Consider the following 62,797-nt stretch of genomic DNA (forward strand, 5'->3'; position numbering starts at 1 on the left):
GGACTGGCCTGATTGAGGTCCCGGTAGTCGACACAGCTCTAACCTTCCCGTCCTTCTTTGGTACTGGCACAATGTTGGCTAACCATGTCGGGTACTCCACTACCCTGAGGACCTTGGCTTTGACTTGCTTGGTGACTTCTTCCTTGATTCTCAGACTCATGTCTGGCTTGAACTTTCTGAGCTTCTGGTTTACCGGCGGACACGTCGGATCTGTTGGCAGTTTGTGAGTTACAATAGATGTACTGAGACCGGTCATATCATCATATGACTAGGCAAATATGTCATCATATTCTTTTAAGAACTCCGTGTACTCTTCCTTTTCTGATGGTGACAGGTGAACACTGATGCGCGTTTCCTTGACATTCTCTGTATCCCCCAGGTTGACGACCTCGGTTTCGTCCAGATTAGTCTTAGGTCTATTCTCAAAGTCTTCGACCTCTTTAATGACCTCTTCGGGTATCTCATCCTCTTCTGAATCTATATCCGTTTGTTGCGTTATCTCGTCGCATGTCACATTCATCGGTTCATCAAGATAAGTAATAGTAATGTTGTGTAAAAGTAAAATAAATGACTGAGAAAAATAATAAGAGCGAGACATATATAAGAAACTGAAATGCTTTGATAAATTCCAAAATTGTTTTGAACATCGAAGCTTTTTTTCAAAATTTAAAGATAATACTGAAGGGAAATCAACTAGCGAAAAGTAAAAGTTAATGCATAATGCTTTGTTCAGCCTTGCTACCCCGAAGCTCTCCGGGCCTTGGTGGTTCTGATGGACCAATTGTTGAGGTGTGCAGCCTATATGGAAGGGCCTAAGAGGAGGGGTGGGTGGAGGGTCCTTAGATCTTGTGGAGTAGGATGATGATGCCAGAGTGCACGAACTAACCCTTTGGGGAGGGGAATAAAACAAAAGTAAAAACAAAAAGGTAATAAGTTAGTATGGATTCTGAGAAAAAATGTTGCAATATTTAAACACATAGTGCAAGAATATATAAATCGTGTCCTAATTAGGTGCCTCGTTGTGCCTGAGGTAGGCCTAGCAACAAGTTAATTTGGAGAACATATAATGCTAAATGCCTCATTTTATTGATAAAAATAAGACGATCCCAAAACGACAGTAAAATTGCAGGAAATAAAAAAAAATGTCACTAATGGCCATTGGCCTTATTACATTTAAAGCAAAAGAAAAGAATCCTATCTATTTGGTCCCAGAAGGACCTTCCCCATGTTGAATGTTCTCGTTGATCAGATCCTCCAACTTTTCGCTAGCCTTGATGACCCTCTCTTTCCATTCATTGATTTGGTCACTTGATGGGAGATTCCTCCACCAGGTCAGCAAGAGTGAGGGCGTGCTAACCATACCGAAGTTGGGGACTTCGTCATTCATTTCCTGCAAAACAAAATGGTTAGACCCTTACCCCCACCGAACTCGACTATTTAAACCAATAATTAGCATAGCAGCATTTATTCCTCCAAATAAATGCACAGAATATGGTGTTGTCCGTTTGGGTCCCAGGGGAACCTAGTGGAATTTGGATAAGGGTATCTTAAAGAGTCATTATGTGGACAACATAACTGACTCGACTAGGTTTGACAGTGATGCATGTACAGTTAAATAGAATAAGGTTTCTATGGGGTGCTAGACCGGTACCCTTGAGCGAACAACTCAAGAGGGAAAGGCACGGAACCGTCGACTGCACTGCTGATCGACTAGTTTTACCGCAAATATGCCTTTGCCAAATTTAGGGCGTAATAATATTGGAAGAGCGCAACAACTCATCAAGCGTTGCTATGGTATTTGTTTGGCACGAGTGGAATATGATGTTGAAGATGCAATTACAAGAATGAAACAAATTGTCATGTATTTTCACGTTCATAATGATTACAATAATTTCTCAAAAATTACAACGGTATTGAAGGAAACAGTAAATGAAAGCGTTAAAAAAAAGGAAACAAAAAGACAAGTCAGTTTCAAATAAAGGCATTAAACAAAGCAGTAAAGAAAAAAGTAAAGTCACATATAACATGAAGTGGTAAAAGCCTAATGAATCCCCAGCAGAGTCGCCATGCTGTCGACGCCCCCTTTTTCTTCCAAAACGGAGTTCGGAATCGGGTATACGACATTCGGGAGGACAACTCTATTCCCTTGCAAGAATTGGGATTTTTTGGTTTGAAGAGTCGCCACCTAATGATTATAGTGCATTAGGACACTTTAAGGAAGAATTTGAGATGAAGAACCAGAGTTTGGATAAGGGCTAGAAATTATCTCGAGGGGAAGGTGTTAGGCACCCCTCAAGATCCACTAGTGTGGTTCCTGGCCATGCTACAATTGTGACTTTGAATGCAAACAAACAAGTAAACAAGCAAGCATTGCAAATACGAGAAAACTATTACAAATAAGGAGCACAAAAGGTTAACAAAAAGTGCTGAATTTTAGGGAAGGAGCAGTTTAGTTAAAAGTGCAAGTAGGAAGAAGTCGAGTACTTAGTGCGAACAATCTGAAAATTATGTGAAAAATAGAAGTCGAAAGTGCAGCAGCTTTTTAAGATTCAGAAAATTGTTAAACTAATAACGGAAAAGGGTCAAATATGCCCCTATACTATTGAAAAAGGTCTAATATTGCCCTCCGTTATACTATCAGTCCAAATATAGCCCTAATGTCATACTATCGGTCCAAATATATCCCTGACATCATAAAAGTTGTACAAACCTACCCTTCCTCCGTTAACTGCCTCCATATGACAACATTTCATTGCCACCTCACCACTATACTCCCATTTTCATCCCTTCCCCACAACCTTTCTTTCCCATTCATTTGAAGAAAAATCACAGATCATAGATATACGAACAAACTATATCAAAAGAAATGCTAACAACTAAAGATAATATGAAACAATGTGAACCGTGAAAATTCTGATTTTGCTATTCAAAATTCATGCTTATATGAACGAAAATACATTTTGTTTTATATAAAAAACTAAGCAAAGATACAGGCAAACTAGTTTAAGGTATCAAAATTGACAATGGTGAGAAAGAAAAACAACCTATACACGAGAGTTAATTTTTTTTGTTTCTTTCTCTTCAACCACATTTCTGGAAGGCTACCATCTTTTCTCTCTTTACGTTTTATGTTAAAATAAAAGTGCTACTAAATTTTCCCTAAATAGGTCTTACAAATTCAGCGGCAACACAAGGAAATGCAAAATAAAACACAAAATTGTAAGGTCAAGTGAAAGGTACGTACAATTCCAGGGTCGGCCGGAGAAGCAACGGGTATTTTGAAAAGCAAGAGGAAGTATAGGCAGTGAAGTCTTCAAAATAATGATAGAACTTCAAAGTAATTGAACTTGGTAGCTGCAAACAGGGTGAAATGGTGAGGTAGCAATCAAATGTGTTCAGTAGGGGAGGCAGGTTAACGGAGGAAGGGTTAGGTTTGTACCTACTTTCATGATGTCAGGGATATATTTGGACCGATAGTATAACGTTAGGGATATATTTGGACTGATAGTATAACGNCTTGTAAGTAAACACATTGGATTTTGATGCTTGAATCAAAAGTAGGACATACCAGTTCAAAAGAGCAAGTAGGAAGAAACAATAGATTTAGGGAAGCCAAATTGCAATCAAGAAGCAAGAGTGTAAGTTTTAGAAGAGAGTTGTGATGATTAAAATCGTGTGTGTGTTAATGAAAGAGCAGGGTTTTTATAATTGCAAACAGGTGTAGCAAATAAGGCAAGAATCATAGTTTAGTAATAATTAAGGAACTATGTACCAATTAAAATCAATCAGCCTATAGACTTCCTTTAATTAAGGAGTCCAAATTCAAACGGTAATGGGCAGAAGTTATTTAAGGAAGGAAATCAAGTAAATACCTCGTGCAAGGTAGAAAAATAAGGGTAAATACATGGTGGTACTTGATTTGTAAAACAAGGAAAGGGAATCAGTAAAATAACCAGTAAAGAATCCCATTGAAAGCCTTGCTCGAGTCAGAAAAGAGGTAAAAGGAAAGCTTTAATTTAGGGAAAAATCAGTAACAATCAAATAAGCAGCATTAAAGGAATTCAGAATCAATTAACAGTTGGCAAGACCTTTGAAAGGGAAGCTCTCGTATAAAACACATAGACATGTCAAGCAAGAGGGTTTCAAAATCACAAACGCAGAAAAAGGTTCAAATTCAATTCATAAACTCGAAGTGAGTCTGAGAGTTCAAGGTGTAGAACCCTTGTCCAAACATAAAACCAAATTTAGCCAAAGAAAACCCCCAAATCCTAGGGTTTTTAAACTCGAACTTGATACAGAGATGAAGAGGCAAACTATCGAGATGAGCTCAGAGACCTTTTCAGAGTCTAATGAGAAGCATACAAGCACAATAGCAAGTAGAACATAGGAACCAGTACAGGAAACAAGTTTCAAGAAAGCTTGAAAATTAAATGAGTTCAGGTAGTGTAAACTTAAAGAAACAGTCGATGAAACACATCTAGAAAGAATCCAGGCGAAGTCCGGTAAAGGCAAACAAAGGATCAAAACTCAGTAGGAAAATACAGTAGAGGAACACATAAGATAGACATGAGAGAGCATGGTAAAAACCAGGATGAGATACAACGGAGCATAATAAAATAAATTTCATAACAAGGCAAATATAAGAACACACGAAAGGCATGCGAGTCAGAAAAGAGCCAGTAAGAACATAGCAGGGATCGATTCACACCAAGAAAAGAGAAAAAGAAGAGTCAGAAACATTTTAAGGACTTTCCAGAAACCCTAATCGAAAAGAAGTGCTTTTTGAAAGAAAATCGAAAAAAAAGGTTTAAGAAACTTAAGCAACAGTGCAAACATGTAACAGATCTAAAATAATTGGAGAGAACCTCGATATTTAGGGTTCCAGATGAACCCTAGAGATGAGAAAGGCTTCGAAAATACCCGATATAAGTCGGATAATGTCATAAACAGGCTCAAAAGACCAAGAGCCAACGGAGCAAGGCCGGAGATGGCCGGAATCTTCGAATCAGTGAAGGCCTGGGTGAAGACCCTCGAGGTCTGGCCTCGATCCTTCGAACAACAGGCATGCAGGAGCCATAGGAGGTGGGTATAGGCTGTCCATGGGCTGAGAAGCCATGGACGCCGGTGAAAACATGGTGGAACAAGGTAGGGGAGGCTAGGGTTCCGGGGTGCCTTGAGAGAATTTGGGAGTTCAAGGGCGGCTAAAGGAGGAGAATGAATTAGGGTTAGGGGCCGTCTGAGAATTAAAAAGGAAATAATCAATCTGAGCCGTTGATCTTCTAGATCAACGGCTGAGATTAAAAGGGGGAATCCGGTCGGTTTTTATGGATTGGGTCGGTTTAAAATTTGGGCTGGTTGCGATTGGGCTCAATTGTGGTTAAAATTGAAATTGCAAAGGGGTTATAATTGAAATGGACAAGGCTAAATGTTAAACAGCCATTGCTTCCCTTTTTATTTTAAAAATAGTTAAAATAATTTCCAAAACGAGTTAAAAGCACTAAATTGATTAAATAATCATATAAATATTAATTAAAAGTACTGGGAGCAATTTTGTAATTGCAAAATACTGTTAATCGGAAAATAGGCTATAATTGCAATTATAGCAATTTAGCCTTTAAAATACCAAATAAATTTTATAAAAATGTGCAAAAAATCACATTAATTATATCTTGGTGTAAATATGAAATAAAAATAAATTATTCATCAAAAAAATGATAGTCCGGAAATAAATATTGAATTTTGTACTATTAAAATAGACAACAAATTGATTTTTAAAACCTTTAAAATAAGGGAAAGATACCAAAACTCTTGGGCATGCTTATATATGCATGTACATACTATTTTGAGAACATTTTGAGTATATAAAATACATAGGGAAAATTGGGTATCAACAATCACTAAGAAGGCATTTGTAGCATGGGAAAAGATGTGTACTCCTAAGTCAGCTGGTGGATTAAATCTCATAAATCTATCTTTGTGGAACAAGGCTGCAATTGCTAAAACATGCTGAGATTTGGTTCACAAACAGGATAAACTATGGATAAGATGGATTAATGCTTACTACATCAAACAACAATAGCTACAACATATGCCAGTCCCAACAAGCTAGTTGGATGGTGAGAAGAATAATTGGATCAAGAGATACTATGCTGCAAGCTCAGAACTCCAGTGATCATAATACTAGTAGTATCAGGCAAATATACTTACAGTTGCTAGGACAATTGCCAAGAATAAGCTGGAAATGTCTAGATTTTCAGAATTCTGCTCGACCAAAGGCATTATTCAATATGTGGCTGCTGTTACATAGAAGGTTGCCTACCAAAGAAAGACTAGCTAACTGGGGACTAAATGTCACCCTTCACTGTGTTATGTGCCAAGGCCAGAATGAAACAAGAGAGAACCTTTCTGTGCAGTGTTCATATGCAGTAGAGCTATGGAAGAAAATTATGAGATGGATTCAAGAAGACCAAATGATAACATCCTGCTGGGATCAACACCTTCAATGGATCATCAAGAAAAGTAAAGGGAAGTTAAACAAGGCTAGCATTTTTAGGATGATCTATGCTGAAACCTCATATGCTCTATGGATCGAAAGGAACACACGTATATTTGAGCAAAAATATCATAACAGTGTTGTGTAGGCAAGAGAAATAGCTTATATTTGTAATATTAGAGTAGTGGCTCGAGCTAAGAACCATATACAATAGTTTCTTCTTGAGGAGTAGATTAGTTAATATGTACTTAATGTTTACTTCTTTTTGAGATAGTCAGCTGAGTTTTGCCTGACTATCGAATTATAAAGCTTCATCTTTGGTGATTAATACAAAAGAAAATAGTTACCAAAAAAATAGTAGTATTTTTCAAAAGATATATTCAAAGGATATTCTTTGCATATTCACTTGAAATCGATTGATCAAACCCTTATGTAGTTATGTAAAGTTGAATGACCTTTTAACCTTAACAATAAGCACTCATTTTATGCTATTTATGTACAAAATATAAATACATATTATCAAATTTCAGAAATACTTAATTAATAAAAGGACACTTAACAATTGTACATCAGGTTCAAATGATATAGTATCTAACTTTAGAGGAGATAAATATATATTATTATTATTATTATTATTATTATTATTATATCCTTATTGTAACGACCCGACCAGTCGTTTTATGAATTTCAGCCCCGTTTCCCCCATTTCTGTGTCTTTGTGTCTTGTTCAGTTCTATTATGTAGTATCGGGTTGGTTGGTTCGAGTTCGGAGTGGTTTTGTGGAAGAAGGAGACACTTAGTCTCTTAAGTTGGCCATTTAGTTGGAAAAGTCAATCGGAAGTTCACTTGTGAGTAAACGATCTCGAAATTTGGTTTTTATGATTCGGATAGCTTCGTGAGGTAATTTGGGACTTAGGAGCGTGTTCGGAATGTAAATTGGAGGTCCGTGGTAGATTTAGGCTTGAATTAGCGAAATTTAAATTTTGGCGCCTTCCGGTTGGTAGCGGAAATTTTGATATCGGGGTCATAATGGAATTCCGAAAGTTGCAGTAGGTCCGTCGTGTCATTTGTGACGTGTGTGCAAAATTTTAGGTCATTTGGACGAGATTTGATGGACTTTTTGATCAAAAGTGGAATTCGGAAGATTTGGAATCCTTAGGCTTGAATCCGAGGGTGATTTGGTGTTCGGTGTTGATTTGAGTGTTCTGAAGATTGGTATAAGTTTGAATTCTGGTTTGTGACTTGTTCGTACTCTTGGCTGAGGTCCCAGGGGCCTCGGGATGATTTCGGATGGTTAACGGGAAGTTTGGGGATTTGTTGGAGCAGCTTTAGCTGCTGATTTACTGTCATAACCGCACCTACGGTTAGGGAGCCGCAGGTGCGATGACCGCACAAGCGAGATCAAGCCGCAGATGCGGCCACATGCGAAGAAGGTAGAAGCCGCAGATGCGGAAGGTGTGTCTGTCACGCCCCAACCTCGGGAGGCACGATCGGCGCTCGATCGAGTGAACCCAACTGAGCAAGCCTTATTAACACTTTTCTACCCAACTCAATACGATTAAGGAAACCATGCTTCCGTTCATTTAGACAACAGTAAAGATCGAACATTCACATTGTTAGTTCATTATATATATCACAAATCTTAAATCATGGCTAAGTTTCCATGATTTCATATAGTTATAGTTTAGAAGAACTAGAGTATAGAGTTATAACACAGTTCATTGACCCATCCAACACTCGTACATAACCCACACAAATGTCTACGGAGCCTCTATGGATACAAAAGACAATTATGACAACGTCGGCAACAAGGCCTCGGCTATACCTCAAAAGTGGAAGTCTACAACAAAAGATGTACAACATAACCCCTTGAAGGAGAAAGGGGCTCACCAAGACTTTGAGAGGAGGATACTCTGCTACGCGTGATCGGCACTGTCCGCTATGGAGCCACCTACATTCATTTAAAATGTAGCGCCCCCGACAAAAGGGACGTTAGTACCATGGAATAGTACTAGTATGTATAACTAAACACCATCTAGTTAGAAAGAACTTTCATACAAGAATAAGGAAATCACAAGTATAACTCGAAAGCTTAAAACGATCACCACATCATCAAATAAAAGAATCATACAACTTTCACATAATTTTCCATTGCTTTTAGTGTGGGGCATTTCATACTGTTCATCATTGTTCGCAATACCACCGCTATCTTGAGCGGAGTCCGATCTCGATCCGATCGGCTAGGTTGTCTCATTTGGGACATATACCTCAATCACAATCTCATTTTCCCTTTCCGGAATTCAATATCAGCACAATATCGCCATGTGTGCGGCATGGCTTCCGATCTCGGCCCGATCGGCTAGGCCGCCTTACCCAGGCGTTGTTCCTTTCTCATTAATCATCTCGTTTCAATCTTTGTTTCACATATGTCATTTCATAGGCACTTGGGGCCACAACTATTACATCATTTTTGGCACTAGGCCACATTTCACATCATTCCCAATTTCAATGTTAGCTTTGCAATTTAGGATAATAGGTGCACACAAGAGCAATTTAAATTGTAAGCATAGATAAGATTTCACATAGATGTCACACAAACGCAGTTTCAATCTTGATTTAAGATCTAAGTATTTCAATACATGATTCATATTCCTCGCACCTTTTTAAGCTATCAAGAATAGCACATTGATCATATTGAGAAACACCTTTCACGTATATAAAGTTGCAGCATCAATTCATGTGAAATAACAATCAATACATCAATCCAACTTTTGGTCTTACCATATTTACACAAACACCAACGGAGCTCAATTTCTAAAAAGAGGGGTTTTAGCCATACATACATCAATAGAGCTTTCTTTAATATTCTTACAAAATTTCGGGACTCTTAGCAACTTCAATCTATTTTATAGGAATTATAAATTGAACCAAGAATTAGAGACATGATTGAGATTCTAGCTCATTTGAGCATATTATTAAGCACTAGTGTGCATTGTGATCTTAGGACCCTTTTGTGAGAGATTTTTATCATCTTACACCCCAATTGCTATCTTTTTAACTCACAACCTCCCCATACTCTATTGTCACTCATGCATGCAAGATTATCAACCCTTATACCCATGAACCCACTTGCTAATCACTTATTTCAATAAAAATTTAGAAATCATAGATTAGGGCACAAGTTCTTACCTCTTAGGGTGAAGACCTAGTAATTTCACTTGACAATCTTCAAGGATTTGGGGCAAGAATTGAGTTGAAGCTTGGTGAGGATCACTTTCTCCCTCTAGAACTCTTGCTCTCACTCTAAATGCAGTAAAATAACATAGAAAGGATCTAATGGGGTATTTTTAATGGGATGGGGTCGGGTTTTAAAAGTTAAAGAATAGGAGCCCCGACACAATCTGCGATCACTTAATGGACATGCGGCCCGCAAAAGGGACCGCAAAAATGGCTTAAAAAACCTGAACAAACTGCCCAGGTATGCGACAAGAATGCGGTCCGCATACCTGTTCTGCGGTCGCATAATGCACCGCAAAACTGCACCTCGCAAAAATTCCAAGGGGATTATGCGATGACTATGCGGCCCGCATATTGATTATGCGATCGCATGATTGGCCGCATAGTTGACCTTAAAATTACCATCAAACTGTCTGACTTTGCGGCGACTATGCGGTCCGCATAGCTATTATGCGACCGCATAATGGACCACAAAAATGCACTTTTCTGGAAAACATTTTTCCTTAACTTTCTAATGCATAGGTCAGTCCAAAGGGCCCGAACCGCGGCGAGCTTGGCACTACGAGCTTTCGGGTTTTGAGTAGAAATTTTTATGGGGCCTTATAGTGTCGCACCTGCGAGCCCGTAGATGCGGAGAATGGGTCGCAGGTGCGGAAAAGGGGATTAAATGAAAAATCGCAGAAGCGGTTGGTTGTGCGCGGAAGCGGTCCCCAGGTTCGGGAATTGGACCGCAGATGCGGTATCGCTGGGCAGATCATATAAATAGAAGCCTTCGCGAATTTTTGCTAAGTTCCAACATTTTTGAAGACGGGAAGAAAGCTAAGGCAGTGGTCTTTCAAGGAAAATGAAGGGTTTCAGTTGGGTAAGATTCTTAAGCCTTATTTCTTGTGTTTATGGAAATTTTTCCATTGTTTAATCATGGTATTAGTGGAGATTAAGGAAAAAAGTTGGGATATTAGGGCTTGCGAATTGGAGACTTTGATTAGGGATTCGAGGGATGGTCGGATTTTGGTGTATTTGGTATGCATGAACTCGTGAGAGTGTAAGGATTCTAGTTTTGTGAATTTTATCGGAATTCGAGGCATGGGCCCAGGGGTCGGGTTTGGCCAATTTCGGGATTTGTGATGTAATTTGATTATTTTCACGTGGGCTTTGTTCCCTTAGCACATATTGATGTTATGGTTCTGATTTTGGTTAGATTCGGGGAATTTGGAGGCCAAATCGAGAGGAAAAGGCGTCGCGGACTAGAGTTTGGCTTGGCTTGAGGTAAGTAACGCTTCCAAACTTGGTTTTGAGGGTTCAAAACCCCGAACTATATGTTGTATGATTACTATTGAGGTGACGCAAATACCAAATGACGGGCGTGTGGGCGTGCATCGCGAGAATTGCGGCCTGGATCATTCCATGGCACCGCTTAGTGACTCTTTCTTGCTGATATCTGTGTCGTAGTAATGTGATTAAGTTAATGAGCTGCAAATCATGCTAATTATCATATTAAGGCTTCACGCCAATACTGTTGAGACCCGAGAGGTCGTTTCTTGCTGTCATATCATTAGCTTCATTGATATTATGTACTCAGTCTTGTTCATGCATATTATATCATGCCTCAGTCTCGATTATTGTTATTTGACACATCATATCATTGTTCGGACTAGTATCATGACATTTTGAGCCCGTGTGTGTAAGACTGGAGAGTGATGACTGAGTGAGGACGAGAGCCTAATATTGAGTGACAGTATGGGATCGGGCTGCACGCCGCAACGAGATATTGAACAAGCCTTCGTTGGCTTTGTTATAGCGCTTGGGCTAATGAGAGAAGCCCCTCCGGAGTCGTTATACCTCCAGTGAGCGCAATTGATGATATTGAGGGATGAATTTTCCTGGGACATGGATCTTGTCCGAAGTATCTATATTTGGAGATGGATCTTCTCTATAGGCTGGAATGGCCTTCCTCGGTACTGGATGACTGTTATCAGTGATGTGTATATATTTCGGGATGGATCTTCCCTAGGCCTTGTGAGCCATATACAGTACCGAGTGGTTGTGAGTTTGTTATTGATATTATCTGGAGATGGATCATCTCCGTAGGCTGGAATGGCCTTCCTAAGTACTGAGTGATTGCTGTCAGAGATGTATATATTCTGGGATGGATCTTCCCTGGGTCGTATGAGCCATATACAGTACTGAGAGGACGAGCATTTGAGGTTGTGGGCACATGAGGCACTCAGCATGGTGCATTTCATATAGCATGTGCATTGACATGTAGATGTAGCAGACTTACACTCCTTTACCTTGTTCATACTTGCTCTGTTTTACTGTTCGATCTGTTTATTTAACTGAAAGCATGCCTACGTTTCTGTACGTTATTTCTGTTATCCTTAAGGAGGTTGAGTTCGTCACTACCTATCAGTCCAAAGGTTGGACTTGTTACTTACTGAGTTGGTGTACTCACGTTACCCCCTGCACCTCGTTTGCAGATTTAGGCACTTTGGATCTAGTGGCGGATGTTTGATCGAGGCTTCTGACTTAGAAGATTATGGAGGTACCTGCACGGCGTTCGCAGGCCTTGGCTCTCCACCTTACTTTCCAGTTGTATTTTAGTTGTTCCCTTAGACAGTATATTAGACTATGTATTCTTCCTTAGACGCTCATGCACTTAGTGACACCCCGGTTTTGGGGCTGGATTGTATTTATTCTTGGAATTTCTTATGCTTCAAATAGTTCTTTAATTGTTAAAAGCTTTCGTAAATGATTTCAAACTTGTTATTATCGTGTTGATTGTTGAATTGAGGCTGGCCTAGTTTCACGATAGGCCCCATCACGACGGGTCGGGTTTTGGATCATGACAAGTTGGTATCAGAGCCTAGGTTACATAGGTCATACGAGTCATGAGCGGGTTTAGTCGAGTCTCGCGGATCGGTACGGAGACATCTATTCTTATCTTCGAGAGGCTGCGGAACCTTTAGGATAACTTCACACTCTTGAATTATTGTCATGCGACATTGATTCGGCTTGAAATGGTACTCTTTTAATTCCTTCCATGCATTCGTGTGCGCGCATGAGCGCTCGGTATCAGCTGTGCATCAACGGCTTGTGATTCCCTGATCAAAGGGCGAGATGTGATTTATGTGTGTTGATGTTGGGCCAGTCAGGAGGACTTGAGGCCGAGTTTTTCCTATAGTTTGAGCATCGAGGCGTTGATTGTGTGAGCGCGTGCTTCTAGATTTATATGTTCGGTAGTGTCCCTATTAGTGGAAGTAACGACCGGATGGCTATGTGGTGAGCATAATGTGACTGTGAGATGTGTTCATATGATTTGAATGTGACGAGAAGGGTCTGCTTGAGGATAGAAAGAACTATTAGGTGCTTGATTTCCATCTTGATTTGATGTATAGCCCCTGTGAAGGATCTTTTCATGTGGTCTAGTTGGGAATGGAGTAGATTTCATGTTATGATATGAGTTCAGACTCAGGAAGATTTGGTGATTGCGTGATGTTTATGGCGGTGGAAGGGTATAAAGAGAAGTTAGTTTGAGGCGGGGCAGGTGGGTTATCTCCTGCGGAGTGTTCTGAAGTGGTGTGAACCCTATGTTGTTTGTTAGAAGTCCTCTTTTGCCAGTGAATTATATGTGCTGCAGCTCGAGTTTGGATCGCGTATGTCAGTTGTCTTGACTGTTACGAGGGTGAATGCGAGATTTGCAGATGATTTGAAGTACTAGATGGTTTGTGTTGCACGAGCTTATGAAGTGATAGAAACTAAGCGTCCACCCGACTGTACAGAGAACCAAATTCCCTATCAGTTCCCACTGCAAGCAACAAACTGTAAAACTAACCAGTATAGGGAATCAGGTTCTCTAATTGTTCCCACAGTAACTCGGCGGTAAATAAAGAACACTGAGGATTTTTACGTGGAAAATCCCAACTCAAGGGGACAAAAACCGCGACCTACACTTGTAGGCTTTCAACTTCACTAACTTGTAAACACCTATTACAAGCCACTTTGTAATGACTCCATTACAAAGAATTCAACTCAACTAACTTGTGGTACTCTTACCACAAGCCACTTTGTCACTCTCTAGTTACAAAGACTTTAACTAACTTGTGATACTCTCACCACAAGCCACTTTGTCACTCTCTAGTTAAAAAGACTTTAATCACTCTAACTTGTAATAACACTATTACAAGCCACTTTGTAATAACTCTATTGCAAAGGCTTCACAACTCGACTAACTCTAGCCAAGACACAAACACAAGGGTTTATGATTACGAAAGGTTTCCTACACAATGCTTCTAACTAAGCTAAGTAGGAGTTACAAATGAAGAACAAATAACAAAGACTCAACAAACCTAAGGACTTAAGATATCTTCAATCTTGGATCCGGTCCTTGAGGTTGCAGCAGCTTTGTTCTTGAGAGAGGTTGTTGCTAGCACTTGAGAGAATGTTTTCTTTTCTGATTTGCAAGTGTTGAAGTGATCAGATCCCTTGCACCAGGTTGTTATACTACAAAAGACATTACCATGGTGATGTCAATTCACAATGGTGATGTCAAATCTTGGTTAATACATGCCTCTTCCCAATGGGAAGTGATTGCTGCACTGTCGCGTGTACAGTTGCAGGCAGTCACTTTCTACAGTTGCTTTCCAGCTGTATAGTTGACTCATACTTCTGTTAGGGGAACACCAAGGGATCAGGTCCCTAATCTGGTTCTTGTGAATCTAAAGGCACACTGCCCAGATTATCTTGAGTCGATTAACTTGAATGATTGTACCAGGCATGCTTCGGGTCCTTTATCTAGCTCTCTCATGAAGTAAGTTGTTTTACCTTCCTTGATTGTATTTATACATGTGTGACATCACTTACAATGATGTAAGCAAGGTAGGTAAACAGCCTTCCACAGAAAGTTGACTGCTGTACTGTTCCTGTACAGTAGCGTGTGCAGGTAGCAACTTTCTAGCTGGAGAGTTGACTTCATACAGTCTCCTCAGGAACTTGTAGGGACCTGTCCCCTCAGCTGTTCCTTCTACTCTAAAGAGTTGAGATATATCCCACGCTGGATCCCAACCTGGAACTTTTTGATCTCGAGGTCTTGTAAATGTGTAACAGGTTCCTTATCTGGTTCTGGATGGTAAGTTTGTTAGATCATCAAAACATAAAGTAAAGTACTTATGCCCAAAGTACTTATAACCTATCAATTTCCCCATTTTTGATGATGACAAACCTAGAATCGATATTCCCCCTGAGAACCAGATCTCCACATTGTTCCCCCTACGAATCAGCCATATTCCTCCTAAGAACCAAACCTAAGGAACTGATCACAACTGGTTCCTCAAGACTGTTTGGCAAATCATCAAAACTCAAAATACCATAACTTATCAATTTCCCCCTTTTTGATGATGACACCCAAAATTAATATAACACTTGAGAACCAGATTCCTCACATGTTTCCTTGCGGATCAGACCTCTAATCAACATATTATCAGCAACGTTACCCTTGCGAAGCAGAGCTATCAACATATTATCAGCAACGTTCCCCCTGCGAAGCAGAGCTATCTTTCATGCACAACACAACATATCAATTCGATTCTGTTCCTCCCCCATGTTGACACCTATATAACTTCCCCCTTTTGGCATCATCGAAAAGAATAACAGAAGAAGCACAGCCAAAAAGAAGTTCAGCAACATTAACTTATGCAACTTGGGCAACACAACATAAACAATAACAAGAACAACAAGTGAATGTCATTGCACAAAATAGAGTGATTCCCCATAGTAGAGTAATTATAATAAAAGCACAATAGTGTCAACAATACATAATATGACAATTTAAACAACTAAAGTACCAATGTCATCAAATATAGGAATCAAAAGAGGATGAGAATTCAAGGGAATTTGGAAGGAGTGAAAGACATGGATCACTGGGCAGGAGGAAAAGTAAGGGGCTAAGGCCTTGATGAGCTTGTTCATTCGTTCATTTACTCTCCTTTGATCAATGATCAATCTGCTCTCTCAGTTCCTCCACATGTTTCCTCAATCATTCATTCTCACCCTTCAATTTAGCATTCTATTCTGCCGAGGGTCTTCGAGGACCCGGTTCTCAACCTATCTGAGTAGGCTGAACCATTAATTAGAGTACCAAGAATCTCCCCAAGCTTCTTCTCATCAAGAATAAACTCAGTCCCAAGCACATATAGCATCAGAGTATCACATAAAACATAGAAGTTTTTACTTCTTCTTCATAAACGTTGGGACTTGGAGGAACACAGAGGTGATTCTATTTTTGAAACTCAACAATGTCAAGAAGTTCCTTCATTTTTCAGCAATATCAGAGTCAACACTCTGCCTAACAGCACTTTTTGACGCATCAGAGTCTTCTACCTCTCCAAACCTGATGACTTAACCTTTTGCTTCTGTAAGGAACCAGGTTCCTCACTCATACTACCCTCTCTTTCCCAAAGCGTCCATGGCTCCCTCTTTTTCTTCTCAATCTGTTCACCCTTATCATCTGCTGCATCTTTCTCAGCCAACTTTCTTTTCTCCAATTTTTTTTTTGAATTCTTTCTCACAAATGGAGATTTTTCCACTTTATTTTCTCTTCCACAGTCACCACATCAGCATGTCACACCACATCATCATCAATTAGCCTACTTTTCTCAATCCTTTTTACTGGATTAGAGGTTCGTTTAAGCACCAAACTCTAGAGAAAAAGATCATCATTAAAAGTGACTTCATGAGAAGGACTCGAGGGATCAAGTTCCTCATTCAATCCTCATATTTACCAATTTCTCCATCCTTCAAGGCTTCCACAAATCCAGCAACAACTTCAGTCTCACGCTCTAGAATATTAGATCTACCCTGTTCCCTTTTAGTTAAACTTCCATCAAAATTTACCAAAGAATTCTTGGGGTTTTGATGGAGTTAGTTTTTTGGAAAGTGAGAGAGTTGGGTTCACTTCTGGCACATTTGGAAAGAAGGATTATTTTGATACAAGGTTGATTTTGGTTTTGAAGAAAAGAATCAGTTTTATTTGGGTGTAAGATAGAGAAGTGCCTTTTTGGGGCAAAGGGTCAGTTCAGAAAAGGTTTAACATTTTGGACTTCAAAAGTTAGGAGGAGGGGCAGGAGAAAGGCAGAAACAAATTAATGACATGACACTTCAGCAGCTTAAAAAGGCATATAAGTATTGAAGAGACTACTAACCTGAGTCACAAGAACTAGGTTCCTTGACGGTTTTTGAAGATTTTGAGCAAAAACTCCTAGAAGTGCAATGTCACTCTTACTTGTTTTTGTCCTGAAACTGCCATATGTGTATACCTGTAACAGTATAGATTTGAGTTAGATGTTGCCGAAAAACACTTTTTAGCATTGTACCTTTCCTTCTTAACATAGACAGTCATCGAGGGACCAGGTCCTTAGTTGAGCTTGATCAACCCCAACTTCAGACGATTTCTTTCAAAATGTTCCCTGCTCAGCGCCTTGGTGAAAATGTCTGCTACCTGGTCTTCCTCTTCTAGAACTTCATACAAATCAGAACCTTTTCAACACTATCCCTCAAAAAAGTGATGTCGCACATCAATGTGCTTTGTCCTCTTGTGTTGTACCGGGTTCAAGCTGTAAATACACCAAAGTCTTCAAGATGTTGCTTGACATTTTGAAGGGATGTGAACTCTTTTCTTCTAGTTGAATACTTGAACTTCAGAATTTGACGGACCAGGTTTTCCATATGTGAATCATCATTGACATCAACATAATTATGACTTCCACTATTGTGTTCTGCATCAGGAGTTCCTAATGTTGCATCTCCAACTCTTTCTTTAGCTTCAGTGGTAGTAATTGGGGTACCAGGTTCCTCTTGAGAAGTGGAAGAGGATGTGGCATTGTCTTCACTTGCCTCCTTCATCTGGCTCATCATATCAGCCTTACCATTTGAAACATCAGATATTTCCCTTAGCACATGCATCACACACTCTGTGCTTTTAGAAGTTTGACTTGAGCTGACCACGAACCAGGTCTTTCTTGACTAATTTGTTCGGCAGCGTGAAACTTGCATGACCCAGCCTTCTGTGCCATAGCTCAACATTATCATTAACAGCACTCAGACAACCAAGATCCCCTTGTCACAGATTTGGGAAATACCCAGCAAGCTATACTTCAACCCCTAAACGAAGTACGCATTTTCAATAGAGTGGGGAAGAGACTTCCCGATCCTTCCAACTCCCAGAATGTATCCCTTCTTTCCATTTTCAAAGGATACACTCCCTCCTTGCAGGGCCTTCAGTGAAAGGAAATCATTTGTTCTTCCAGTTATGAGCTTCGAGCAGTCGCTATCCATGTGCCACTGTTGACTGCTCCCTTTCACTGTTCCCTGCACAATAAATCAATTATTAGACTTAGGAACCCAAGCCAGCTTGGGTCCCTTATAATGATAGAACGGGCGGATCAAACTTCTTTTTGCCCATGCAGGCAGCACATATTTTCTTTTTCAGGGAACCGAGTTTCTTATAAGTATGCCTCTTTTCAACAAAAACTTTGTTTTTCTGCAAAGATTGAATTTTAACTTTACGAGAGTCCTTGTAATGACCAGTTTGACCACAGTGAGTGCACAACCTATTATCAGCCACAATTACATACTTCCTATGGGGATTATAGGAGGTTTTAGCCTTTTGGAACCCGATGCCTTGCCTGTTTCCACCATTACTCCTGTACATAGACGTTATTACATCAGAGGATCGGGTCCATTTGAGTGACTTATCAAGATCATTTTTAACCCTTTTTAAATCCTCCTAAAGTTGTCTATTCTTTTCAAGCTCAGCAACAAGACTTGTTTTAATTTTCTTAAGCTCACTCTCAAGCTCAAGTTGAGCCTTTCTAGCCACTTCCTTTCCCTCAGTGTTGTCCATCCATTTTTTTGTTTGTTTTTTAAACAAGTTATGTTCTCTAGTTACTTATTCCACTTGTTCTCTTAAATCTACGATGGAAACTACCATATCATCCCTTTCTTGCTCAATAACTGCAGTTTTCTCTACTAGAGTATTCTTTTCTTTGCTAAGGTTCTCTTTTTTCTAAGGTTTCCTTCAAGTCATCAACCACTACCATCAAATCATCTCTAGACTGTTCAGCATCTCCTAGCTCTATGATTAGGGCATCTTATCATTAACAAAACTATAATATGTATCAATTAGGACATTTGCTAATGACATCAATTTTTTCGAACAGTAGGACTTCAAATTTCTCTGAACATCCCTGAAAGTTACCACATCATTGTCATCCTCTTCATCCTTATCGGACTGAGCCGTCAATGAAAATAATGAATCATATTCCTTTGCTTCATTTTCCACTGTCGTCATAGAGCTGCTTCCTGCATCTGGTTCCTCTTCTGATTCACTGGAGGAGTCTCCCCATGCAGCAAGAGCTTGCTTCACAACATTGTCAGCTGCACTCTTTCGGCTGAATCGTTTGTCAGGAACGGGGTTCTTTTTTGCTGCTTTGTCAGAGTTGTGTTTGTAATGCTCTTGTTTCAGAAATGGGCAGTCTTTGATGAAATGCCCTGGTTTTCCGCACTTGTGACAACAATCGTATCCTTTAGTGTTTCTGCTAGAACTACCCTTCTTGGGAGTGCCTCCATTTCTACGAACCATTTTCTGAAATCTTTGTGGTCTATTGGTTGATTGACTTTCCTCGAAGTTTGGTGGAGCAACCATGTAGATCCTTTCTAGGTGTTAACCTTTTAGAAAGAACCTGCTCTGATACTAATTGATAGAAACTAAGCGTCCACCAGACTGTACAGAGAACCAGATTCCCTATCAGTTCCCACTGTAAGCAACAGTCTATAAAACCAACTAGTATAGGGAATCAGGTTCTCTAACTGTTCCCACAGTAACTCGGCGGTAAATAAAGAACACTGAGGATTTTTACGTGAAAAAATCCCAACTCAAGGGGACAAAAACCACGACCTACACTTGTAGGCTTTCAACTTCACTAACTTGTAAACACCTATTACAAGCCACTTTATAATGACTCCATTACAAAGAATTCAACTTAACTAACTTGTGGTACTCTTACCACAAGCCACTTTGTCACTCTCTAGTTATAAAGACTTTAACTAACTTGTGATACTCTCACCAAAAGCCACTTTATCACTCTCTATTTACAAAGACTTTAATCACTCTAACTGTAATAACACTATTAGAAGCCACTTTATAATAACTCTATTACAAAGGCTTCACAACTCGACTAACTCTAGCCAAGACACAAACACAAGGGTTTATGATTTACAAAAGGTTTCCTACACAATGATTCTAACTAAGCTAAGTAGGAGTTACAAATGAAGAACAAATAACAAAGACTCAACAAACCTAAGGACTTAAGATATCTTCAATCTTGGATCCGGTCCTTGAGGTTGCAGCAGCTTTGTTCTTGAGAGAGGTTGTTGCTAGCACTTGAGAGAATGTTTTCTTTTCTGATTTGCAAGTGTTGAAGTGATCAGATCCCTTGTACCAGGTTGTTATATTACAAAAGACATTACCATGGTGATGTCAATTCACAATGGTGATGTCAAATCTTGGTTATACATGCCTCTTCCCAATGGGAAGTGATTGCTGCACTGTCGCGTGTACAGTTGCAGGCAGTCACTTTCCGCAGTTGCTTTCTAGCTGTATAGTTGACTCATACTTCTGTCAGGGGAAAACCAAGGGATCAGGTCCCTAATCTGGTTCTTGTGAATCTAAAGGCACACTGCCCAGATTATCTTGAATCGATTAGCTTGAATGATTGTACCAAGCATGCTTCAGGTCCTTTATCTAGCTCTCTCATGAAGTAAGTTGTTTTACCTTCCTTGATTGTATTTATACATGTGTGACATCACTTATAATGATGTAAGCAAGGTAGGTAAACAGCCTTCCACAGAAAGTTGACTGTTGCACTGTTCCTGTACAGTAGCGTGTGTAGGCAGCAACTTTCCAGCTGGAGAGTTGACTTCATACAGTCTCCTCGGGAACTTGTAGGGACATGTCCCCTCAGCTGTTCCTTCTACTCTGAAGAGTTGAGTTATATCCCACGCTGGATCCCAACCTGGAACTTTATGATCTCAAGGTCTTGTAAATGTGTAACAGGTTCCTTATCTGGTTCTGGATGGTAAGTTTGTTTGATCATCAAAACATAAAGTAAAGTACTTATGTCCAAAGTACTTGTAACCTATCATGAAGGATTTAGTTAAACCTCACTATGGTATTATGGCAGAAATAGAGTATGGGCATTGTGAGTTTTTGGGTGTTTTGGTCTATGGCTTTGAGCCAAGTGGGGAAGTCCGCCATTAATTAATTGATTGCACGGTTATGTGTTCTATTGGTTTTAGTTTGAGGTATATTAGTGAATCAGTTGTGGCTTGCAGGGGTTGAGATCGAGGATGACTCGAGTAAAGGAAAATTTGGATAAGGGTTGTGTTATGCTTTGTGGTTATATGAGAAACGTTGGATAAATTAGTTGTTATTGTAAGAGATGTGATGGGTATGGAGTAGGATATCACTCGGTTGCTTAGAAGGATGAGTTACTTCCAAGGTGTTGTTGTTCTAATAGGCACAGGTCGTTCGGTTTGGTTGATCAGTTTAATTGGAACCTGAGTAGAGTGGATGACTCCCAAGAATGGTTTTAGTGGATTCAATACTTAAATGCAATAATTGGAGATCTTCAGGGGGTGCATTTGGCCAAAAATTGAGGTTTACATTTGGAGAGTGTTAAGACTTGTGGCGTTTCTATATCATTATGGATTCTACACATCAGATCAAGAAGGTGAAGGTTATGGTTTTAGATTTGCAGGAAGTCTCTTCAGGGTAAGTATTTTGAATGTGATACTTGGGGAATATTTAAGAGAGTATTCGGCGGCTTATGAGCCTTAGACGATGTAGTTTCATGCTTGAGTCTTGCATGGTGAGTCTAGGTTGAGGATTGCGGTTTTATGGCGAAGGGAGGTATCAAATTTAGGGTAACTTAGAAGGAACCTAGATAAATAGGATAGCTTGGTAGTAGGTCGGATCGGTGTGGTAAGGAATACGATTAGTTCTTCGGGTGCTTATGAGGTAATGAGTCTCTACAGGTGTTTCATGGTAATGTTTTTGGTTTATGGCGACCTGCGTAACTTGGTTGGGTTAAAAGGATTCAGCCCTGATGGTTTGGTTTTGTGCAAATGGGATTCGGAGAGGTGTTGATGGTTTCTACCACGGTGAGAGATGTGTATTTCCTACTGGCGTGAGGAGCATGTGATATGCAATGATTTTCTTCTAGATGGGATCAATGGAAGGTTCTTGGCTAGTTGAGTACGTAGTTTCTTGTAGCTCGGAGTGGATTATGAAGTTCTCATATTTATCATAGGAGGGCATGGTATATGCAGTAAGTTGTGTAGGGTTGAGATTTGCATGTGTAAGGTCACGATTCAATTCTGAAAGGAAGGTCATAAATTCTTATGCAGCACGGGCAGTTTTAGATGACTAGGTAAATTATATCACTGATTCGTATGGCTTGATGAGGGTATACATTTTAGAAAGGGCGATGTGTTTGAGTTGAGGATGCTTCATTAGTATTGCGGTGCTCTCTTGTTGGATAGACTGCTAATATTCTAGTTGCTGGGTGGCACACAAGAGTTATAGGAGTATCCCTCGTGGAATGATTGAGTATTAGAGGTGTGCTATATATTCGAGTGATGGAGTTGGGATCAAATATAGTGATTTGTACGCTTTATCGATTTGCGGACTGGGAGTTCTCATAAACAGGTTATGTTGTGGTTGTGGATCGCGTATATCGGTCTTGTATGGCGACTATCGGAGGTTTGGAGGCCCAGATGGATCCTTTGTTGCTTAGTATGTTCGATTTTGATGTGATATTGGGTATGGACTGGTTGTCTCCGTGTTGTGTTATTCTGGACTGTTGCGCTAAGTCGGCGGCGTTGGCTATGTCGGGGATGCCACTGGTTGAGTGGCGAGATTCGACGGATTATGTTCCAGTAGGGTGATTTTTCATTTTTGAAGACCCATTAGATGGTGGGAAGGGTTGTCTTTCTTATTTGGTCTTCGTGAGGGATATCAGTGCAGAGGCTCCTACCATTGATTCAGTTCCGGCGGTGAGGGGTTTTTTGTTCTGGATGTGTTTACTGCTGCTGGGCATGTCGCCGGTCAGGATTTTTGATTTCGGTATTGATTTGGTGGCCGGGCACCGTATCGTATGGCACCGGTGGAGTTAAAGAAGTTGAAGTAGCAGCTTCAGGAACTCCTTGATAAGGGGTTCATTGGTTGGTCAATATGGACGTGCGTTCTGCATCGAGTCGGCCTTGTTGACTCCGAGTTGCTATTGTTGAGGGATGTGTTGATTCGATTATTATTGAGCTTATTAGTGTTCTGGGGAGATCTATGAGTTACCTTTCCGTATTGTGGGGAGTTATGATTTGTTGGTTATAGGCACGTATGGTGCGGTTTTATTGGGGTCTCACAGTGGAATTCGAGCGGGAAGAGTATTGAGTATTGCTTGGTGGATGGCGTATCGATTTTGTCCTTTTGGGTTGGTGTGGTGTTATGTCATTTGCTTCGCCGTGGTTATGATGATTTACTTTTGGTTCTATACAGCAAATTGCGTGTGGTTGTTGATTTTGAGCATAGTGACTTGAGGTGTTTCATGTGGACCGGTGTTTGGATAAGGCCGCGCATTGTAGCGAAGTTATGTGGAGGTATGATCCTTCGGGTTAGATTCGTGTGTTCTGGTTCTATGATGTGTGATGGGTTCTCAGCATTGTGTCGTGGTTGTACCAGTGAGCTTGCGGTACAGCTCTCTCATTTGGGTCATCTTTCCTTGATTTGAGTACATTTGGACTGTTGCTTATTGGTGCGCGGGTCGCACGAGTTGTGGATTTAGATTGTATCGATGTGTTATGTCACTAAAGTAGTCGTGTTGGATGAGATGAGGTCATTGGGATCTAGAATGAATGCTATCGGATATGATTTCAGCATGTTGGAAGGATAATATCGGGATTCGGTTTAGAAATTTACTATGGTCCTTGCCGAAGGAGAGGGAGCTCCACGACTGGTTGATCTGAGGAATGGTTATGACTTTCTGCATGTTTTATTCATCATTGGCAGTATACGACAGTGTTGGAATAAGGTCTTGTTTGATAAGAGGGTTTGTTACCGGTATTGGGTTACTTAGCAGCTACTACGTGTGGTTGAGTTATCTGATATATCATGTGTACATCTTGGGTACGGGCATGATTTGATGCAACTTGTTCGGACTTATTCAGTGTATAGATGGGAGATTCTGGCCTTATAGATAATTTTGAAAGTGTAAATTGGTTCTATGGTTAATGGGCTAGGTAGAATTGTGAAATTTCAGTTATGTTGTACTATCGGGCCTATATGGGATATGGTGACATGGGATCACCCCGGGGTATGTGCATGGTAAGGTTATACGGCAATTTGATGGTTTTCAGGACAACTCTGGCACGTTCGAGGACGAACGTAAATTTAAGTGGGGGAGGATGCAACGACCCGACCGGTTGTTTTATGAATTTCAGCCCCGTTTCCCCCATTTCTGCGTCTTTATGTCTTGTTCAGCTGTATTATGTGGTATCGGGTTGGTTGGTTCGAGTTCGGGGTAGTTTTGTAGAGGAAGGAGACACTTAGTCTCTTAAGTTGGCCATTTAGTTGGAAAAGTCAATCGGAAGTTGACTTGTGAGTAAACGATCTCAGAATTTGGTTTTTATGATTCAGATAGCTTCGTGAGGTGATTTGGGAGTTATGAGTGTGTTCAGAATGTAAATTGGAGGTCCGTGGTAGATTTAGGCTTGAATTGGCGAAATTTAAATTTTGGCGCCTTCTGGTTGGTAGCGGAAATTTTGATATTGGGGTCGGAATGGAATTTCGGAAGTTGCAGTAGGTCCGTCGTGTCATTTGTGACGTGTGTGCAAAATTTCAGGTCATTCGGACGAGATTTGATAGATTTTTTGATCAAAAGCGGAATTCGGAAGATTTGGAATCCTTAGGCTTGAATTCGAGGGTGATTTGGTGTTTCGGTGTTGATTTGAGTGTTCCGAAGATTTGTATTAGTTTGAGTAGTGGTTTGTGACTTGTTCGTACTCCTGGCTGAGGTCCCGGGGGCCTCGGGATGATTTCGGATGGTTAACGAGAAGTTTAGGGATTTGTTGGAGCAGCTTCAGCTGCTGATTTACTGTCATAACCGCACTTGCGGTTAGGGGCCGCAAGTGCAATGACCGCACAAGCGAGATCAAGCCGAGATGCGGCCACATGCGAAGAAGGTAGAATCCGCAGATGCGGAAGGTGTGTCGCACCTGCGAGCCCGCAGATGCGGAGAATGGGTCGCAGGTGTGGAAAAGGGGATTAAATGAAAACCGCAGAAGCGGTTGGTTGTGCGGAAGCGGTCCCGCAAGTTCGGGAATTGGACCGCAGATGCGGTATCGCTGGGCAGATCATATAAATAGAAGCCTTCGCGAATTTTTGCTAAGTTCCAGCATTTTTGAAGACGGGAAGAAAGCTAGGGCAGTGGTCTTTCAAGGAAAACGAAGGGTTTCAGTTGGGTAAGTTTCTTAAGCCTTATTACTTGTGTTTATGGACATTTTTCCATTATTTAATCATGGTATTAGTGGAGATTAAGGAAGAAAGTTAGGAGATTAGGGCTTGGGAATTGGAGACTTTGATTAGGGATACGAGGGGTCGTTTGTGGTTGAATTTTGGTGTATTTGGTATGCATGAACTCGTGAGAGTGTAAGGATTCTAGTTTTGTGAATTTTATCGGAATTCGAGGCGTGGGCCCAGGGGTCGTGTTTGACCAATTTCGGGATTTGTGATGTAATTTGATTATTTTCGCGTGGGCTTTGTTCCCTTAGCACATATTGATGTTATGGTTCTGATTTTGGTTAGATTCGGGGAATTTGGAGGCCGAATTGAGAGGAAAAGGTGTCGCGGGCTAGAGTTTTGCTTGGCTTGAGGTAAGTAACGCTTCCAAACTTGGTTCTGAGGGTTCGAAACCTCGAACTATGTGTTCTATGATTACCATTGAGGTGACACAAATGGCAAGTGACGGACGTGTGGGTGTGCACCGCGAGAATTACGGCCTGGATCATTCCATGGAATCGCTTAGTGACTCTTTCTTGGTGATATCTGTGTCGTAATTATGTGATTAAGTTAATAAGCTGCAAATCATGCTAATTATCATGTTAAGGCTTCACGCTAATACTGTTGAGACCCGAGAGATCATTTCTTGCTGTCATATCATTAGCTTCATTGATATTCTGTACTCAGTCCTGTTCATGCATATTATATCATGCCTCAGTCTCGATTATTGTTATTCGACACATCATATCATTGTCCGGGCTAGTATCATGACATTTCGAGCCCGTGTGTGTGAGACTGGAGAGTGATGACGGAGTGAGGCCGAGAGCCTGATATTGAGTGACAGTATGGGATCGGGCTGCACGCCGTAGCGAGATATTGAACAAGCCTTCGTTGGCTTTGTTATAGCGCTTGGGCTAATGAGAGAAGCCCCTCCGGAGTCTTTACACCCCCAGTGAGCGCAGTTGATGATATTGAGGGATGGATCTTCCCTGGACATGGATCTTGTCTGAAGTATTTATATTTGGAGATGGATCTTCTCCATAGGCTGGAGTGGCCTTCCTCAGTACTGGATGACTACTGTCAGTGATGTGTATATATTTCGGGATGGATCTTCCCTAGGCCTTGTGAGCCATATACAGTACCGAGTGGTTGTGAGTTCCTTATTGATATTATCTGGAGATGGATCTTCTCTGTAGGCTGGAATGGCCTTCCTCAGTACTGAGTGATTGCTATCAGAGATGTATATATTCCAGGATGGATCTTCCCTGGACCGTATGAGCCATATACAGTACTGAGAGGACGAGCATTTGAGGTTGTGGGCACATGAGGCACTCAGCATGGTGCATTTCATATAGCATGTGCATTGACATGTAGATGTAGCACAGTTACACTCCTTTACCTTGTTCATACTTGCTCTGTTTTACTGTTCGAGCGGTTTATTTAACTGAAAGCGTGCCTAAGTTTCTGTACATTATTTCTGTTATCCTTGAGGAGGTTGAGTTCGTCACTACCTATCAGTCCAAAGGTTGTACTTGTTACTTACTGAGTTGGTGTACTCACGTTACCCCCTGCACCTCGTGTGCAAATTCAGGCACTTTGGATCCAGTGGCGGATGTTTGATCGAGGCTTCTGACTTAGAAGATTATGGAGGCACCTGCACGGCGTTCGCAGGCCTTGGCTCTCCACCTTACTTTCCAGATGTATTTTAGTTGTTCCCTTAGACAGTATATGAGACTATGTATTCTTCCTTAGACGCTCATGTACTCAGTGACACCCCGATTTTGGGGTTGGATTGTATTTATTCTTGGGATTTCTTATGTTTCAAATAGTTCTTTAACTGTTAAAAGCTTCCGTAAATATTTTCAAACTTGTTATTATCGTGTTGATTGTTGAGTTGAGGCTGACCTAGTTTCCCGATAGGCGCCATTACGACGGGTCAAATTTTGGGTCGTGACACTTATCATTTAATATATGTATATCAATCAAATATATTCTATTAAATAATTCCAAAATAAACAAGAATCAGATAATTTTAATAACTTAATTGGAGGCACTAAAAGAGGAAGTCCAAAACCATCACCATTTATTTTTGAACTCTATTAGAACAATAATTGAAACTATAAATTGTGCGTAATCAGTAATTATATACTCGTTATCATCATTTGCCCAAAATTATTATTTAAGTTTTCCCTAATATTTCGAGGTTGTTAATTAATCAAATTTTGTGCATTTAATCCTTATTTGAATTGTATATAAATTTTTAATGTTAAATATATTATATAAATTCTTTCCTTATTTGAATTATGTAAACTTTTATTTTATAGCTAAAACATAATTTTAATATAATATTTATCTAATTATTTTAGCCATATCATCAAGATGGAGTATACACGAAAAGGACGTACTCTTAAACTAGTTATATTAAAAATACGAAGACCCTTAACGAAATAATGTTCGCTTTTTTTACCCTTTAAAGCAGTTTTATATTGAACAAAATTATCATTTAAAATAAATACCTAATATTTAGGACTTTAGAATAACTAAAGCTTTACTTATTAAATCTTTCCTTATTTGATTATGTAAAATATTCTCAAGTAAACTTTTACCTTATATAAACTTCTTTCCTACTCAATTAACATTTCTTTATCATTAAAATTAAAGTTTCAATCCCTCATTATTCTCTTGGATTAATGTTTAACATTTTTTAGAGTTCTTACATATTTGGTTGAAAAGGTAAATTTATGAAAGTCAAAGTGGAAAATAACAGACTTTAAAATCTTAAATGTTTAATTCATCTAAAATTTAATATACTAACGTGATTATAATTTTATTTAAACGGATTATAGAAAAAAATATAATTTATCCAACACATAAATATCTTTTATAGAAAAAATTTAGTTATTGAAGCCTAAATATAATTAAGATTTTCTAGACTTGATAATTAATAAATAGGTAATAATAAGAGAAAGAACATGAAAAAATATGCTAACTGTTAGGTAATGAAACAAAAACTTTTAAAACTTATAATGGGCAAATGTAACTGCTTATTTTGTAATTTGAGTTTTAATTTAATGGTTATTAGTTTGCCTATTTCACCATTCACGAGCCAATTTTCGAACCAACAAAAACTATATTAATTAATCTCATTATATATATGAACTATAATTAATTTTGTATTACTATTGAACTCCTTTCCAACTCAATTGATATTTTATTATTGACTTATTGTATTAATTTGAAAATCACGCTCAATAATTAAAACAAAAAACTAAAAAAAAAAGTTGGAGACAAAGATACATTGGTAGTTGATAAAAGTCAATAACACTAATGATTTTATTAACATAAAAATTCAAAAATAAAATATTGATTTTTTCACTATTAAAAATAGAGTTTGATTGGAGAAAATAGTAATTACTAAATATTTGAAATTTGGTATGAGCTAGCATTAACAATTCGAATCAACAAGAAAATAAAGTATCTTTTATATGCGAGAACAAATAATCGAGAAAACTAATTAACAAAATAATCTAATTCATCTTCTACGATTTATCATACAAGTAAAATTATTGTTTTAAATTAACTTAACAGGGTACTACATTGTGCTCTTAAAAGGAGAATCGTAAAAGAAAATCAAAAAATAAGAGGAATATCATTTTTAGTATAATATTAAGAGTTAAATTGATAAATCGCTATTCATTTAACTGAATTAACATTCTTCACTTAGCTGATATTTTTTTATCTATTATCTTATAACTTAAATATGGAATATAATTTTTTTTTATAATATTTATATAATTTATATTCATTGAGTTGGGTACAACGTGTAAGACTAGTTTACTATAATCAAGTAATAAATGAAGGAGAAAATATTTATCGACCATGGTTAAATAATAAAATATACATAAAAGACTCACATTATGCAATTAATTAGTTTACTGTAAACAATACTGAGTAAGCTTTTCATTTGCAGACCTAGTTGCTATAGTTGTTAGAAAAAAAGAAGAGTTTCAAAATGGGTCTAGTAGGGGTTTAGCCGCACGGGGAGGGTTTAACACTCTGCCTTTGCAATTTCACTGTGTGCCTCCTCCTTCATTCGATTTTCCCTTCGTAGCTCGTAAGCTCAATAATATCTCCATTTATTCGTTTGAAAATTCGCTGGAGCTATTAATGTGTGATTAATTCGTTTTGTGTTGTGCTGAATCTGGAGCATGGCTTTGTCCATTTCAAGGAGGATTTTGCGGTCTTTTGGTTCTCTAAATTCACTTGGTCGCTTGGGTTCTCCAGTTTCTGCTTCTAATGGTATTCCCTTTTCACAAACCCTTTTGTTTTTTTTTTTCAAGATTTTATTGAAAAATTAAATCTTTATTGTAAAATCTAGCTTCAGGTGGATCCAAGATTTAAAGTCAGTGGGTGCAGAGTAATACACGCACACACGCAGACACACTTCACCCACTATATTTTTGTTACAATGGGTGCAGGATTAATATAAAGATTGTATCTTTTCAACTTCTTTTGTTCTTTATCTTTTTGCAATTATAAGTATGTATAGTTAGTGCAGAAGGCAGTGTTGTGCCTATATCTGCTGTCTTAATGTTGGATCTGCCTATGTCTTTTTAATAAGAGGATTCAAAAAAATTCAAACTTGTGACATAAAATAATTTTATAACTACCTTTGCCACTACAAGGGTATCAAAAGTTAATACATCCGTCAAAAAATTGTTTTTCCCTATTTGTGCAGTACGATTTTCACTGCTTCTATGGCTGCTAAGAATCCTAAGATGCATATTGTGTTTCTTTCTATAATTTTGTGACACAGGGAAGGGTCATATTCTTGGGGTTGATGTGCCTTGTGTGGAATCTTCTGTCTTCAGAAAGGTAAATACGTGTAATTGTGAGTTCTTTTTTCCCCTCGTTGCGCGCTTATTTCAATGAGATGTTGTTACTGATATTCTTTAGGTAGTCTCTTTGTATGTATATTAAGCACTCTTGTTATATGTATAATGTTATCTTAGCTTAGAGGTGCTTGTTAAGCTGTCCAGCCTTGTATTTAGATAGAGTTTAAGATGAGCAAAGATGAATCGAATAGTGAAACCTCGTAGTGTCAAAGAGAGTCCTGTTTATTATGTATTGTAAACCAGTTCCTAATTTCTCGATGCAGGACGAATCATTCTTCCTCTCTTGTCGAAGATATTCAACTTCCATCCTGACTCCTGATTCCAGTGACGGTTCATTTCCTTCAGATCTATTAACCAAGAAACGTGTCTCAACTCCAGAGCGTGAGATAGGTATAAGGATTTGACATTTTTATTAATTGCCTAGTAGTCTGGCACTTCTGCTAGAAATTCTATTATTCTTTGTTGTATATGCTGACTGTTAATCGTTAAAACCTGCTTGCCAAATGCTTTAGTTGGAAAATGTTGGCTGTGTTTGTATGCACGGAACATGATATAACAACAGCAACAACAACTATTAATGTGTCAGCTACAAGCATAGAACAGGTAGGGACAGGGAAGCAAAAATGTTTTTCTTTCTTTTTGATAAGTAAAGGAATTGTATTACAATAGGGGAATACCATGTATAGAATAGGTAAAGGATACCTATCTAAAGTAAGTTTATTTTCACCAAAGCCGTCCAATCATCCATACATGTTGGGTATTGTGAGTTCAACATTAGCATACAAAAGTTACATAAATAATCTGCATTTGCAGAAGGATGTTTCCTTCCATTCGAATTTTTTCAGTTCCGTTCCCTTCATGTGTCAACATAACTCCCTGAGGAGTCCCTTCCCGTGCTGTTCCCCGTCTCTGCTTTCAACACCCAATCAACGTCTTAAACAAAACTTGGAACTCCCAATGTATACTGAAAAGATTATCAGCAAGTTCCAGAACATTATCACAAACTAGGCAATGAATGAGAAAATGGTCATTTCCGCCCCTACCTCTCTGCACATAAGCCACACGATTCTCTTTCTTTCTTTAAGTTCACAGCTGTTAAATTGTCACTCCTATTAGAGCTCACACTTGTCTCTCATTGGTTGTGTAAGGGTTTATAATGTCGTGGGCAACTCAACACAATTTTGGGTTGGATATTTAGATTCTCTGACATTGTATTAAGGAGTATAGTAGAGTCAAGGAATCTTTCAGCTCTCCATCTCTCCATACTGGCAATATTTATGGAGTTATGTAGAGTTACATGCTCCTAAGCCTCCATCTCCCGATCTTGTGCGATCATCTAAACTTTATATCTTAAACCCTCAGGGGTTGGCCTGGTGGCAATAGACTTGAGCCTTGGGGTTTGCTCCCTTTCAAGGTCTCAAGTTCGAAACCCACTGGGTGCAAACAATTTCTGAGGGCCATCGGACTGGGTAAAACCTGAATTAACCGTGGTGCACTTGCGGGAAACTCCTTGCCGAGGGCCTGTGCACCCCCGGGATTAGTCGGGGCTCTTAGAGACTCGGACACCCGGTGCAAATCAAAAAAAAAAAAAAAATCTAAACTTTATATCTTGTCCTGCCTTGCTCACTCTTAGTAATGTCCCCAACCATTTTACCCTGGCATTGGGAAATGAAAAGGCTGTTGAAATTTCCTGATCAAGGATACTCACCATACCACCAGTGTCCCCGGAAACTAACTCGGGTCCCTGCCCCTACTTTAAATTGAACATTCTGTGGAATTCTTTCCAGCCTTTCATTTTAACTCTACACAAGGCAGTTCCATACTTGTTTATCCGGTGAACTTCTTTTGGAATTCCTCAATTTTGCCACCTCCTTCATCCCGAACTTCTTCATCCATTTACTCAACAAACACTTGCTGAACACCCTCTTGTCTCTCACCCCCACCCCTAGTTTTACTGGTGAATGGTCTTGAGTGGCCATGTAATACTTTTTAATTCTCCCTTTCCCACAAAAGACTTAATCCTATTCTAAAAAGTATTCCCCAAATGTAGCAGAAACTGAACTCCATGTCAACAAAAGCAACCTCAAAAGCAACATACAAATCTGTTTCTTGCAGAACTGCAAGAATTATGAAATTACTGGAAAAATGCCTGCGAATATGAAATTCTTAGAGAAGGTTGTAAAATGTGGTAATTGGAAAATTAACACTATAAAATATATAACACCTTAAATTGGTGATAAAACATAAAAACAAACTAGCATAAAAGATCACACAATCTTTGAACTTGATTTTCCATGACACTATATTATGGTCTACATCAGGAACATAATATGTTGGCAACCTTGAGAGCGTGCTACAAATCAATGCCAATCTGCTCCCCTTTGTGAAAACTTTTCTACCAACATGCTAGCTTCTTCTCAAATCTCTGAAGCACTGACTTTAAATTCCAAGTATGGGAAGCACAAACTTGTTCTATCTAGTTACATGGTCTATGTGCTTTGAGAGCTTTAGGATAGGATCGTAATATCTATTCCTTTGTATATTCTGCTCACTGGGATAAGAATGCTCCACCTAATCCAAAAGAGTGGCAAGCGTCTAAGAACTATACTTGGAATGGCATGGTAATATCATTATATACTTGTAATTGCAATGAGTGTTTAATTGGGTAGCCATATCGAGTGAATAATCCGGTTCCGACCATTTTGTGTCGGATCTACCTGTAACTTTTTCTAGTGATTCCCCTCAGTTTATAAAGAACAGCGTAAAGTAGAACATTATGGGATATAACATCTTGCAGAACAAGTATCTTTGGCATCGATTCCTTTTTTTTTGGGGGAAGTTTCACTTTTCCTCATTAGCTTTCTGGAGAAAGAGGAATTATAGTTCCTCATATTCCCATGACTAACTTAGAAGCTTAAGGAATATAACAAAAACACAGTTACCTATCATGCTTCATGGAAATGTTTTTTCCTTGATTCCCACATTGCTGGTTTAAGTACAATCTGCTATTTTATTCCCCTTTAGCTTTAGAAGCAACGAAGAAGTAATAGTTGAAATTGTTCGTTGCTTGTTTTACATTTCACCTACTATGAGGGAACACTTTCTAGATCATCATATGTTTCCCTTTGTAAGGATGATCCCTGCCTCATTTATATTGAAAAATTACTCAGTGGATTAGTCTATATCATCTGACTTTGTGTAACTATCGTTTTGATATTTACTGTATGTGGCAGGGCTCCATCAGGACCTGGTCATTCCAGTAACGAACTTTAATAATGAAGACAAGGGTTTTATGTGTTTGGCTGGGGATGTTTTTGATGTGCCAATTAGGAAAGATATCATTCATCGTGTTGTGAGATGGCAGCTAGCAAAACGACAGCAGGTTTGTGCATGATTCTTTTGAATCCCAAATTTTGAATTATAGACAGCATCGTATTGTCAAGCTACTCCTTTTTTACTCTGTGTTTCCCGTGCTTAAGAGCTTTTATCATTTTCCATTTCTCATCTTTTCTGTCAATTGCTTCTCTGGGGAAAAGAGAATCAGGATGAACATTTTGAGGCATAGGAAGACCACAGAAACTCATATGCCTTGGGGAACCTTACTTGCTAACGAAAATTGTTGCAGACAAAAGATGATCTACTGCGGATCATTCAAATCAATCAGGGCCTCCTATCCTCCTACCTGCTTACTATCTTTATGCTTGTTCCCCTGATTCTACAAGCTTTGTAAATTATAGTTACTTGCCAAGGCAGTAGAGGATTCAAGTGGTGTTGTTGACCTACTCTTGGTGAATGTTGCAGGGAACCCATTCAACTAAAACCATTAGTGAAGTTAGTGGGACTGGCAGAAAACCGTGGAGGCAGAAGGGAACTGGGCGTGCAAGGCATGGAACACTGCGTGGCGCTCAGGTTCAGATTATCTTGAATTCATCACAATTTACGATGATTTGATATTGGTTCAGAAAAATTATAATGGGTTTTTGTGATCGATGCAGTTTCGAGGTGGTGCAACTATGCACGGTCCAAAGCCACGAAGTCACGCAATCAAACTGAATAAGAAGGTTAGGCGGCTAGGATTGAAGATTGCACTATCAGCTCGTGCAGCTGAAGGGAAGGCAAGCCACATCCCCTTCAACACATGCATTGTTTTTTGTTTGGGAACGTTTCCCCAAAAGAACCTCGGAATGAAAAGAAAGCAAAATAAAATAGAAACTCAAAAAGAAAATGATGACTTGTTTGGTTTCAAGCACTTCTTTTGGGTTCTGAAATGAAACAGCAACGTGAAATCAACATATCAGAAGAAAAAAGGGGCCAAAACTTGCTGTCTGGTTTTCTTCCTCTCTCTTGGATTTCTTTTTCTTTTGGCTATTCTAGAATATGTTTAATAGAACTAAATGTTTACTCGGTTTTAATCTATTAGTAACTTTTACCAAAATGAAAGCAACCAAATAATTTTGAGAAGCGCAAGGCTGATAGCTACCAGGAAGTTATCAGGGCTTCATTGATATTTTCTTTATACAATTGTTTTCCAATTCCCAAAATCAAATGTAATATTACACATTTTTTCTGGAAATCAAACTCAAAGTCAAATCTAAATACACATCTTTGGAAATCAAACCCATTATCATTTCTACCAAAAACAGACCTATTGCTTTCCAATCAAATGCCACCTTAGTTCGCATGTAGATTGCCAGTCTTGGTTATCATTTCCTATTATCATATTGGGCACTGAGACGAATCCTTGCTTCTTTTGTATGGTGTATTTTGGTGCTCTTCATGTTAGGAAGTATTTTGATATGCAAAAGAATTTAGACTTCAACCAACATTTTTTTTTGGAGTTCAATGATTTCAATTTATGATTCTTTTTTGGTATTGGAGTCATGACGTACTATGTTTGTTCCTTAGAGCAAGTTCTAGCATTATCTGAGAGATTTTCTTTTGCAGAGACGACTGCTTTAGTTTATAGTTTCAGAGTTTAAAGCTCCCTATTTTTTGGAACAATGAACTATAGTTCCATGTGAGCTCTTCACTAGTTGAGGAAGAGTTGGTCAGTTTTAACCAATCTTGATCAGCCTCCAGATTTAACTAGTTTTGGTTTGTTCTAGTGGCATCTAGTGTGGTTATTTGTGTTGTCTAACTCATGCTTTCCTTCGCAAAAGATTATTTAAGCTTTTGTTCTTTTGCATTACTTCATTGATTTAGTTACGTCAACTGCACTGCATGCAGCTTATGGTTTTTGAGGATTTAGAGATTTCTTCGCACAAAACAAAGAACATAGTGAACTATTTCAACCAACTGGAGAATACCAAGAAGCTTCTGCTGGTAGATGGTGGCCCAATCAGTGAAAAGCTAAAGTTGGCTACTCAGAATGTACATTATGTCAACGTGTTGCCTTCAATTGTAAGTTTCCAATTATTTTAGCATCAGTGTGCATATAAGCGTGTGTATCCACAATGACCTTTGGGTTTGCGCTCATGCGAGTTTGTTAAAATGACTTTTATAACATTCTTGATATTGTTATGCATAATTTGCTTTTGTCACAATCCTCAATTATGTAGCTTTTTGTGCCCACAATACAGTCGGTTAAAATAGGGAAAGCTACACAAATTATTCGAGTTCATCACTTGAGGTGACTGCAAAAAAGCTAATCCTTCATCTTCGTTGTTCCTTGGCAGGGTCTAAATGTCTACAGCATTTTGCTACATGACACGTTGGTCATGTCCCGTGATGCAGTGAATAGGATAGTTGAGAGGATGCATACTCCAATCAATCGCTAAGGGAGCATCTGAGGTTGAGAGGGAAAGATCTTAGTTTTCGTCGCAGAAGACAAAGCATAGAAAATATTTTTTGTGCTGTTTTTCTAGTCAATTTAAAAAATTGTAGGTTTAGTTGTATTTCTTGTCCTCCACTTCTTTCCTTGAAAGTATAATGCACATCTGCATGTCATGCAAGGAACAGTGGTACTACTTGAGATTCTTTTACATGGCATAAATCCTGGTTTAGGATAATAATAAACTCCCTTCTAATGCACTTCTTGATAATTTATGACATAGAATGCTATCTATGAATTAATTTTTTTTCTGGAAACATAAGTTGTATATGAGCTAGTCCTAATCCTTGAGCAGGGGCCACTAGATAGAAAGAGAGCAGCACAGCATTCTTAGGAAGGCATAAGCATTTCATTCTTTCTCTACCATTGGTGGTAAATTGTCATTGATTCTTTATGTAGAATTAGGTGTATTGTACATGTCCAAACATATAGGATGAATATTATTAGTTCTTTTAGTCTCTGCCTTTGTACCATAAAGGCAAAATGCAATTAGTAATCGACTTTAGCTCCATCCAAGTGTGCCATGCTTTGTCGATCACAAAATTAATTGGATCTATGTAGACTATGGAATAAGATTGGTTGGTAAGTGGACTCTGGAAAGAATATAACATTGTAATGTAGCCACACTTTCTGCAATCTCGTACTGAAGAAGTAAACAACACAATATCTGGACTGACACGAGCCCAAAAAAAGGAAGAGAGGAAAGAAAATATATAATAACATTGACTGCCAGCGCTCAAACTCCTTTACAACATTTTAAATTGCAGGGTTCAATATGCTACAAAAAAATTATGTTTTCTGGCTCAGAAAAGTAATTATTGTTCAAATTATACAATGGCTAACCTAATAAGGAAATTACTCCAATCTAAGCTCATGAACTGCCTGTAGTATAATAATCAAATTTCCCGATCTCAATGCTGTTGTGGCGTAAAATGAGTCCTGAGAACAATATGAAATCGAAAGAGTCATGATCAACTAAAATTAGCCGGAAATATGAATAATTATTGTCGTACTTAAACAACGTCGGAAAATTCTATTGTTTCACGTGAATACGTGATGGTTATAAATGAGGGGCCATTTCAAAATTTCAAATCCTTAGTTATTTCAATCAAGGACCCATCTTTTAAGCAAAAGTCACAAAGTTGTGCCTAGCTCCCTGGTCTAGGAAAGTCCCTACAATGCCAACCATTTCTGTGTAAAAGGGTGGCAACAGTGCAAATGTCTTCTCTTCAAGAGACCCCACGTCCCACCCAAAACTAAAATCTATCTTTGTCAAAATTAAAAGTAACAATAATCTTTTCTGCCCTTTCCATATGCAAGATTCTGTTTTTTCTTTTTTTAAACTTCTTTCTGCTGTTTGTTTTCTCTTCCTGGCCTAACAAGAAAGTGAAAGGATTGAGAAACAAATTATGTTTGTAATCTGTATTCGAAATCAGAGAAGTAGAGAAATATTAGTTTAATAAACATAACAAAAAAATAATAATTCCGAGCCTACAAATTGCTTGTGTGTCCTTAAGGAATTTAATCCCTTCGCTGTTGCCCAAAGTCTTGGATTAATTCCTCCCAAGATAGAACATAATAACTATTCTGTAATACCGGCAATCGAAATTACAGAATTTCAGCGAACTCAACAGACGGAGCAAATCACACTTGACACTTATGTTTATTTGAAAATAATGCAACAATATAGAAAGAGGGGAGAAATTTTCAGATTTTTCCATCTCTAAAAATGATGCCAAGCTTGTAAATTTATAGGCGATGAAAGGGTGAGATGAAGAGGTGCAACCCAAGAGATGCCTCTTCCATTTCCCATTCACGCCCTTTAGAAAGAAAAATCCAACAATTCCCCACATGAATGGCGAATGGCTATATGATGGAAACATGCATAAAATATTGTGTGATTTGCAAGTAAGGATTAATTGCATCTAGATAAGTAGGTTTCTTTTTGAACTTTTCGTAGTGAACTTACGTCGGATATACTCGGTCAATTAGTAGATTTGATATCTTTGAACCGTCGAGCTTTGGTGTATACCTAGACAACCATAAGTCACACAATCAACCTGAACTGTCTTTGGTTCTCATTGTTGTGTTCGTTTCAGCCATGTACACCGCCTGGTTTATAAGTGCATAGAGAACTGGCCTTACAGAATTCTCCTTGAAGTAGCTTACGCTTCACACTTACATATGTGATTCCTAAACGTGTTATCCCGTAAATACACTATTTGATATACCACGTATCAAATTTAGAAACCATTAAAAATTCTTAACGTTTTATCCTTGTTACTAAACATTGTCTTCATCATGAGAATGGACCAAGTTTTATTTGACAATGTTGAACCGTCACTAATGACCTTGTTTGATCTCCTTGAACCTAGATCTTGGGTCCAGTCTTCTAGGTAGAGTTACGCCATAGTGGCTTGTCCTCGGCCATAGTCCCATTCCCCTCGATGATCTTTTAACTACCTCTCTAGTTAGGCTTTTTGTAAGTGGATCCAACACATTATCGCTTGACTTGACGTAGTCAATTATGATAATTCTCCCAGAGGATAGTTACCTAACAGTTTTTTACCTTCGTCGTATATGACGAGATTTACCGTTATACATAATGCTCCTATCCCTTCCTAATGCCGCTTGACTATCGCAATATATGCATATATGTGCCAACGATTTGACCAAAATGACATATCTTCAAGAAAAGGAGCCATTGAACTTCTCCACCTGCCTTATCTGAGGCTATAAACTTAGCCTCCATTGTAGAGCAGTCGATGCACGTTTGTTTGGGCGATTTTCAAGATATTGCTCCTTCACCGACTGTTTAGAATCGGTTGAACCGGTGATCTAATTTGCATCACTATACCCCTTTATCATCGCAAGATACTTATTGTAGTGCACCGCATAGTCATAGATATATTTCAAATATTCCAAACTCATTTTATTGTCATGACAGTTCAATGCGAACTTCCTTATGTCGTAGATTAATACGTCTCGACTTTCTATTGCATATTAGATTATTGACTACACTTAATGTAGCAATAGATATATTATAACAACAGTTGGAATGATTGGCATCATGTGGCCACAACCTTTTCAATATATAACACATTTCGCAATCACTCCGCCATTTTCAAGCATTTGTATGCTATTTATTCATACGTCTATATGATATGCAAATTATAGCACCTTCATTCATAAAACAAATCTAACTTGCAGTGGACTTAAGTCATGTTCATCGGTTGGTTCACCTCATTATAGACCAACATATTAATACATTTATTCATGAACGGTGGTCATGTTTATACAAAATATACAAATGCACTTTTCATGAAAAGTCACAGTCTTCAAGGTGACATCCTTTCATAAAAGAGCTAAACATTATAAATGGTCAAGAAAGAACAAATCATTTCTGGAAAGGCACGTAAATAAGTTTCGAATTTGTAGTTTCATCACTAGTCATCACTAAGACTGAACAAATAATGAATTCACCGACTTTCATATCAATATCCACTAAGGATTGGTGGAGTTCAAAAATTATATCATTTAGACTTACGTCTAACATTCGCTTTTGTCATGCATAAGCTAAAAGCCCCCACATTTTAAATATTTAATCAATATATCATCCACATATAATCAAATAATGATTATGATTTGGAGTATTCTTAACGTAAACACATTTGTTTACACTCATTAATTTTGAAACCATTTGACAAAATATTATTTGGTCAAATCTCTCATGGCATTGTTTAGGTGCTTGTTTTAGTCCGCAAAGTGACTTAACAAGTCGACACACCTTCTTTTCTTTTTCAGGAACCACAAACCGTTCAAGTTGTTCCATATAAATTCTTTCTTCAAATCTCCATTTAAGAAGGCTGTCTTTACGTCCATCTGATGGATTTCAAGGCCATACACGGCGGCTAATGCTATTAACACTCAAATATATGTAATCCTCGTTACCGGCGAGTATGTGTTATACCCCATTTTAATACGGGTCAAATTAGAGTATAACCTATGAGAAATCTCGAGATCTAATTAATTTTAAGAGAGTCGCCACCTAATTATTCTAAAGGTAAATTAGGACACCTATTTACAAAACTTAAAATAAACTCTGTTTTTATGGCCTGCTTAACCGTAAAAATTCTAGGTAAGGGTTCTAAATATCTTAAAAGGAGGATTTTTAAGGCACCTTTTAAAATCCGTTAAAAGCGAATAACAGGCCAAACTTAGGCTAATTAGTCTAAAGTCCAATTTCAAAATATGGGGAGTAGCGTCTTAAATAATTTATTAACAACGAAATGTTAATTTAAAACATCTAAAACGAGTAAATAAGATAGACTATGAGAAAAGATAAGAAAGGTTTTTTTACATACTCGAGTTGATAGCAACGTCTAAAGATTTCTAAAGTTAAAATTTTGCTTGAAAGAAAAGTAGTTTAATTTGAAGAAAGCATTTTGGACTAGGTAAATATCTCAAATTGCTTCTAGAGAAATCAGACTTTCCTTTTAAGAAACCTTTGACGAATAATCTGTTTTAACCAAAATGTTACCCTAAAGCAACGAGAAAAATTTCTTATTTTGAACTTCTATCCGGCCAATAAAGATGACTAAGCCTAGAAAAGGGAAAAGTACAGAAATAACCAATTTAAACACAAACTTACCAACCTCTAGCCCAAAATTAAACACTTACCAAAAGTAGCCCAAAATTAGAGATACACGCAAGGAAGGATTCTTCCATCCGAGAATCACGCTTCCTTTCCTGTTTTTTAAGCGTATCAATTTACAAGATCACAGCATTCTCTCCCTCTGTAAATCACGCATTCTCTCCCAAAAAATTCTCCAAAGGATCTCCAAATTTCACTCAAAATCGATCAATTTCACTATATCCTTTCGCGATTTCTGTGTAGATACAGCTTTCACGAATTCTGTGTAGAAGGAACTACAAACTACAATCAAAATCAATCAAGGAATTAGTGAGTTTTGACCTAATTTCAGCTACTTCAATGGCAAATTTACCAATTTTTATTCAGTATGGTGGCAGATGGAATGTTGACAACAACTTTGTAGATTACAATGCAGATGCAGTAATAGTTACTCCAAATATAAGTTTAAAAGATTTTGTAGAGGTGATTTCGAAACAACTTATGATAGATACTTCATTGAATGTTATTGAAATCAAATACACGGTCCAAAACGGTTCTCCACCAATAGTGATACACAATAGTGTGGGTGTATGTGTATATCTTGAGCTAAAAAAAAGCTCGGAATTTACAATGTATCCCCTTTGTATAACATCGAGTGAAAGGGATATGGACATGATCTGCTACAATTCAAATTCTGTTGTGATTTCCTCAGAATGTGCACAAAGCTCAGTTATAGAGGGGAGATACAATGGCGATACAATTAATATGATCGAGTTAGGGGATGGAGAAGACTGACACGATACAGAATCTAATAAAAATATAATAATAACTGACCCTCAACACATAGATGTAGAAGAAGGTCAAATTTATAAAGACAAGGCTACGATAGTCAAAGTCATGAAGCAATTGGCAGTAAAGGAAAATTTTCAGTTTAAGGTGAATAGATCAAGTAAAAGCAGGTATCAAAGTATTTACTGTATAATTATGTATCTCAATGTATCGTAGTTAATTTTAGAAGCATAATTATGTAGAAAATAAGTTATTGCTTGTAAGTCTGTGGCTGTATACTTTTGAGTTGTGGTTGTCACCGTCTAGTACTGTATAGTCGTTGTATTTTTTCATCTAGTATTGTTGATGGCAGTGTGTATCACTATATATCATTGTATTTCATGTCGCTTTGTTTATTGGTGGAAAAGTTTATATCCTTGTCGTAGGCACTGCCTAGTGTGCATAAACAACAACTGTGATTGGTATTTTAAGCCTTTGAGCCTAAAAAAAGCTAAACTTTTCAAGGTCAGAAATTTCAGCAAAGTGCACTCATGCCCGCTGAAAGACATATCTTACGCACAACGTCAAGCTACTGCAAAACTCATCGGCAGTCTTCTGATAGACAAGTATAAAGGCCCAAAATAATATACACTCCTAATGACATAATTGGAGACATGAACAAGCAGTATGGTCTTTAAATGACATATATGCAAGCATGGAGATCGAAAGAATATGCAGTTCAAGTACTGAGAGAGAACCCGAGCGAATCATATGAAACGCTGCCAAGCTACTTTTATATGCTGGTTCATACAAATCCTACGTCGGTGGTAAGTTTGAAAAAAACAGAGGAAGACTTGTTCCTGTATGCTTTCGTTGCACTATATCCGTCTATAAAAGGAAGGCAGTATTGCAAATCGGTTGTTGTTGTAGATGGACCCTTTCTTAAATCGACATATAGAGGAACGTTATTGATACCATCCACACAAGATCCAAATAAGAATAATAATGTAAAAATTTATATATATATATATATATATATATATATATATATATATATATATATATATATACACACACACACACACACACACACATTATTCATGTATATATTATTAGGTAGTATCCTACCACTTGCATATGCCATAGTAGATTCAGCGGCAACATTGTATCCACAAGTACCTCATTGTGTCTGCATATGGTATCTATGGAATAATGTAAAAAAAAATTACAAGAAAAACCATTTGCTTCTCAAAGACATATTCTTTGCTATGGCCAAAGCATACACAGTTGAGAAGTTTGATTACCACAAGGCAGAGGTAGAGAAAATTGATAAGAGGGTCAAAGATTACTTAATGAACGTTGAGTATGAAAGATGGTCCAGAGCACATTCCACTATCAACAGAACATTGACAATGACTTCAAACATTGCGGAGTCGATCAATGCAGCACTCAAGGCTGCTAGGGAACTCCCAGTACTACCTTTGCTGGACTATTTAAAGCAATTGATCAGACGATGGAATATTACAAACCTAAAGAATGCAGTAGAGTCATTTACTGATCTTGGAAAAAAATATGATACAATGCTGATGGACAATCTCGAATTGTCACATCAGATGAAGGTATGACTGGAATCTGTAGATACTTGTGTATAGAATATGTAATCATACCGAATTCGCGGATCTGTTATATCTTGAACCTTTTGTGTGATTCTGTTAAACTAGTGTCCACCTGCACAAAAGCAAAGGCTTTCAATTTAATGTAGCATCTATGCCTATCCCACTGCTGAAATATTGGTTGGTTTGACATGATATTAAGCTATTTTGAATCTTGTAGGCTCTCTAGCATATGTATTTTGAGGGCATCTGCTTTGTCACCAATAATGATAGTTGATAAATTTTGTAGGTGACCCCTTTGACAAGTTACTTATATTCAATATTTGACAAGGGTAAGCAGAGAATGGTGTTCCTAAAAGATCGAACTTGCAGTTGTAGAAGGTTTCAGTTGGATGGGCTGCCATGTGCACATGCTTGGGCAGTATTAAAATACAAATACATTGATCACATTGAGTATTGCTCGATGTACTACACCAAGAAGTACCTATTGAAGACCTATGAAATTCCAATTTATCCGGTTCCTAATGAAAGCACATGAAAAATTCCTGCAGAAGTTCTAGATGAAAAAGTCTTGCCACCAGACGTAACTAAAACAATAGGAAGGCCAAGGAAGGGGAGGTGCAAGCCAATGTCTGAAAGGGAACAAAAAAGGTCTATTTCATGTGGACAGTGTGGAGAAGAAGGTCACAATAGGAAAACTTGTAGAAATAATCCAAAGAGAGGATGGAATATGTCAAACTTAGAATTACTTGTTATTTTACTTTACTGAATATCATAGAGATTTAGAAGAATGCAATATATCAAGAACTGTATCATTGCAGAATGTCATTTGAATTTTAGATATAAATAAATATTTGATCTATCATTTAAAATCGTGTTGCAAGTGTATTTTTTAAATTATACATCTGTTTGATTAGAAAGAAGTTGTATCAGCTATATATCATATTTGTATCATCTATGTATCGCTTGTGTATCACCGATGTATCTCTGCGTATAGGCTCTTACTCATGTCTGTATTTGTGTAGTAACAAAGCTAACTAATGGAAAACAGTCGTAGTAGCTAGAAAACTATGCAAATAGTTCTAGAAATTTGCAAATAAGAGTGCGGCAATCCAAAACAACTGTATCATCTATTTCAAAACCAAACAAACTACAAAACTCATTGTTAAGAAACTAACTGTGCAGCAATCCAAAACAACTGTATCATCTATGTTTCAAACTATGTATCATATCTGTATCATAGTGTATCATGTGTGTATCTTGCAAGTATCTGCAAGAGACAATGTATCACAAACTACCGTATATTTTTCATGTCTTTATTTCACAACACAAAATCAAGGGAGAAAACACCAAAATAAACTAAATAGCAACACTCTAATATCACACTAAAACTCACTAAACCTTTATAACAGAGCAAACATATCATTTGCCATACAATTCTTAAAAGTATTCATAAAATTCAAACACAAATAAATCTGATCCGTCTTACAACAATGACAACATAATAGAACACAACACAAAACAAAATTATAGAGTTCATCCTATAACAATGACAAAAGTAACTACTTCTTCTGCTTCTGCGACTTATTGTGTCGACCAATAAACTCATCATCACTTTGCGCGTTCAGTTCCATCTTCTTTCTAGCATAATCCCACAAGAAAGCACCAAATCTGTGCCGGTGTGCATAGGCATTGAATTTTTTAGGAGGCGTCTTGCCCTCAATGAAATACTCAGCAAGTAATACCGCAAAATACACCGCAATCACTGCAAAAATAAAAAGAACAACAATTATCAAACTGCAGAATCTAAAAACAAAACAGATTGTGTTGAAAGAAATTCATACACTTCGACTTGTTGAGGCAGTCCTTCAACCAGTTTTACATCAAAAAAGGTAATCAAGTCCTTTGATTTGTAGACACCAGTGCGCCAATTGATATCTTTTTTGTTTAAATAGAAATGCGTGCGCACGAAAAAATGAGGCAGCAACACGGAATACTTGGCCATGGTCTTATGAACTTTGGCTTGATGAGCAGCTCCATTGCGCATAGAGTCATACACATAAATGCACCTATCGTTGAAGTACATCACAACCATTATCCAATGCCATTGTTTTGCAAAATTAATTGGCATTAAGACGTGCTCTGATGGGCTTAAGGTCTTTTAATCTATGTTTGATGATCTAACAAACTTTTTGTATAGAACCAGATAAAGGACCTGAAGCATGCCTGGTACAATCATTCTAGTTAATCGACTCAAGACAATCTGGGCAGTGTGCCTTTAGATTCACAAGAACCAGATCAGATTAGGGATCTAATACCTTGGTGCTCCCCTGACAGAAGTACAGGTCAACTATACAGCTGGAACGCAACTGCAGAAAGTGACTGTCTGCAACTGTACAAAGAGGAACACAACAGGGACCTGGTCCCTTAGGGTTCTCTGACAGAAGTACAAGTCAACTCCAACTGGAAAGCAACTGCAGAAAGTGACTGCCTGTAACTGTACACGCGACAGTGCAGCAGTCACTTCCCATTGAGAAGAAACATATACTAATCAAGATTTGACCTCACCATGGTAATGTCTTTTGTGGTATAACAACCTGGTGCAAGGGATCTGATCGGTGAAATACTTGCAAATCAGAAAAGGAAATATTCTCTCAAGTGCTAGCAACAGACTCTCTCAAGAACAAAGCTGCAGCAACCTCAAGGACCAGATCTAAGATTGAAGATATCTTAAGTCCTTAGGTTTGTTGAGTCTTTGTTATGTGTTCTTCATTGTAACTCCTATCCTGCTTTCTTAGAAGCGTTGATTAGGAAACCGCTTGTAAAATTCGTAAACTCTCTGAGTTTATGTTGTGACTAGGATTAGTCATAAGTTAAAGTCTTTGTTACTAGAGAGTGACAAAGTGGCTTGTGTTGAGAGTATCACAAGTTAGTCAAAAGCCTTTGTAACTGTAGAGTGACAAAGTGGCTTGTGGTGAGAGCATCACAAGTTAGTGAAAGTCTTTGTAACTAGGGAGTCACAAAGTGGCTTGTGGTAAGAGTACCACAAGTTAGTTGAGTTGAATTCTTTATAATGGAGTCATTACAAAGTGGCTTGTAATAGGTATTTTACAAGTTAGTGAAGTTGAAAGCCTACAGGTGTAGGTCGTGGTTTTTGTCCCCTTGAGTAGGATTTTTCCACGTAAAAATCCTGTGTCTCATTTACATACTGGTTCTGTAGTTACCACTATGGGAACTGATATAGTATCTGATCTCTATACGGTTTGGTTCATTAGTATTTTCAGTGAAAACTCATAGAGACCAGGTACTCTATAGTGTGGTGGACTCATACAAACTAACAATTGGTATCAGAGCGGGTTCTTTCTAAAAGGTTAACACCTAGAAAGGATCTCAATGGCTGCTCCACCTAACTTTGAGGAAGGACAATCAACCTACAGACCCCTTAGATTCAATGGTCAGTATTACGGCTGGTGGAAGACTCGTATGCATGATTTCATAATGTTAGAAGATTTAGAGCTGTGGGACGTCATTTGTGATGGTCCACATGTTCCTATGAAGAAGCTTGGAGAAACTGGACCAATGGTGCCGAAAAATAGAAAAGAGTACAGTGATATTGACAGAAAAGCTGTAGAAAAGAACTTTCGTGCCAAGAAAATCTTGGTATGTGGTATAGGACCTGATGAGTACAATAGAATCTCAGCATGTGATTATGCCAAGGAAATATGGGAAGCTTTGCAAACGGCACATGAAGGAACCACTCAGGTTAAACATTCTAAGATTGACATGCTCACCATCGAGTATGAGCTCTTCAGGATGAAGGATGATGAGTCTATACAAGATATGCACACTAGATTCACATCTATTATATATGAGCTTCATTCACTTGGAAATGTCATTCCTAGAAACAAGCTTGTAAGGAAGGTTCTCAGTGTTCTACCTGGCGCTTGGGAGAGTAAGGTTGAATGCTATCACCGAAGCTAAAGATTTACAAATTCTAACCATGGATGAGCTGAATGGAAATCTGAAGACATACGAGATGAAAAGACAGAGAGACAGTGAAAGAAGAGAGGCGAAGAAGGAGAAGAACCTGGTGCTCAAGGCTGAAAACAATGACTCAAGTGAAGAAGATAGTGATATGGCCTATCTTACTAAAAGATTTCAAAAGGTGGTTCGAAGGAATGGTGGTATACCAAAAAGGGGCAGTTCAAGTAAGGAGCAATACAAACAAAATCCTGCCAAATCAGCAAAAAGGAACCTGGTTCCAAACAAACGGTTCAGTCGAAAAACTACAGCTGACAACATTGTGAAGCAAGCTTTTTGTTTTAATTGATGGCACTAGCTAATGTTTTAATTGATGCATATTATAGTCCTGAAAATGATAAGGAGGCCCTGACCATAGAGCTAGAAGATGCTGAATAATCCAAAGATGATCTGGTGGTCTGTGTGGTGGATTTAAATGAGACCATAGCTAATCTTGAAAAAGAAAAGGAAGTTCTAACTGATAAAATAAATAGTGTAGAAAATGAGAGAGATTACTTGATGGTAGTGGTTGTTGACGTGAAGGAAACCATAGAAAACCTAAGCAAAGAAAAGAATGCCCTAGAAGAGAAAATTGCTGATACTGAGCAAGCAAGGGATGACTTTTTGGTGGTTATCACAGATCTAGAGGAAACCACTGAGGGACTAAAATATGAACATAGGAATGTAAGTATTGGAAAAGGGAAAGGAGTAGCTAGTGAGACACACATCAAACTTGAAAAAGAATTAAATGATGTGAGAACTAGTCTATGTGGTGAACTCGAGAAAAATAGGCAGCTTCAAGCTGAATTGAAGAAAGTAAAAATTGATCTTGAGAAATCTCTCAAGTGGACCTGGTCCTCAGATGTTGTCACTGCCATGCACTTCAACAATAGTGGAAACAGGCAGGGAATCGGGTTCCAAAAGGAGAAAACTCCTTACAACCCTCACAGCAAGTACGTCACAGTTCCTGATAACTGGCTTTGTACCCACTGTGGGAACAATGGGCACTTCAAAGAAAACTGCCAGGCCAGGGTTCAATCTGTACAGAAAAACAAAGTGTTTGCTGAAAAAATGACTACTAAAGAGGGACCAGGTACCACTCGAAAAAAACGAGTACTGCCTGCATGGACTAGAAAAGCTCTCATTCGTCCTTTTTATCATAACAAGGGACCCAAACTAGTTTGGGTTCCTAAATCTAACCCATAATTTAGATGTGCATGGAACAGTGGGAGGAAGCGGACTGCAATAGATCATGGACAGTGGATGCTCAAAAGCACATGACTGGAAATACCATGGATTTTCTCTCACTGAAAGCCCTGCAAGGAAGGGATGTACCCTTTGGAAAATGGAAAGAAGGGGTACATTCTAGGTATGGGGAAGAAAACAAGGTAAAAGTTCGTGTCTAAGCTGGTGATATGAGCTGCTTGAATGCAATTGATAATGATTCGAAGAGTTGGCATAAAGGATTGGGGGGATACAAGTTCTCACTTCTGGATGTATTGATGAAGAAGGACCTGGTCCATGGTCTGTCAAATTCAAAGTTCAAAGAACACGGAGCATGCAATTCCTATGGGAATACTGAGCAGGAGTGAAAAGAGGTATCTTTGGGATTGTGGATGATTACTCAAGATTCACTTGGACACTGTTTCTGAGGACAAAATATGAGACTCCGAGGTATTTGTGACCTTTGTCAAGAAAATCCAAGTGAAGATGGGATTGAAAGTAGCTTGCATCAGATCTGACCCTGGAACAAAATTTGACTACGCAAGGGCTCCTCAGCAAAATGGTGTTGTTGAAAGAAAGAACAAAACTCTGGAAAACATGACACAGACAATGCTCATTGTCAGTGGAATAGCAAAAATTTCTAGGCAGAGGCAATAAACACTGCGTGCTACTTGATGAACAGGTGCATGATCAGATCTCTCCTGAACAAAACCCCCTATGAGTTGCTGACTGGAAGGAAACCCAAGCTGACTCACCTACGAACATCTGGGTACAAATTCTATGTTCTCAACAATGGAAGGGATTAGCTGGTAAATTTGATGCCAAGAGTGATGAAGGAATCTTTCTGGGATATTCCTCTTAAAGCAAAGTCTACAAGGCTGCAACAAAAGGACACAATGTGTGGAAGAGAGTGGTCATAAGCTATTCAACAAGACTCCCTCTTCTGACAAAGGAGGAAACAATGATGATCAAGATAATGAACCACTTTTAGCTCTTGGGGAATTATCTGATGTTTCAAATGGCAAGGCTGATATGATGAGTAAGATAAAGGAGACAGGTGAAGACAATGCAACATCTTCATTCACTTCTCAAGAGGAACCTGGTACTTCAATTACTACCAATGAAGCTGAAGAAAGAGTTGGAGATGCAGTGCAAGGCACTCCACAAGTAACAGAACAAGGAGTGTAGGGAAATCCACTTAACTTACCCAGTTCCTCTACCAATCAAACTTCAGTCCCAAATTGGAAACACAAAATCTCCCATCCACTTGATAATATAATCACCCCCTTTGATTCTAGAGTTCAGACAAGATCAAAAATCAGAAATTCCCTAGCATTCTCAGCATTTCTATCCCAAATAGAACCCAAAAATATCAAGGAAGTCTTGAAGGATGCAGACTGGAGTACTGAAATGCAAGAGGAATTACATCAATTTGAAAGAAACAAGGTAAGGCACCTGGTACCTAGACCCTCATACAGAACCATCATAGGGACCAGGTGGGTATTCAGGAATAAGCTGGATGAACATGGAAATACTACAAGGAACAAAGCAAGGCTTGTTGTCCAAGGATACAATCAGGAGAAAGGGATCGATTACGATGAGACATTTGCCCCAATAGCTCGCATGGAAGCTATTAGGATCCTCATTGCCTTTGCATCACATATGGAATTCACCTTATTCCAAATGGATGTTAAGAATGCCTTCCTGAATGGTTTTCTCAAGGAAGAAGTCTATGTCAAGCAACATCCAGGTTTTGAACGTCATGTACATCCTAAACATGTATTCAAATTGGATAAGGCACTGTACGGATTGAAGCAGGCCCCTAGATCCTGGGACGAGAGACTATCCAAGTTTCTCTTGGAAAATGGCTTCACAAGAGGAAAGATTGACAATACATTGTCTTTGAAGAAACGGGGAAGGAACCTGCTCATTGTTCAGATTTATGTGGATGACATCATATTTGGAGCTACAGTTGACTCATTATGTGAAGAATTTGCTAAACTCATGGGAAGTGAGTTTGAAATGAGTATGATGGAGGAACTGAATGTCTTCCTGGGTCTTCAAGTAAACCAGTCCATAAAGGGAACGTGTACCAGTCAGCAGAAATAAATCAAAGAACTCTTGAAAAGGTTTGATATGGAAGCATGGGAATCATTGGATCTCTACTCTACCTTACTGCCAGCAGGCCAGACATTGTATTTAGTGCGGGATTATGTGCAAGGTTCCAATCAAGTTCTAAGGAATCTTATCTGAAGGCTGCTAAGAGAATTCTGAGATATTTTAAGGGCACACAGAACCTGGTTCTGTACTATCCTTCAGGAAACAATTTCAACCTTATTGGTTATGCTGACACTGATTATGCAGGCTATCTCGTGGATAGGAAAAACACATCTGGAATGGCTCATTTCCTTGGATCATGTTTTATCTCATGGGGTACAAGGAAACAAAACTCAATAGCTCTCTCAACAGCTGAAGCAGAATATGTTGCAGTTGCCTCGTGCTGTGCTCATTCACTGTGGATCAAGCAGCAATTGGAAGATTTTGGTGTATACATTGATTGCGTACCACTTTTATGTGACAACATGGCAAAGGACCCGGTTCAACACAAGAGAACCAAGCACATTGATGTCAGACACCTTTTTCTCAGGGACCTAGTTCCAGTGGTTGAGGTTGATAAAGATGCTGTGGAGGAACCTAGTTCCTTAGTGAAAAGATCTACAAAAGTTTGTGGTTGAGAAAGATTTGTTTGAAGGTGACATTGTGGCTGTTGCAAGCAGGAACGGGAAGTTTGTTGAAGTGTCTAGAAAACAAAAGTGGGAAACTGTGGGAGTACATGGTTCAATGAAGACCATTCCAAGTGATAGTGGCCTTGGGCAAGAGAGTCCGAGCACTCAGAAAAGTCTTGTGGGGTCGCACGTTTGACCCGGCAATCTTGGAAATGGTAGGTATGCGACAAGTTCTGGACTTAGGCAACAAGTGGAGAACCTGCGGGAGAAACTACTTGACTAACAAATGCCCGCATGGACCTGGTTCTCAAAACCATTGCTGCCTCCTCTTCCAAGCCTCCCTCTTCTAGTACCCTCTAGGATCCTCTCAGTGGCCAGTTATCTTTTGCTCTGATGATTTTGTGGCTGTTGTTTTCTTTTTGTTTGTCTTTTTGTGATGGCAAGTTGGATTTCACCATTGATGCTCCTGTTGAAACAGTCTAATTTCTTAATCACTGAAACAGCCCTTCTTTTGCTTGTACAATGTTGTTTTCCCTTTTGCTTCTCTTTTCTATTATGTTGTGTGCACATATGTGCCATGAGTTAGCTTTGTTAGACTTCTTTATGCCTTTTTGTCTGACTGTGTCTTTTTGTTGATGCCAAAAGGGGGAAGAATAGAGAATAGAGTCAGGGGGAACATATGCGGTTGCTGGTACCTTATCTGGTTACGTCAAAAGTCATCAATGTTAAAAGTTTGTCATCATCAAAAAGGGGGAAATTGATGGGCTTAAGGTCTTTATGTTTTGATGATCTAACAAACTTTCTGTATAGAACCAGATAAAGGACCTGAAGCATGCCTGGTACAATCATTCAAGTTAATCAACTCAAGACAATCTGGGCAGTGTGCACAAGAACCAGATTAGGAACCTGATCCCTTGGTGTTGCCCTGACAGAAGTACAAGTCAACTATACAGCTGGAACGCAACTGCAGAAAGTGACTGTCCGCAACTGTATAAAGAGGAACACAATAGGGACCTGGTCCCTTAGGGTTCTCTGACAGAAGTATGAGTCAACTATACAGCTGGAAAGCAACTGCAGAAAGTGACTGCCTGCAACTGTACACGCGACAGTGCAACAGTCACTTCCCATTGAGACGAAACATGTACTAATCAAGATTTGACATCACCATTGTGAATTGACATCACCATGGTAATGTCTTTTGTGGTATAACAACCTGGTGCAAGGGATCTGATCGGTTGAACACTTGCAAATCAGAAAAGAAAACTTTCTCTCAAGTGCTAGCAACAGACTCTCTCAAGAACAAAGCTGTAGCAACCTCAAGGACCGGATCCAAGATTGAAGATATCTTAAGTCCTTAGGTTTGTTGAGTCTTTGTTATGTGTTCTTCATTGTAACTCCTATCCTGCTTTCTTAGAAGCGTTGATTAGGAAACCTTTTGTAAAATCCGTAAACTCTCAGAGTTTCTGTTGTGACTAGGTTTGTCATAAGTTAAAGTCTTTGTTACTAGAGAGTGACAAAGTGGCTTGTGGTGAGAGTATCACAAGTTAGTCAAAAGCCTTTGTAACTGTAGAGTGACAAAGTGGCTTGTGGTGAGAGCATCACAAGTTAGTAAAAGTCTTTTGTAACTAGAGAGTCACAAAGTGGCTTGTGGTAAGAGTACCACAAGTTAGTTGAGTTGAATTCTTTGTAATGGAGTCATTACAAAGTGGCTTGTAATAGGTATTTTACAAGTTAGTGAAGTTGAAAGCCTACAGGTGTAGGTCGTGGTTTTTGTCCCCTTGTGTGGGATTTTTCCACATATAAATCCTCTGTCTCATTTACACACTGGTTCTGTAGTTAGCACTGTGGGAACTGATATAGGACCAGATCTCTATACAGTCTGGTTCATAAGTATTTTCAGTGGAAACTCATAGAGGACCAGGTACTCTATAGTGTGGTGGACTCATACAAACTATCAATCTTGTCTAACCTTGTGGTGGGGACTCCACCTTAGGAATTGAGTCTTCTATGCTATTTGTAGTCCGTGCACGCGAGGTGACGAGTGTGTGCTCGGACTTATTTGTGGAAAAATTGCCTTTAGGGTTCTTAGGTCCTTATGTTCGTTAAGTGGGAAGTTTTACGATATGATTGTGTTTCCTAATTGCTTGTTTGCCTCTATATGCTCCATACAATGTTATCAACTTTTCTCTAATTCTTACTTGTTACTTGGCCCTTAATTGCTTTTATTGGAGTAATTGTCCTCCTTATTGTTTTGCTATTCTTAATTGTAAAATTCCTCTATGACTCCGTGCCTATATGCTATATGTCCAAATTATTGTGGTTGCCGGTGTAGTTATCACGTGCCTTATATGTCTTGTTGTTTTTGTAAAGTTTGTTGTGCTTCTTGATTGTTCCGTGATTCTCTTGTTGCCGTGTATTCATACTCTTGGTGGTAGAAATCCTTGTGATTGGGATTGTTGAATTGTTGTTGTTGATTTTAAACTATGTTGGGATGTTGGTATGTTGAGGAGGAATAAGGGAGAATTGATGTTGTCTGGTGGGATCGGGTTGCGCGCCGCAACAAGGAGTAATAAGGGTGGACAGGTGGGATCGGGTTGCACGCCGCAACAGGAGGAATAAAGGTGATATATATATTAAGGAGTAATAAGGGTGGACTGGTGGGATCGGGTTGCACGCCGCAACAAGGAGTAATAAGGGTGAATGATCATGTTGTTACTAATATGGTGATATATATACTATTTACTTTATTGTGATTTTTAAGGAGGAATAAGGGAGGATTGGTGGGATCGGGTTGCACGCTGCAACAAATATATACTATTTACTTTATTGTGATTGTTGAGGTGGAATAAGGGAGGATTGGTGGGATCGGAATGCGCGCCGCATCAATGTATATTTATGCTTATGTATTCCTCTTCGACTGTACAAGTCATCCGATGGTTTTACATTTCATCTAGGATTTGGTTATAGCTGAATACTGAGAGGATCCTAGTTCATTTATTTAAGATTTGACAATTTGTATTTCAGGTTTCACTGAGTCGTGAAGATCGGGTTATTGGCATTGAGTTATTGACTTGCCTTTGTTCCTTGAATTCTTATCGTGAAACTATTACGCTGGTGAATTAATTTTCAAAGTAAATTACTACGTCGAAAGATTCTTCTCCTGTCCCGTTAAGTTATTAGTACTGTTGTGATTAAAAATAAAGGAATTTATATTACGTTATTTTGTATGACTTTTAAATGTGAACTCGCCGTGTATATATATANTATATATATATATATATATATATATATATATATATATATATATATATATATATATATATATATATATATATATATATTTAAATTTTCTTAAACCGTTTGAGGTTGTATTTTATTTAAAAAGAAATTTCTACTAAGTTTTAAATTTATTAAGTCCTATGCTAAAGGTAATAATTCATTCGATGTTGTATTTTAATTAAAAGGGGTATTTTCGTTATTCAAATAATTTCCAAAAGTAACTTCATCTTTCTTGCTGATTTCCTAATTGGTTAGAAGTTGTACGCTACTTTGTGTTATGTAAGTGAGACTCTTTGAACTTCTTAATTGCATTGGTTATGGACCCTATATACGGAGTAACATGAGAAGGTTGTTGTGCAAAGTGAGACAGAAATATGCGGGCACAAGGTGCCGGGTGTGCGAAAGGTTTGGAAGTTGAGGTTATGATATGAGACATCGAGTTCTGAGATGGCTGGAGTTGTGCACCAGAAATGATATGATTGTTTGAGTTGGCACTGTCTTCCTTACTTGAGTTTATTCTACTTTTCTGTGTTCCAGTTATGTTAGTGTTGATTTATTTGGTTATCTTTCATTTCCATCCGAGTTTCTTTTTATTATTTCGACTATTTGTAGTTGATTTATCCCTGCTGTTGATATTACTTTGTTACCTTTATCTTGGTATTTGTTATCATATCATGTTTAATCTGTTTGACCAGTAGGTGTCTTGACTATTCCTCGTCACTACACCACCGAGGTTAGTCTTGATACTTATTGGGCACCGCCTTGGTGTGCTCATACTACACTTTTGTATATTTTTGTGTACAGATCCAGGTATTGATCGATAGTAGCTGTGCGGATCGTCGCAATGGAGACTCAAGGTAACCTGCTGCGTTCGCAGGCCTCGGAGTCACCTTCGTTTGTATTTACATTCCATTGGTTCCTTCTCGTTCTGGAACTATGTTGTATTTATTTTGTATAACTACTCTTAGAAAGGCTTATGACTTGTACCACCGATTTTGGAAAATTGTGATTTGATCAGAGTTATTTAGTTTGAAGTTAGTAAATGTCAATGTTATTTCAGTTAATGTTAGGCTTACCTAGTTTAGAGACTAGGTGCCATCACGACTCCTTCGGAAGGATTTTGGGTCGTGACAATAGCGAAATGTCGTTCGCCTTTTTTACCCCTTAAAACATATTTTATATTGGATAAAAATATAATTTAATTATTTTTATAATATTTAGGATGTTTAAATTAATTAAAATTTTGGTTATTAAACCTTTCCTTATTTGAACTATGTATGAAACCCTAATATTTAGGGCAACTAAACTAATTAAGATTTTACCTTTTATAATTTTTTTTCTTAAACCACGAAGATTTTATTTATTATAGATCATTTGCAGGGATAAAGAATATTATTTACCCTATGTAGTTGAAATTTCCATGTGTTGCGTCATGTATTGTGTATTATAACTTAAAGAGTTTTGAATCTTAAATGGAGCAAATAATTATAGGGAGATTGGTTAAGAAAATGGAGTGAACCCATAGAAGTACAAATATCTATAATCAAGTAGACATGGTATAGGAACTAACAAAAATTTATATAGGACCAATTATATATTAGATTAGAGTAGAATTACTCAACTTTTTATTCAAAATAACTTCTTTTTTTAATTCTCTTCTAACCGAAGAATTTTTTTCAATTTTCTCCCTGATGTTGAGGAGCTTTAATCAAATACACTTGTGCATAAAATTCTTCCTTATTTTAAACTATAGAGAAAGTTCCAATATTAACTATCTTGTATAAATCCATTTCTTATTTAAATTATATAACATCAATTTAATAAAAGACAAGTAATTCCAAAAATAAAACAATCCACATAATAAGTAAGGGTATAGCTACTGTCTTTTGTAGGTTTGAATTGTTCTCTTTCATAGAATTATAACCAATTACTAAGACATACTATGAAAGTGTAGGAGAGGTGGTGGAAGTGAGGGTGAGGAAGACGATGTCCATATCCGACAACCAGTTCGGGTTCATGTCGGGTCGTTCGGCTACGGAAGCAATCTACCTTTTTAGGAGGTTGGTGGAACAGTACAGGAATAGAAAGAAGGATCTGCACATGGTGTTTATTGACTTGGAGAAAGCGTATGACAAGGTCCCTAGGGAGGTTCTTTGGAGATGCCTAAAGGCAAAAGGTGTGCCGGCGGCCTACGTTAGGGCGATTAAGGACATGTATGATGGATCTAAGACTCGAGTTAGGACTGTGGGAGGCGACTCGAAGCACTTCCCGATTGTTATGGGTTTACACCAAGGATCTGCGCTCGGCCCGCTCTTATTTGCTCTGGTGAAGGAAGCACTAACACGGCATATCCAAGGGGAGGTGCCATGGTGTATGTTGTTCGCTGATGATATAGTTTTGATTGATGAGACGCGACGCAACGTTAATGAGAGGCTGGAGGTTTGGAGACAGACCCTTGAGTTGTCACGACCCCAGTTCGCCCTCCATGAACATGTCGTGACGACACCTAGTCCCTACAACTAGGTAAGCCTAACAATGCGGAAGATAAACCATAATTGCGGAAGAAAGTAAATAAAACTGAACTGGTAAAAAAAATGGTGTTTAAGGTGCCACTCGGCACATACCACAACAATTCTCGAAGCTAACAAAACTCCCAAAATCCGAAAACTCACAAATCACAAGCTAAGGGATACATAAGAGGCTCTGACTCAAGAATGTCTATACAAGGAGAAAATACTGAAGGAGCTATACTTATTACAGAAAACTGGAAAGGGACTCCTCGATCTGCGGACGTAGCAGATATACCTCGAAGTCTCTACCGATACGTCTTCTTCCAAGGCTGAGAGAGCTGAGTGGGGGTACCTGTATCTGCACAGCAAAAATGTGCAGAAGAGTAGCATGAGCACACCACAGCGGTCCCCAGTAAGTATCAAGACTAACCTCTGTGGAGTAGTGACGAGGAACAGTCAAGACACCTACCGGTCAAATAAATAGTATAATCATAGGAATAATGGAAACAATATATAAATGTGTAAAGACTGCATGAATGACCAAGAATGTTACAATCCACAATAAGGCAAAAGGGCAACCAAGTAACGACGAGAATATAATAAATGATAATACGAAATGACGACAGAGTCACAATCCAAATCCTAAGGTCACAACACAGCAAGGGGAAAACAAGTCAATTACTCATATCCTACAATGATGTTCACATAAGGTCTTATTCAACCCTTTCAACAAATTTTACCGAGTTTCAGACAAACCACAACTCACGAGAACCCAGCATCTGAAATCTAACACTTGGCATCCTGTGCCCCATCAATCTCACGGTCATGCTGACAACTCACTAGCTAACTAGGGTCACTCTCACGTATAAAATGGATAAACGAGAGCGTACCTCCACCCTTAGCAAAATCAGGAGGAATTCACCTCTAATAGGAGTGTTCAACTACGTGTATGCTTGTGCAAGTGTTTCTAACAAGAATTCTACCAACTAGTAAACATGAAAAGGAGAACGGACCGCACGTACGATGTTTCCTCACAATTTCCAAGCGATAAAGCTCATACAGGTAAGCAACCCACAATCACAATATTAAACAAATAGGAATGCCTCCACAGGCCGTCACAATTCTTTACAATCAACCCCTGACATAGCCCACCTTATTCCGCCACGCGTGCAAATAATAATATAATAGGCACAGCCTTATTTCGCCACACGTGCATCACAATGTCCCCACCTTATTCCGCCACATGCGCAACCCACATATAAGCATATAACATATCCCGCCTTATTACGCCGCATGTGCAAAATATCAATAGCAACAATAGCACGGCAAAGAACTCGTGCAACCCTTCAATAACAACTACACGGCAGAGACCTCGTGCATCACAGTATCAATGACCGCACGGCAGAAACCTCGTGCATCATAGTATCAACGACCGCACGGCAGAAACCTCGTGCATCATAGTCTCGAGTACCACACAACAAATGGCAATATATATAGGAACAAAGCAAGAGAATCAACTCAGGTATTTCCGTTCACCAAAAGACGGTACAACTAACTCATAAGGAACAACCGTAACAGAGAAATACTAAGCGCAATAAGAACGACTCAACAAGGGAGAAATAATACAAAATAGCGATTCCATAATACTCAGCTCAACAACAAGGAAGTTGACATGAATCAAATAATTACAATTAAGGAAATATCAACTAACATAGGATATCTAACTTCTTTCCAATTAAGACCAATTAATTACACGAGAGATAGAAATAATGCTTTTCAGATAAAGACAAGCAGGTAACAAGAATAACCAAAAAGGGCAAATAAATTCCAAGTAAATCATGTAGAGGTGAAACTAATAACAGGGAACTCAATCGTATCAAGAACAACTTCATATTCGGTGATTACAAGGATCTAAGAACCTAAAAGGGGAAATTTTCCACAAATAAATCCGAGCACGCACTCATCACCTCGCGTACAAGGAGTACAATCAACAAAGAAGACTCAAATCCTAAGGGAAAGTCCCCCACACAAGGTTAGGCAAGATACTTACCTCGAACCGGCTAAAATCAACTAGCAACCACGTTCTTGCCACGAGTACTCGACTCCAAATGGCCCAAATCTATTCAATTAAATCATACATTGTAAATAACATCTCAAGCAACTGATTCTACTATTTAATTCAAAGCTAAAGCACGAAATTAGGCAAAATGACCAAAACGCCCCTCAGGCCCACGTGATCCAAACCCAAGGTTCGAACCGAAATCCGGTTACCCATTCCCCCACGAACCCAAATATATAATTTATTTTGAAATTGGACCTCAAATTGAGGTCCAAATCCCCAATTTTAGAAAAACCTAGGTTCTACCCCAAACCCCCAGTTTCACCCATGAAATTAATTGATTTTAAGTGAAAAACATGTTAAATGATGTAAATGATTGAAAGAATTAAGTAAAAATCGACTTACAAATGATTTGGAAGAAGATTTGTCCTTGAAAAATCGCCTATGGGGTTTGGGTCTTGAAAGAATGGTGAAAAATAACTTAAAGAGTATTGTGTATTATAACTTAAAGAGTTTTGAATCTTAAATGGAGCAAATAATTATAGGGAGATTGGTTAAGAAAATGGAGTGACCCCATAGAAGTACAAATATCTATAATCAAGTAGACATGGTATAGGAACTAACAAAAATTTATATAGGACCAATTATATATTAGATTAGAGTAGAATTACTCAACTTTTTATTCAAAATAACTTCTTTTTTTAATTCTCTTCTAACCGAAGATTTTTTTTTCAATTTTCTCCCTGATGTTGAGGAGCTTTAATCAAATACACTTGTGCATAAAATTCTTCCTTATTTTAAACTATAGAGAAAGTTCCAATATTAACTATCTTGTATAAATCCATTTCTTATTTAAATTATATAACATATCAATTTAATAAAAGACAAGTAATTCCAAAAATAAAACAATCCACATAATAAGTAAGGGTATAGCTACTGTCTTTTGTAGGTTCAAATTGTTCTCTTTCATAGAATTATAACCAATTACTAAGACATACTATGAAAGTGTAGGAGAGGTGGTGGAAGTGAGGGTGAGGAAGACGATATCCATATCCGACAACCAGTTCGGGTTCATGTCGGGTCGTTCGACTACGGAAGCAATCTACCTTTTTAGGAGGTTGGTGGAACAGTCAAGGAATAGAAAGAAGGATCTGCACATGGTGCTTATTGACTTGGAGAAAGCGTATGACAAGGTCCCTAGGGAGGTTCTTTGGAGATGCCTAAAGGCAAAAGGTGTGCCGGCAGCCTACGTTAGGGCGATTAAAGACATGTATGATGGAGCTAAGACTCGAGTTAGGACTGTGGGAGGCGACTCGAAGCACTTCCCGGTTGTTATGGGTTTACACCAAGGATCTGCGCTCGGCCCGCTCTTATTTGCTCTGGTGATGGAAGCACTGACACAGCATATCCAAGGGGAGGTGCCATGGTGTATGTTGTTCGCTGATGATATAGTTTTGATTTATGAGACGCGACGCAACATTAACGAGAGGCTGGAGGTTTGGAGACAGACCCTTGAGTCTAAGGGTTTCAAGTTGAGCAGGACTAAGACAGAATACCTGGAGTGCAAATTCGGTGTTGAGTCGAGAGAAGCGGGCTTGGACGTGAGGCATGGATCACAGGTTATCCCAAGGAGAGGCAGTTTCAAGTACTATAGGTCGGTTATTCAAGATCGTCGAGGATGTCACACACCGTATAGGGGTGGGGTGGATGAAATGGAGGTTAGCATCTGGAGTCCTGTGTGGCAAGAAAGTGCCACCGATACTCAAAGGTAAGGTTTATAGAGCGGTGGTCAGACCGGCCATATTATATAGGGCAGAGTGTTGGCGAGTTAAGAACTCACATATCCAAAAGATTAAAGTAGCAGAGATCAGGATGTTGAGATGGATGTGGTGGTACACTAGGATGGATAAGATAAGGAATGAAGATATTCGGGAGAAGGTGGGCGTGGCCCCTGTGGATGACAAGATGCGGGAAGCGAGGCTTAGATGGTTTGGGCACGTGCGAAGGAGAAGCCATATGCCCCGGTCAGGAGGTGTGAGTGGTTGGCCTTGTCGGGTTCGAGAAGAGGGAGAGGGCGGCCTAAGAAGTATTGGGAAGAAGTGATCAGGCGGGACATGGCGTGGCTTCAGATTTTCGAGGACATGGCCCTTGATAGGAAGGTGTGGAGGTCGAGCATTAGGGTGTGAGGATAGGAGGTTGTGACGACCCAAAGGGTCATCACCTATTTCCTCATCCATTCCATGCTTTCGAGGCCTTAAAAACCTCTTTTTTTTACTTGCCTCGATTTGCGTGCGCAGTCCGGCGCGTAGCCGGAAAGCTGTTATGTTGAAATATGTGAATTCCGTGAAAAATTTGAAGAATTTTGATATTAATATGATTATAGTTGATTTTGGTCAACATTTTTTGTAAATGGACCCGGACCCGAGATTGGATGGTCCCGGAAGGTCCATAGAAAAATATGGGACTCGGGCATGTGCCCGGAATCGAATTCCGAGGCCTAGAGCCCGAGATACGAATTTTCCCGTGAAATTGTTTTTCTGAAATTATTAAGGAAAATGGAAATGAAAATTGATTAAAAGACTATGGTATCGGGCTCGTATTTTGGTTCCGACGCCCGGTACAAGTCTTAAATATGTGTTAAGCGCTTTCTGTAAAGTTTGGTCGAAATCGGACGTCGTTTGACGTGTTTCGGGGTACCCAGTCTCAGCAGCAGGGTCCCCGTCCTATGATTCAGGCACCAGATGCCCCACAGCCAGCCAGGGGTGGAGGCAGAGGTCATAGAGGTGGAGGTAGAGGCCATAGAGGTGGAGCTCAGACCGCCAGGGGCGGAGGTCAGCTAGCAGCAGATCGACCTAGGGATACAGCTCAGGTTGGTGGGGCCCAGCACCGTTGCTATGCTCTCCAGGCTAGACCAGAGGCAGAGGCCTCAGATGCGGTGATCACAGGTACGGTTCTGGTTTCTGATCGAGGTGCTTCGGTACTATTTGATCCAGGGTCTACGTATTTATATGTTTCCTCTTATTTCGCACCATGCTTGGTTATGCCTAGTGATGCCTTGGGTATTCCTGTATATGTGTCTACACCGGTGGGTGACTCTATCGTGGTCGGCCGAGTCCATCGTTCGTGTGTCATAGAGATTGAGGGTCTTGAGACCCGTGTAGACTTATTACTCTTAGATATGGTGGACTTTGATATCATTCTGGGTATGGATTGGCTATCACCCTATCACGCTATCTTGGACTGCCATGCCAAGACTATGACTTTAGCTTTACCGGGTATGCCTCGCTTAGAGTGGAGAGGGACTCCAAGTCATTCTACCCGTAGTGTCATATCGTACGTGAAGGCTCGACGTATGGTCGAGAAGGGGTGCCCGGCCTATTTGGCCCATATTCGTGATTCCAATGCTGAGGTCCCTTCCATAGACTCTGTGCCTACTGTCCGGGAGTTTTCCGATGTCTTTCCTTCAGACCTGCCGGTATGCCACCCGACAGGGATATAGATTTCTGTATTGACTTGGTTCCGAGCACTCAGCCCCATTTCTATTCCGCTGTACAGAATGGCCCCGCTGGAGTTGAAGGAGTTAAAAGAACAGTTGCAAGATTTGCTGGAGAAGAGTTTCATTAGACCCAGTGTGTCTCCTTGGGGTGCGCCGGTGTTATTTGTCAAGAAGAAGGATGGGTCAATGAGGATGTGTATTGATTACCGGCAATTGAACAAGGTAACGGTCAAGAATAAGTACCCACTGCCGAGGATTGATGATTTGTTCGACCAGCTTCAGGGTGCCAGGGTATTCTCCAAGATTGACTTGCGATCTGGCTACCATCAGTTGAGGATTAGGGCATCCGATGTCCCTAAGACAGCCTTCCGCACTCGGTATGGGCATTACGAGTTCCTGGTTATGTCATT

At 38.9% G+C, this 62,797-nt stretch overlaps 2 protein-coding genes across 3 annotated transcripts; both read left to right on the forward strand.

The window, feature by feature from the left end:
• LOC109232285 (50S ribosomal protein L4) lies at positions 29,290-36,279 on the forward strand. 2 transcript variants are annotated; one of them, XM_019397994.1, is made up of 9 exons: positions 29,290-29,448; positions 29,542-29,633; positions 30,151-30,209; positions 30,493-30,619; positions 33,463-33,611; positions 34,031-34,138; positions 34,225-34,344; positions 35,456-35,629; positions 35,905-36,279. In XM_019397994.1, exons 2-9 carry the CDS (start codon positions 29,543-29,545, stop codon positions 36,004-36,006), a joined length of 930 nt encoding a protein of 309 aa, XP_019253539.1. In that variant the 5' UTR covers positions 29,290-29,448; position 29,542; the 3' UTR covers positions 36,007-36,279. The 2 variants fall into 2 exon arrangements, with proteins under 2 accessions (XP_019253539.1, XP_019253538.1); XM_019397993.1 differs by having other exon boundaries at positions 29,290-29,633.
• On the forward strand, positions 42,729-43,611 carry LOC109232669. Its single transcript, XM_019398424.1, has 2 exons — positions 42,729-43,079; positions 43,363-43,611. The coding sequence occupies exons 1-2, from the start codon at positions 42,729-42,731 to the stop codon at positions 43,609-43,611; spliced, it is 600 nt and encodes a 199-aa protein (XP_019253969.1).

The sequence above is a fragment of the Nicotiana attenuata genome, chromosome 9 (assembly GCF_001879085.1).
Source record: "Nicotiana attenuata strain UT chromosome 9, NIATTr2, whole genome shotgun sequence".
Lineage (NCBI taxonomy): Eukaryota > Viridiplantae > Streptophyta > Magnoliopsida > Solanales > Solanaceae > Nicotiana > Nicotiana attenuata.

What these genes read in the sequence shown, in the direction of transcription:
- LOC109232285 (XM_019397993.1), top strand. Translation starts at nt 29,543, where the DNA reads ATGGCTTTGTCCATTTCAAGGAGGATTTTGCGGTCTTTTGGTTCTCTA. An exon ending in AACTCCAGAGCGTGAGATAG is followed by an intron (nt 30,620 to 33,462) that starts GTATAAGGATTT and finishes TGTATGTGGCAG; the next exon opens with GGCTCCATCAGGACCTGGTC. An exon ending in CTCGTGCAGCTGAAGGGAAG is followed by an intron (nt 34,345 to 35,455) that starts GCAAGCCACATC and finishes CACTGCATGCAG; the next exon opens with CTTATGGTTTTTGAGGATTT.
- LOC109232669 (XM_019398424.1), top strand. Translation starts at nt 42,729, where the DNA reads ATGGCCAAAGCATACACAGTTGAGAAGTTTGATTACCACAAGGCAGAG. An exon ending in AATTGTCACATCAGATGAAG is followed by an intron (nt 43,080 to 43,362) that starts GTATGACTGGAA and finishes TAAATTTTGTAG; the next exon opens with GTGACCCCTTTGACAAGTTA.